At 42.8% G+C, this 72,089-nt stretch overlaps 1 pseudogene; it reads right to left on the bottom strand.

Moving 5' to 3' along the window:
* Window positions 1–31,005: 31,005 nt before the first annotated feature.
* Window positions 31,006–49,071, bottom strand: LOC148149365 (uncharacterized; annotated as a pseudogene).
* Between the last annotated feature and the right edge of the window lie 23,018 nt (window positions 49,072–72,089).

Raw genomic sequence — 72,089 nt, 5'->3', positions numbered from 1 at the left:
TTCTCCTCAAAACCATGAAAGGACCTCATGTCTCCCACCACACCCAGCCCAGCCTTTGATTATTGACCCCTCCCCCCAACCCCACTCCACCATCACCTTTCTTTCTGCCTTCCCTGGCCTTCAAAATGAACCTGCCCAATATCTCAGAAAAGCAATTAATCTTTAGCCAAAAGTCCTGGTCTGGTCATTATCGGTGTTCTATTTAGAGGTGCTTACAGTCCTACCTGAGCCAAGTACTCAGTTCTGCTGTTGCTTGAACAGGAAGGTTGGCCAGCAGCTCGCAAAGGTGGGGGCTTCCTCCCATTGAGGGTACCAAATTCCCTCAGAATCAATTTCCTTCCTGGTTTAGCACTACTTCTTCTGAAACAGTAGCAGGTCAAATTGCCATTGCTTCTCGTTCTTCTAAAAACAGCAGTTATCCTGTTGGTGGGAAAGAAAAGCAGAGCCCTTTAAAGTTTGAAATGTACGCTTTATAACATGAGAGACTAACTAGCAAGGCTGCACATTATTTTCAAGGTCACTTTGTTGAATAGTCCCAAGAATAAACAGATGAAGTCAATTTAGCAGCAGAGTTTAGGTCAGTAAAATGGTCATACAGATATGTTCGGTCATGTGACAGCTCTAGACTAAACAATGGTCAGATTATGGCAAACCGATTGTCTTTCTCTTACTTCTCAGTAACTGGTAATTGAATCAGAGGGCAAAGGTGTAAGATATAATGAAGGAAGGTAGAATTATTAGCAATTAAGAGGACTCTATCAGTCAGAATGCTTGGTCAGCCTTTAGCAAGTAGATTGTCTCCTTTATATGCCTTTATGTTTCATCATCCCCCATATTTTGCCTCCAAGCAGTATCTTTTTCATTGTTTCATACCCATTTATTAGCCAGTTTTGAGACATTAACCTTTTGCGAGCTAAAGGATTTAGTTTAAACTATTAATGACACTATTATTACACTATGTCAGGTTGTTGCTTGGAATGTTTGCAAGTGAGGATGGGTATGAAAGCGTTTAAACAAATTGAACAAAGATCTATATTGTCTACACTCACAAATTGGAATAATGAATATCTTTTTTCCAGTTAAAATTATATTTTATGGCTTTATAACACTTTTTCCAGAATCATATGGATTCCAATTCAAGTTACAGTGCAGAAAGACCACATCCATTTTTCCTACGTCTCTCCTTAATTAATGTGTCAAAAATTGCAATAACTTTGTAGACCCAGTGTCATGGGTACTTGACATACCAATTGCAATATTGCATCAGTTGCAACTTGAGCAAAGAGCTTGGATCAAAATTAGAAGTGATTGAACTCAGATTACAGTAATGCTGGAAAAGCACAGCAAGTCAGGCAGCATCCGAGGAGCAGTAAAATGGACATTTTGGGTAGGAGCCCTTCATCAGGAGTAGGACCCACTGCAGTACCCACGTTTGCCTCAAGTGATTGAACACTGGACCGACCCTTATTGCCCCAACACTAGCCTTAGAAACTTCAATTTAATCAAAGGTCACAGAGCAAAATCAAACCACTTGCATTCATATAGCAACCTCAGGACATCGTCTAGTATGCTGGAGTCAATAATGCCCTTTTGTAAAGGAGTTACCAGTGTATTTAGGACATCTGACAGCTAATTTACACATAGTTTATTGTAAGCTCAAGTAACAGCCCCTCATTTTTGAATTATGTTTTTAGAGCAAATCAGCTTTAAAACAGTGTTCAAAATTTCAGAGCATTTTTTCTCTCCATTACTTTCTGCACATCTACTTTTGATAATGATTCAGCTAGTTCCCATTTACATCTTCACAGGATCCAGTTTTTGATTCTTCATGGTATAGCACACTTTACCACCTCACCTCTTTTGAATAGCTCCTATTTTTCAGCCTATTACAGACCTTCTCTTTTGTTCTGTGCTGTCCACTCCTCCTTTCCCTGTCTCAGTAGATCTCTTACACCACCAACCTTTTTTTCCAGTTTTGATGGTAGTTTGATGATATGTAACACGAGGTCTGTTTCTCTCTGCACAGACCTGAATACCTGCAGCATTTTCTGTTTTTATTTCTGATATCCATTCTACATTTTACAAAACAGATTCATTGCTTTTTTAACCTGTTCCCATCACATTAAAGTTTAGAAAGTTACATTGAATCTATTTATCAGCTCCATTTTCACAGTGCATATTACATTTATGGGATTTACATTGAGGCAGTTTTGCGATAATTTTTTTCTGACATTGCACTCAACAGGAGCTTAACACTAAATGTTCTCATATGGAGAACAAAGCAGAGACTTTTAAAAAATGCAAGTGTTTATGAGAGAAAATGAATGAATTGGAAATTCTAACCCTGCCTTCTGCTTAGCGTCAATTCCAATCTGCCAATTAAAAAAGAAGAAAAGAATTGACCGAAGCTTAAAGCTATAAAATGATTTGTTCTAATTCTTCATCTGGCTTACTAATCAAAAGGCACAAGGATCTACTTTCTGAAAACTACCTTCATCACAAATCAGACTTTATTCTTTCTGCACAGCAACCTAGTTTAAAATTTTACTACAATTAAAAGAATGATTATGTCCTGAAGGAGACTATTGTCCTCTTGTGTCCTTGCTGGCCCACTACAGGAACAATTCAGCTATTTCCTCTTCCCCACACTTTTTCATACTATTACTTCCTCCATTTTGAAAGCCCTGCCTCCCTCAGCCTCAAGTAAAGGTGTTGAAGAAAGATGCTTCCTCATGACACCATTATTTCTTTCACTACTCACCTCTCAACAGTTTCTTTTTCTTCCCGACCCTTCTGTCAATGCAAACAGTCCTCTCTGCATTTAGACCCATCACAGTTATTTATTAAATCTTCTTTCAACCTTATCTTCTTGAAGAGCAACAACCCCAGCTACACTCTATTACTTTTGCTATAAATTCTGTGTCTTGCGACCTTATTCTGTGTCACAACCACCTGCTGAAGGAACAGCACTCCGAAAGCTAGTGCTTCCAAATAAACCTGTTGGACTATAACCTGATGTCACCTTTTTTTAACTTGGTACACCCCAGCCCAACACCGGCACCTTCAAATCATGCCCATCTTTCCTGGAATAAAGGGCTTTTGCCCAACAGGTCAATTTTCCTGCTCCTCAGATGCTGCCTGAACGGCTGTGCTTTTCCAGCACCACTCTAATCTAGAATCTGGTTTCCAGCATCTACAATTCCTTATTTTTACCTAGTATATTTTCTTCAGTTAAATGTCTCCCTTATCCTCTTCAACACCAGTGTCCCACAATTCTGTGGACTCAGTCCCTGACTATACTCCTCATACACTCACAGGTATGGGGTACTGGGCTAATGGTCGGATACTTGGTAGTGTGGATGAGCAGAGGGATCTTGGTGTCCATGTACACAGATCTTTGAAAGTTGCCACCCAGGTAAATAGTGTGGTGAAGAAGGCATATGGCGTACTGGCTTTTATCGGTAGAGGAATTGAGTTCCGGAGTCCTGAGGTCATGTTGCAGTTGTATAAGACTCTGGTGCGGCCACATCTGGAGTATTGTGTGCAGTTTTGGTCGCCATACTATAGGAAGGATGTGGAGGCACTGGAACGGGTGCAGAGGAGGTTTACCAGGATGTTACCTGGTATGGTAGGAAGATCATATGAGGAAAGGCTGAGGCACTTGGGGTTGTTTTCATCGGAGAAAAGAAGGTTTAGGGGTGACTTGATAGTGGTGTACAAGATGATTAGGGGTTTAGATAGGGTTGACAGTGAGAATCTTTTTCCACGTATGGAGTCAGCTATTACAAGGGGGCATAGCTTTAAATTAAGGGGGGGGTAGGTATAGGACAGATGTTAGTGGTAGGTTCTTTACTCAGCGAGTCGTGAGTTCATGGAATGCCCTGCCAGTAGCAGTGGTGGACTCTCCCTCATTATGGGCATTTAAGCGGGCATTGGATAGGCATATGGAGGATAGTGGGCTAGTGTAGGTTAGGTGGGCTTGGATCAGTGCAACATCGAGGGCCGAAGGGCCTGTACTGCGCTGTATTCTTCTATGTTCTATGTTCTATGTATGTGGCCAAATTCTGCCCCAACTCCATTTGCAAGTTTGCTGATGACACCACCATTGAAGGGCTGATTGCAAACAACGAGACAGAATAAAGGAAAAGAGATTGAGTGCTTAGCGGAGTAAAGAAAACAATCTCACCATTAATGTCAGAAAAATGAAAGAGCTAGTTATTGACTTCAAGAATTAGAGGGGAAGGCCTAGCTCTGGCTGCATCAATGGTGCTGAAATGGAGATCGGTGAGAGTTTAGAGTTCCTGGAAGTGATGATCACTTCATGGGCTAGCCATGTTGGCACAATGGTGAGGAAAGCACAACAACATCTCTATTTCCTCTGGAGGGCTAAGGAAATTTGATCTGACCACAGGGACAATTTTTAATAAATGCATCATCGAAAGCATCCTATCTGGATGCATCACAGTGTGGTTTAGCAGCCGCTCTTCTCAAGACCACAAGAGACTGCAGAGCATCGTGAACACAGCCCAGTCCATCACACAAACCAATCTTCTATCCATTGACTCCATCTATACTTACTGCTGTCTCAGGAAAGCAACCAACAAAATCAAAGACCCTTCCCACCCTGGTTATACTCTCTTCCACCCTCTTCTGTCGGGCAAAAAATATAAAGGTTTGTATAAACATTCAAATAGATTCAAGAACAGCTTCTTCCCCATTGTTATAAGACTTCTAAATGGATTGCTCAACTTTTAAACTTAATGTTGATCTCGCTGTTTGTGCACCTTCTCTGCAGCCGTAACATTGTACTCCTTGCTCTGTTCTATTACCTTTGCACTTTGTATGGTATGATTGCCAGTACTGCACATAAAACAAAAACTTTTCACTGTCCTAAGGTGCATGTGTCAATTCAAATCAAATCAAATACTCCTGATGGTACATCTGCAAAGGGATTACCCTCATCCCATGCCTGTTCTTCTAGTGGATCCATTTGTCCCTTTTGCAAAGGATGTATTGGCAGTTTGCTATCCACACCAATAAGTCAGAATAAACAAAAAAATAGAGGAGGGAGGGGCGTCCACAGTTTTAGAGTCAGGCCCTTTAGTTTGGTTTATTGGGGTGTTAGGGATTCCCATTAGCAGTAAAAGTGCACATTTGCCAGTTCCTTTGAAGCTCAGGAGAAATTCAGAGAAACCCTGTCCTTTGTCATGATGATAATGGAGAAAAAGAAAAGATAACTTAATATGTTGAGAAAAGAATAAGTGAGGTTTTAGAAGAACATTGCCACATGAGGGAGTTATGTTTAACTCTGGATTAGTAGTGCTTTAATGAGTTTCAAATGAATGTGAGGAGAAGTATTTGGCACTGAAAGGATCATCAGGCGTTTTGTAGACATACTCAACATTGGAGATGCAGGAATTCTATTTCAGATTTGAAGCCAAAAGTATTAATTAATGAAAAATGATGAAAACTGAAACTGTGAAAATGAAATGGGAAGTGTCAGCTTAACTTGGAAAGAATATGCTAAGTAACAGTGTTTCTTTTATTCACTCATGTGATGTAGGCATCATTGGATGGGCTAGCACTTAATGCACATCTCTCAGTGCCCTTGACAAGATGGTGGTGAGCCGCCTTTTTAAACCGCTGCAGTCCACCTGCTGTAAGTAGACCCACAATGCTGTTTGGGAGAGACTTCCCAGGATATTGACCCAGCAACAGTGAAAGAATGGAAGATATTTCCAAGTCAGGATGTTGAGTTGCTTGGAGAGGAACTTGCATGCTGTGGTATTTCCAAGTATCTGCTGCCCTTGTCTTTCTACATGGAAGTGATCATGAATTTGAAAGGTGCTGTCTGGGATCTGGCGAATTTCTGAAGTGCATCCTGACATTACACACGACTGCCACTGAGCATAGTGGAGGCACTGGAGCTTTGTTGATGGTGTCAATCAATGGGCTGCTTTGTCTTGGATGGTATCAAGCTTCATGTGTGTTGTTGGAACTGACTTATTTAGCCAAGTGAGAAGTATTTCATTACACTCCTGACTTGTGCCTTCTAGATGGTGAACAAGCTTTGAGGAATCAGGAGTTGAGTTCCCACAATAGCCAAGGTTACCATGTAGGACTCTTCTTCCCAACCTCTCCCCTTACCTGATAGGTTGTGGCCTTCAGGTTAAACCACAATCAATTATCTCTTTCCATTGAGGGGAACAGCCTTATGAACTTGTAGGATGACAGCAACTTTGCCTTCACCTTGCTCACCCCAGTAGTCCTAGCCTCTGAACTGCTCTTGTAGCCATTGTATTTATACAGCAAATCCAGTTGACTTTCTGATCAATGGTGACCTTCAGGATGTTGATAATGGAGGATTCAATATTGGTACTGACATTGAATGTCAAGAGCAGTGGTTCAAATTTCTCTTAATGGAGATGGTCATTCCCTGGCAGTTGTGTAGTGATGTGAATGTTACTTTGAATAAATGGAAGTGTTGGGATTTTTATTCAATTCAGTGGGATGAAAACACAGTTTAATTAAAAATGCTCAGGAAGTCTAGAACATCAAATTATCACCTGAATGGAAAAGACGAGGAGTATATCTATAGTGAAAAAGGACCCACATCTATAGGAAAGAGGACCCACCATATAAGCCTGAGTACAGGACCATTCTGAAACAAAAACAGAGGCTGTTGGAAAAAACTCAGCAGACCTGGCAGCATCTGTGAACTCAAATCAAAGTTAACATTTCAGAACAGTTCTGAGGAAGTGTCACCAAACCTGAAAAGTTAACTTTCATTTCTCTTCACAGATGCTGCCAGACCTACTGAGATTTTCCAGCAATTTCTGATTTTGTTTCTGAATTCTCGCATTGGCAGTTCTTTTGTTTTTTACAGGACCATTCTGAATGTGCTACATTACTTAATTATTGGCAACTAGTCGTGTCTGTCCAGATGTGAGAAGATGCCACACATTTCAATTGTTTTGTTAGTAAAAATACTGATGTCTAAGCCATTGACTCATTAACAGTGCTCACTGATCCCACTGGAATTTAGCTGAGTATGGGGTTTACAGAACTCATTCAACTTTATACTTGCTATCACTTCAAAGCAACATTGTTCCACTCCCTTCATTTGTACTCAGCTATCTAAGTACTGAGATTGCCAATATGGTATTCATGTTCCAAAAACATGATCTCAAAATCGTGTAGACACAGCACTGGTGTTACTGCAGATCAGTTTGGCAGTTTTGCACTGTATCATTTATTATCCACCGAGAAAAATAATAACGAAGAAGACTTCTTAGATAGGGAGTAGAATATGGGAAATATCTTAGTGATACAAGATGTGACAACAGCTTACATCTCAGAATTGAAAAACAGTCATGCTGCCCTTTGCTGCCCAGGCCAGCATTTATTGCCCATTATCTAATTGCCCTGTCGTAGGGAACAGACAGGTGCCTTCCTGGATAACTACAGTCATTGGGGTGTAGGAACACTCACAGTGCTGTTAGGAAGGGAGTTCTAGGATTTTGATCCAGCAATAGTAAAGGTAAGGCAATATCGCTCCAGGGTAAAATGGTGTGTGAGGGGAACTTGCAAGTTGTCATGTTTCCATTTACCTGCTGCCTTTGATTTCTATGCAATAGAGGTTATAGGTTTGGAAGGCGCTATTGGAAGAACCATGGTGAGTTACTACAATGTATACCACTAAACGGGGAGGCAATGGCAGCTGGTATTATGGCTAGACTATTAATCCAGAAGCTCATTTAATATTTGGGGACCCGGGTTTGAATCCTGCCATGGCAGATGATGGAATTTGAATTAATTTTTTAAAAATCTGGAATTAAGAATCTGCTGATGATCATGAAACTATTGTCAATTCTCAGAAAAACCCATCTGGCTCACTAGCAACCTTCAGAAATCCTCACCTGCTCTGGCCTACGTGTGACTCCAGACCCACAACAATGCGTTGACTCTTAGCTGCCTCTGAGCAATTAGGGGTGGGTATTGAGTGCTGGCCTAGCTAGTGACACACACATCATGTGAGTGATTTTTTAAAAAATGTATCTTGGCAATGGTACTCACTGTTGTTAGTGAGCATTGGTGGTGGAGAGAGTGCATGATCGTGGATGTGGTGCCAATCAAGCTTTGTCCTGGATAGTTTCAAACTTTAAAGGTATTGTTAGAACTTCACCCATACAGGCAAGTGGACAGTATTCTATCACACTCCAGACTTCTGACATGTAGATGGTGGACAGGCAATGGGGAGAATTTGTCCTACTTTCAGAATGCTAGATATGGGATACTTTCTGATTTGATGCATGCTGCCAACATTTCCTTTTAGTCCTTCTTGAGCTTTCAGAATACTTTTACATAAAGGCACAGGGCAACATGGGAATTAGGGATGTTTCCAGAAATATCAGGAGTCAATATCAGAAAGGCATCATACAGTTTGGAACCTGTTCCAGGAAATTCAGGGAGAAGACATGAGAATTCCTCCTGCGAAACACAGTTAACTACCCTACAATACGCAGTCATAGAGTCATACAGCATAGGAACAGACCCTTTGGTCCAACCAGCCCAAACTAAAGCAGTCCCATCTACCTGCTCCTGGCCCATATCTCTCCAAAACCTTTCTTACTCAAGTACTTATCTGAATGTTTTTTAAATGTAGCATTTGTGTCCACATCTGCCACTTTGTCAGGAAGTTCATTCTACATGCAAACTATCTTCTGTGTGAAACATTTGCCCCTCAATTGACTCTGGAGGTCCTGTTGAACGGGAAGTGAGGTGCATACAGTCAAGACTACACTGACTCCAAGGACTACCTCAAATGAGGAAGGCAGGGTCTAGTGCTGTGGCCTCCATTGCTGGCCCTGAAGGAATGATGAACCCTCTTTCTCAGCACCGCCCATCCACCAGGCCCACCAGGTTCCTGTCTGTAAAGAGCTGCATTAATTTCCCCTTGTCTGCCAAGTTAGAGACAACTGTCAAATTCCTGACTCCGTACCTGCCTCCCTTCTTCGGACTCGCAAGCACCCATTCCTTCTCTAAATCCTTTATTGTGGGGTAATCACATCAAAAAATGTGCTCTCCATGTAGCGGTCTGCCACTCAGATGCATTGCTGTGCCTCCATCTGATGCTCACGCATGGGAACCTAGTGCTGAAGCTGATCAAACTGATGACAATTCCTGCAGATGTCATCATCTAGACTGCCAGGAGCATCTACACCATCCCATGTAGTGTAGACTGTTCATCACATGGGACTGAGTTCCCCTGCCATACTCTTATTAAACGGATGTTTTACTCTAGACTTAACCTAAGTAGAAAATCGTTTAAGTTTCTTCTTTTAAAAAGTAAACTTGAACTCTTACCTTGGCTGAATGCGGCTCACCTCTGTCAAAATAAAGAACTAATTGTAAGGTTTTCTTGAATTAATTAGAGAACAGGTTTGTTTCTTGTTAACCCTGAGCAAAATAATACAGGCATGACATCAAACATATGATCTTTGGGTACTCTCAGACAGATGTACACCAATGTATTGAGGTATTAAGGAATGTTATCGAAAACAAAAGAAAGATTTTTGAAAAGCATACCAATTAGGGTCCTTTGAATGTCTTTAAGGCATAAGTTTAGCCTGACATTACAGTTTGATAGACTGTCAGAAGTAAACATTGCAGTTTGTTTTAAATTTACAGTATCCAGATTTTTTTCTTCAATTTTATCACCAGGTTCTTCTTCTTGAAAGAGAGTAAGAGAGACAGAGAGAGAGAAGACGAGAGACACAGAGAGAGACAGAAAGAGAGATCTCCTTACTGCCTCAATTCTATAGCCAGAAGACTATCTCCTCTGTTCTGGCAGTATGGCATCAGTTGAAATGGTAGCTTGTTTGTACATTCCATGTCAACAAAGGTTAACTTTTGAGGCTTCACAATTGTAGGCAAGGCCCCATCTCCAACATTCAAAAATTCTCATATTGGTGTAAACCTATTAGGGGATGATAGCCAGCTCACATTTTCCATAGGAACCTGATTAACCAGTCTCATTGACCCTTGGGGAAAATATTAAATTGGATTAGGCTGTCTTTTGTTGAGTCCATATTACCTTCAGGAAATTTGGTCAACCTATGGGTTAGGTGATGCTTTTGGCCACTTCAAGTCAGTGTTTTTAAGCGCGTCCCTTTTTAAAAGAGTCCCAGCCCAAAAAATTGATAGGCATTAAATCAGATAATGGGATTCAGGATCAATAATCTATTATTGTGATTTTAGCCCACATCGCCTTCTGATTAAATGGTAGTTACGCTTGTGTTCTCAGAATGGATGCAGTGCAGAAGGAGGTCATTTGGCCAGTTTTTGCATTTCCATAGGAGTAACTTACGTAGTCCAAAGTGAGGACTGCAGATGCTGGAGATCAGAGTCGAGAGTATAGTGCTGGAAAAGAACAGCAGGTCAGGCAGCATCCGAGGAGCAGGAGTATCAATGTTTCGGGGAAATGCCCTTCATCAGGAATCTAGTGCAAGGCCCTGGCCTTCTCCCAAAACACTGTGCAGTCTGCCTTCTCAGATATTAATCAAATCCCCTCTATAATGCTTTGATTGAATCACATTCTCAGTGCATTCCAGATCACAAAACTCGTGTGTCAATGTTTTCACTCATTGAAGTATTGCCCTTCCTGTCAATTGTTTTATTTTGTGCCCTATTACTCTCCATCCTTTCACCAATGGGAGATTTTTATCTGTCTAATCTGTCCAGTCACTCATGGCTTTGAATATCTCCATCAAGTTCCTCCTTGATCTTCTCTGTTCCAAGGAATATAATCATAACTTCTCAGATCTATCTACTGAAATTTCTTGTGTTTGAAACCGTTTTTAAAATATTTTCAGTGCTTTCTCCTGATTGAACATAACCTCCTACTGTTTGTATTCTATACTACCATTACTAAAGTCTAAGATATTGTACCATTGATAAGTCGCACTCTTAGCCTTTCCTACCACCCTTACTGATTTATGTAGACATATGCTCAGGTCTCTCTGCTCCTGTAGTCAATTTAGAATTGCGGTCTTGGTCTCCCCACATGCTTCCAACCATAAGTTGATCCACCTGATGAAGAAGTAGTGCTCTGAAAGTTAGTGCTTCCAAATAAACCTGTTGGACTATAACCTGGTGTTGTGTGAATTTATACACTTATTTCTGACTATTTAGCCTACTTCGTTGATAAGCACTGCACAAAAAGGGCTTGTGAAGAAGCTAACATTTCAAGTTGGATACACAGAAAAATCATATTGGACTTGTAAAGGCATTTCATAAAGTACTACATAATAGGTTTGTTCGTAAAACTTTGGTGCATGGAATCTGTGGGCTGTGCCAGCATGGAAACAAAATTGGCTCAGGCACAGAAAACAGAGTAGTGGTGACTGGATGCATTTTAAAGTACAAAGAAGTATACAGTTATTGTCCCAGAAATCAATACTAGGAATATTGTTCTCCCTTACCTAGCTTTGGATATATAGGATGTAAACTCAAAGTTGTCAAATGACAGAAAACTGAAGTGCAGTAACCTGTGAGAATGAAAGTAACAGAATGCAGGACGTCAGGATTGAAACCATTCGTAGATAAAACGTTGAGCAGAAAAGTGTGACAATGATTCATTTTGGTATACAAAATGAGAAGAGGCAACAAAAACTAAATGTTATAATTTTAAAAAGGATGCATGAACAGAGATGCAAGGGTGTAGGCAATGTATTCTCTGAATATAGCAAGACAAGGCAAGAACACCATATTTAAAATAGCGAAGAAGATTCAATAGTTGAAGTATGGGACACAAAGTGTAAATTAATAGCTTTAGCAGAGATAGTGCTGCTGAGGCTGATCATCCTTGAGAAAAGTGTCACATTCATAAAGACCTATAGCATAGTAAAAGGTCCTCCTGCCCATCCAGCTTACACATCTATCCTCTATAAGTACTGAATGTGTGGCACTGTGACATTAAAAACTCACAGGCTGATGTGATGCTTGCTTACTAAATCAGAATCTGTAGGTCCATGCAACAAATTTACACATCACCCACAAGGGTGGGATTTTTCCATCTTGAGTCATGGCAGAACTGTTCTGAAGAAGAGTCACTGGACTCAAAGCATTAACTCTATTTTTCTCTCTCTCCACAGATGCTGCCAGACCTGCTGAGTTTCTCCAGCAATTTCAGTTTTCATATCAGATTAGAGGGTGGATGGCAAAGACTAAATGGCACTGATGCCCTGCAGTGCACTGTCTGTCTGAAGAAGAGGGAGGCTAAATGATGCTGTGGTGTGGTGGGGGGAGCTGTTACATTAACAACTAATTAACTGAGAACTCATTAAGAGCTAACCTTCTCATTTGCTAAAATGTTTGTGGGATGGGAGGCCATTTAGAGTCATAGAGTCATAGAGATGTACAGCACCGAAAAAGACCCTTCGGTCCAACTCACCCATGTCGACCAGATATCCTAACCTAATCTCGTCCCATTTGCCAGCACTTCACCCATATCCCTCCAAACCCTTCCTATTCATATAACCATCTGGATGTCTTTTAAATGTTGTAAATGTACCAGCCTCCACCACTACCTCTGGCAACTCATTCCATACATGCACCACCGTTTGCATGAAAAACTTGTCCATTAGATCCCTTTGAAATCTTTCCCCTTTCACTTTAAACCTATGTTTTGGATTCCCCTACCCCAGGGAAAAGACCTTGTCTACTTACCCTATCCATGCCCCACTTGATTTTATAAACCTCTATAAGGTCACCCCTCAGCCTCTGATGCTCCAGGGAAAACAGCCCCAGTCTATTCAGCCTCTCCCTGTAGTCAAACTCTCCAACCCTGGCAACATCCTTGTAAGTCTTTTCTGAACCCTTTCAAGTTTTGCAACATCATTCCTATAGGATGGAGACCAGAATTGCACACAGTATTCCAAAAGTGGCCTAAAGTGTGTCCTGTACAGCCACAACATGACCTCTCAATTCCAGTACTGAATGCAATGTGGAGCTATGTGAGACTGAACAGCACTGAGTTGGGGCATGCCGGGGTGACAGTGCTAAAAGTGTTTTATTTAGTGCAATAAAATGAAATTTTGGACAAAAAGAAATAACATAGCAGGTGCAAAACTTTATTAATCAACCTTTCCCTAGCTTAGCTCATATTGCAGCTCATCATGTGCATTGTGAAGATCGTCCTGTTATTTTTAGAGCATCAGACACATACACAGACACACACACAGACACACACACACACACGGACACAGACACACTCGGACACAGAAACACATACATACATATGCACACACACACGCACACACACATATGCACACACGGACAGACACACAGACACACACACATACACACACACAGATACATATGCACACAGGCACACACATGCACATACAGACACAAACACTCACATATCCTCGGCCCCACAAAAATTGTGCTTCACTTGCAAAAGATTATGTTCCCTTCCATCTCACTGAGATTCATAGACCCATGAATTACAAGAACAATATGCACATCTCAAACAGGGTTCAACTCAACCTATAAATCATTAATTTAATAAATCAACAAAGTGTTAGAATCTTTATGAATTACAATTGAAACTTACAATTGCCCATGTGGCTGATCATGACTGGTGCAGATTGTAGGCCTGGATTTGGAGATGACTGGTCCCTATTCTTCTGCATCTGACTGTAGTGACCATGCCGCAATGCTGTGCTTTCCAAGAGTGCCTCAGTCATACCATCTCACTCTTGGGCATCGGGTGCAAGTTTATCCAACAACCTCTTTATCTTAAATTTTCAATCTCACAAGCTGTGTAGAACTGCAAGGTCAGAGACAAGTCCATATCTCCTTCCAGTTTACACTCAGAGCCAGACTAGAAAACTTGCATTAGTTGCCAATTTAATTTCTTGTATATTCAAGATTATCCAGCATATGCTGTCAAAGTGTGGAGTCACATTTACGTTGGACATTGTGTTGTTGGTTCTGCAAGCATGGGCTGATTGAGTATGGTCAGCACATGGCATGTTGTGAACAGTTACAGGCAGATACTGTGCAGTATGATCAGCCAGTCTTTGAGATGCATGCCCCAATTGACTGGCATCACACCGTCACTGAAATTCATATACCAGATTACTCATTTATGTGAGAAGCAAATTAGTCTTTCAGGCTTGAAAGCAGCACCCTCTGAGTGGCTTCAACAAAACTAGTTATTTTTTTTCCCCAGCAATTACAGATAACATGTTCCATTCTCTGATCATGAGTCAGAGTTTTGGTCAACTCGTTCATTCTGTGATTCTGATTTCTATCCTTCACCCCTCACACAGGAGATGAAGGCGGGAATGTATTGTAGAAGTAATCCTGCCTCCTAATTCCCACCTGCAATGGGAAAATCTGACTGCAAGGTCGATACTCCACTATTATTTCTGAATGTGTCAGGAATCTACAATTGTAAAGTGTCCAAAGGTGGGTTGGATTGGGTTTGGAGGTGTTGCAATGAGTTTCTGAATCTGGCAAAGAACATTGTTTCATACCACAGGAAAGGGCAGAGGTTATGCGCACACAAAAACAACAAAAAAAAGGGTCCTCAGTCTCAGTTTGTCTGGGTCTGCAGCTCAAGTTATCATCTGCCAGTCTTGTTCATGCTCTTTGACATTGATAGTAGACTGTTGAAACTTTATTGCTGGAACAGCACAGCAGGTCAGGCAGCATCAAGGGAACAGGAGATTCGACGTTTCGGGCACAGGCCCTTCTTCAGGAAAGATAGTAGACTACCTGGAAGGTCAACGTGGGAGATGCTTTGTTCAGCAGTACTGTCAAAACAGTAAAGTGGCAGTGCCAACTTTACAGACTGCCCATTTCGAGAGGAACTGACATGGACAAGCTGTGCATGGATAGCACTGTGGTCAAATAATGGCACATTCCAATTTTTGTATATTTTAATACAAGAGCAAGTAAACATAGAATATAGAACAGTACAGCACAGTACAGTACAGGCCCTTCAGTCCTTGACTGTGTTCTAACCTTTAATCCGACTCGAAGATCAAACTAACCTACATATCTTACATTTTACTATCATCCATGTGCCTATCCAAGAGTCACTTAAATATCCCTAATATATCTGACTTTACTACCACTGCTGGCAATGCATTCCACACACCCACCGCTCTCTGTGTAAAGAACCTACCCTGGACATGTCCCCTAAACCTTCCTCTTATCACCAGAAAATTATGCCTCCTCATAATAGCCATTTCCGTCCTGGGAAAAAGCCTCAGATATCCACTTTTCTAAGCCTCTCATCATTCTATATACCTCTATCAAGTCACCTCTCATCCTTCTTTGCTTCAATGAGAAAAGCCTTAGTTCCCTCAACTTTTCTTCATAAGACATGCCCTCCTGTCCAGGCAGCATCCTGGTAAATCTCCTCTGCACTGTATCTAAAGCTTCCACATTCTTCCTTTAATGAGGCGACCAGAACTGAACACAGTCGCGGCTCTTAAACTCAATCCCCCACTAATTAAAGTCAAGACACTATATGCCTTCTTTACAACCCTATCAACCTGGGTGGCAACTTTGAGGGATCTATGGACATGGACCCCAAGATCCCTCAGTTCCTCCACACTGCCAAGGATCCTGCCTTTAAGCCAGTATTCTGCATTCAAATTCAACCTTCCAAAGTGAATCACTTCACACTTTTCCAGGTTGAATCCAAATGCCTCTTATCAGCCCAGTTCTGCATCCTATCAATGTCTCATTGCAACCTACAACAGCCTTCCACACTATCCACCACTCCACCAACCTTTGTGTCATTGGAAAATGTATTCACCCACCCTTCCACTTTCTCATCCAAGTCATTTATAAAAATCACAAAGAGCAGAAGTCCCAGAACGGATCCCTGGAGAACACCACTGGTCACCAAGCACCAGGCTGAATACTTTTCATCTCCAATCACCCTCTGTCTTCTATGGGCCAGGCAATTCTGTATCCAGGCAGCCAAATTTCCCTGTATCTCATGCCTTCTTACTTTCTGAAAGGGGTCCTTATCAAACGCCTTGCTAAGATCCATGTACACCACATTCACTGCTCTACAATATGTTTTGTCACATCCTCAAAGAATTCAATAAGACTTGTGAGGCATGACCTGCCCCTCATAAAGCCATAAAGACTATCTCAATCAACTATAGTTTTCCAAGTAATCATAAATTCTGCCTTTTAGAATCCTCTCCAATACTTTACCCACTGCTGATGTAAGACTGACTGGTCTGTAATTCCCAGGATTATTCTTATTCCCTTTCTTGAACAAGGGAATAACATTTGCCACCCTCCAACCATCTGGCACTACTCCAATGGACAGTGAGGATGCAAAGATCATCGCCAAAGGCACAGCAATCTCTTCCCTCACTTCCTATAGTAACCCAGGGTATATCCCATCTGGCCCAGGGAATTTGTCTACCATTATGTTTTTCAAAAGTTTCAGCATATTCTCTTTCCTAACATCAAACTGTTCTAGCATATCAGTCTGTTTCTAGCTGTCCTCAAATATGTCAAAGTCCCCCTCAGCCAAGAATACTAAAGCAAAGTATTCATTAGGGACCTCCTCTACCTTCTCCAACTCCAGGCGCAAGTTCCCTCTACTAACCCTGATCAGCCCTACCCTCACTCTGGCCATCCTCTTGTTCCTCACATAAGTGTAGAACACCTTAGGGTTTTTCTTAATCCTATCCACTAAAGCTTTCTCATGCCCCCTTCTAGCTCTCCTAAATCCATTCTTCAGTTCCTTCCTGGCTACCTTGTAATCCCCTAAGGTTCTGTCTGATACTTGCTTCCTCAACCTTTAGTTACCTTCCTTCTTCCTCTTGACTAGGTGTTCCACATCTCCTTCATGCCATCCAAGAATTCTTCACCCTACCACCCCTTCCTTGCCTCAGAGGGACAAACTTATCCAGCACTTGCAGCAAGTACTCCCTCAACAACCTTCACATTTCTGTCGTGCATTTCCCTGAGAATATCTGCCTCCAATTTATGCTCCACAGTTCCTGCCTAAATAGCATTGTAATCCACCCTCCCAACTAAATTCTTTCCCATACTGTCTGCTCTTATCCCTCTCCTTGACTATTGTAAAAGTCAGGGAGTTGTGATCACTATTACCAAAACGTTCTCCAACCAAGAGATTTATTTCAATGAAAAGGGGCCTAACAGGGGAGGCAGATGAACTCAGGGCATGGTTAGAAACATGGGACTGGGATATCATAGCAATTACAGAAACATGGCTCAGGGATGGGCTTAATGTTCCAGGATACAAATGGTACAGGAAGGATAGAAAGGGAGGCAAGAGAGGAGGGGGAGTGGCATTTTTGATAAGGAATAGCATTACAGCTGTGCTGAGGGAGGATATTCCCGAAAGTACATTTGGGTGGAACTGAGAAATAAGAAAGGGATGATCACCTTATTGGGATTATATTATAGATCCCCCAATAGTCAGAGGGAAATTGAAAAACAAACTTGTAAGGAAATCTCAGCTATCTGTAAGAATAATAGGATGGTTATGGTAGGGGATTTTAACTTTCCAAACATCGACTGGGATTGCCACAGTGTTAAAGGTTTAGATGGAGAGGAATTTCTTAAATATGTACAAGACAATTTTCTGATTCAGTATGTGGATGTACCTACTAGAGAAGGTGCAAAACTTGACCTACTCTTGGGAAATAAGGCAGAGCAGGTGACTGAGGTGTCAGTGGGGGAGCACTTTGGGGCCAGTGACCATAATTCTATTCGTTTTAAAATAGAACATAGAACATAGAACATAGAAGAATACAGCGCAGTACAGGCCCTTTGGCCCTCGATGTTGCGCCGATCCAAGCCTACCTAACCTACACTAGCCCACTATCCTCCATATGCCTATCCAATGCCCACTTAAATGCCCATAAAGAGGGAGAGTCCACCACTGCTACTGGCAGGGCATTCCATGAACTCACGACTCGCTGAGTAAAGAACCTACCCCTAACATCTGCCCTGTACCTACCACCCCTTAATTTAAAGCTATGGCCCCTCGTAATAGCTGACTCCATATGTGGAAAAAGGTTCTCACGGTCAACCCTATCTAAACCCTAATCATCTTGTACACCTCTATCAAGTCACCCCTAAACCTTCTTTTCTCCAATGAAAACAACCCCAAATCAACCCCAAAATAGTGATGGAAAAGGATAGACTAGATCGAAAAGTTAAAGTTCTAAATTGGAGAAAGGCCAATTTTGACAGTATTAGGCAAGAACTTTCGAAAGATGATTGGAGGCAGATGTTCACAAGTAAAGGGACGGCTGGAAAATGGGAAGCCTTCAGAAATGAGATAACAAGAATCCAGAGAAAGTATATTCCTGTCAGGGTGAAAGGGAAGGCTGGTAGGTATAAGGAATGCTGGATGACTAAAGAAATTGAGGGTTTGTTTAAGAAAAAGAAGGAAGCATATGTCAGATATAGACAGGATAGATCGAGTGAATCCTTAGAAGAGTATAAAGAAAGTAGGAGTATACTTAAGAGAGAAATCAGGAGGGCAACATGGGGACATGAGATAGCTTTGGCAAATAGAATTAAGGAGAATCCAAAGGGTTTGTACAAATATATTAAGGACAAAAGGGTAACTAGAGAGAGAATAGGGCCCCTCAAAGATCAGCAAAAAGATATAGAAGATATAGACTGTAGGGAAATAGATGGTGACATCTTGCAAAGTGTCCAGATTACAGAGGAGGAAGCGCTGGATGTCTTGAAACGGTTAAAGGTGGATAAATCCTCAGGACCTGATCAATTGTACCCGAGAACTCAGTGGGAAGGTGGATAAGTGATTGCTGGGCCTCTTGCTGAGATATTTGTATCATCGATAGTCACAGGTGAGGTGCCGGAAGACTGGAGTTTGGCGAATGTGGTGCTACTGTTTAAGAAGGGCGGTAAAGACAAGCCAGGGAACTATAGACTGGTGAGCCTGACCTCAGTGGTGGGCAAGTTGTTGGAGGGAATCCTGAGGGACAGGATGTACATGTATTTGGAAAGGCAAGGTCTGATTCGGGATATGGAAATGTGTTGCTGGAGAAGCGCAGCAGGTCAGGCAGCATCTAGGGAACAGGAGAATCGACGTTTCGGGCATTAGCCCTTCTTCAGGAATGAGGAAAGTTTGTCCAGCAGGCTAAGATAAAAGATAGGGAGGAGGGACTTGGGGGAGGGGCGTCGGAAATGTGATAGGTGGAAAAAGGTCAAGGTGAGGGTGATAGGACAGATTGGGGTGGGGGCGGAGAGGTCGAGAAGAAGATTGCAGGTTAGGGAGGCGGTGCTGAATTTGATGGATTTGACTGAGACAGGCTGGGGGGAGGGGAAATGAGGAAACTGGTGAAATCCGAGTTCATCCCTTGTGGTTGGAGGGTTCCTAGCCGGAAGATGAGGCGTTCTTCCTCCAACCGTCGTTTCGCTGTGGTCTGACGATGGAGGAGTCCAAAGACCTGCATATCCTTGGTGGAGTGGGAGGGGGAATTGAAATGTTGAGCTACAGGGTGGTTGGGTTGGTTGGTCCGGGTGTCCCAGAGGTGTATTCTGAAACGCTCCGCAAGTAGGCGGCCTGTCTCCCCAATATAGAGGAGGCCACATCGGGTACAGAGGATGCAATAGATGATATGTGTGGAGGTACAGGTGAATCTGTGGCGGATATGAAAGTTTCCTTTGGGGCCTTGGAGGGAGGTGAGAGGGGAGGTGTGGGCGCAAGTCTTGCACCTCCTGCGGTTGCAGGGGAAGGTGCCGGGAGTGGAGGTTGGGTTGGTGGGGGGTGTGGATCTGACGAGGGAGTCACGGAGGGAGTGGTCTTTACGGAATGCTGATAGGGGAGGGGAGGGAAATATATCCTTGGTGGTGGGGTCCGTTTGGAGGTGGCGGAAATGACGGCGGATGATGCGCTGTACATGGAGTTTAGTGGGGTGGTAGGTGAGGACCAGTGGGGTTCTGTCCTGGTGGCGGTTGGAGGGGCGGGGTTCAAGGGCGGAGGATCGGGAAGTGGAAGAGATGCGGTGCAGGGCATCGTCGATCACGTCGGGGGGGAAATTGCGGTCCTTGAAGAAGGAGGCCATCTGGGATGTGCGTTTTTGGAACTGGTCCTCCTGGGAGCAGATGCGGCAGAGTCGAAGGAATTGGGAGAATGGGATGGCGTTTTTGCAGGGGGCAGGATGGGAGGAGGTGTAGTCCAGGTAGCTGTGGGAGTCGGTCGGTTTGTAGTAGATGTCCGTGTTGATCCGGTCGCCTGAGATGGAAATAGAAAGGTCGAGGAAGGGGAGGGAGGAATCTGAGACTGTCCAGGTGAATTTGAGGTCGGGGTGGAAGGTGTTGGTGAAGTGGATGAACTGTTCCACCTCCTCGTGGGAGCACGAGGCGGCGCCGATACAGTCATCGATGTAGCGGAGGAAAAGGTGGGGGGTGGGGCCAGTGTAGTTGCGGAAGATGGATTGTTCCACATATCCTACGAAGAGGCAGGCATAGCTGGGGCCCATGCGGGTGCCCATGGCTACTCCTTTCGTTTGGAGGAAGTGGGAGGATTGGAAAGAGAAGTTGTTCAGGGTGAGGACCAGTTCAGTCAGTCGAAGGAGGGTGTCAGTGGAAGGGTACTGGTCGGTACGGCGGGAAAGGAAGAAGCGGAGGGCTTTGAGTCCTTCGTGATGGGGGATGGAGGTGTACAGGGACTGGATGTCCATGGTGAAAATAAGGCGTTGGGGACCGGGGAAGCGAAAATCATGGAGCAGGTGGAGGGCGTGGGTGGTGTCCCGAACGTAGGTGGGGAGTTCTTGGACTAAGGGGGACAGGACGGTGTCAAGGTAGGCGGAGATGAGTTCGGTGGGGCAGGAGCAGGCGGAGACAATGGGTCGGCCGGGGCAGTCAGGTTTGTGGATTTTGGGCAGGAGGTAGAAGCGGGAGGTGCGGGGTTGTGGGACTATGAGGTTGGAGGCGGTGGATGGGAGATCCCCCGAGGTGATGAGGTTATGGACGGTCTGGGAGATGATGGTTTGGTGGTGGGGGGTGGGGTCATGGTCAAGGGGGCAGTAGGAGGAGGTATCTGCGAGCTGGCGTTTGGCCTCAGCGGTGTAGAGGTCGGTGCGCCAAACTACTACCGCGCCTCCCTTGTCTGCTGGTTTGATAGTGAGGTTGGGGTTGCAACGGAGGGAGTGGAGGGCTGCGCGTTCCGAAGGTGAGAGGTTGGAGTGGGTGAGAGGGGTGGGGGAGTTCAGGTGGCGGTTAATATCGCGGCGGCAGTTGGATATGAACAGGTCGAGGGCAGGTAGGAGGCCAGCACGGGGTGTCCAGGTGGATGGGGTGTGTTGGAGGCGGGAGAAGGGATCGTCAGAGGGTGGGCGGGAGTCTTGGTTAAAGAAATAGGCGCGGAGGCGAAGGCGGCGGAAGAATTGTTCAATGTCACGCCGCGTGTTGAATTCGGGATAGTCAACATGGCTTTGTGCATGGGAAATCATGTCTCACAAACTTGATTGAGTTTTTTGAAGAAGGAACTAAGAAGATTGATGAGGGCAGGGCAGTAGATGTGATCTATATGGACTTCAGTAAGGCATTCGACAAGGTTCCCCATGGGAGACTGATTAGCAAGGTTAGATCACATGGAATACAGGGAGAAGTAGCCATTTGGATAGAGAACTGGCTCAAAGGTAGAAGACAGAGGGTGGTGGTGGAGGGTTGTTTTTCAGACTGGAGGCCTGTGACCAGTGGAGTGCCACAAGGATCGGTGCTGGGTCCTCTACTTTTAGTCATTTACATAAATGATTTGGATGCGAGCATAAGAGGTACAGTTAGTCAGTTTGCAGATGACACCAAAATTGGAGGTGTAGTGGACAGCGAAGAGGGTTACCTCAGATTACAACAGGATCTGGACCAGATGGGCCAATAGGCTGAGAAGTAGCAGATGGAGTTGAATTCAGATAAATGCGAGGTGCTGCATTTTGGGAAAGCAAATCTTAGCAAGACTTATACACTTAATGGTAAGGTCCTAGGGAGTGTTGCTGAGCAAAGAGACCTTGGAGTGCAGGTTCATAGCTCCTTGAAAGTGGAGTCGTAGGTAGATAGGATAGTGAAGGAGGCGTTTGGTATGCTTTCCTTTATTAGTCAGAGTATTGAGTACAGGAGTTGGGAGGTCATGTTGAGGCTATACAGGACATTGGTTAGGCCACTGTTGGAATATTGCGTGCAATTCTGGTCTCCTTCCTATTGGAAAGATGTTGTGAACCTTGAAAGGGTTCAGAAAAGATTTAAAAGGATGCTGCCAGGGTTGGAGGATCTGAGCTATAGAGAGAGAGGCTGAACAGGTTGTGGCTGTTTTCCCTGGAGCATCGGAGGCTGAGGGGTGACCTTATAGAGGTTTACAAAATTATGAGGAGCATGATAGGATAAATGGACAAAGTCTTTTCCCTGGTGTCGCTGAGTCCAGAACTAAACGACATAGGTTAGGGTGAGAGGGTAAAGATATAAAAGAGACCTAAGGGGCAACTTTTTCACGCAGAGGGTGGTATATGTATGGAATGAGCTGCCAGAGGATGTGGTGGAGGCTGGTACAATTGCAACACTTAAGAAGCATTTGGATGTATATATGAATAGGAAGGGTTTGGAGGATATGGGCCGGGTGCTGGCAGGTGGGACTAGATTGGGTTGGGATATCTGGTCGGCATGGATGGGTTGGACCGAAGGGTCTGTTTCGATGCTGTGCATCTCTATGACTCCATGACTCTATCTGACACCTGACTTGGCTCGTTGCTAAGCACCAAATCCAATATGACCTCCTCTCTAGTCGGCCTATCTACATATTGAGTCAGGAATCCTTCCTGGATACACCTGACAAAATCTGCTCCATCCAAACTATTAAAACTGAAGAGGTTCCAATCAATATTACGGAAGTTTAAGTCGCCCATGACAACAACCCTGTTACCTTTGCACCTTTCCAAAATCTGCCTTCCAGTCTGCTCCTCTGTGTCTCTGTTGCTCTTGTGAAGTCTATCTAAAACTTCCAATAAAGTGACTGCTCCATTCCTGTTTCTGACCTTCCACCCATATTGACTGTGTAGCCAAATCCTCCTTGACGATCGCCGTTTCTGCAGCTGTGAGACTATCCCTGATTAACAGTGCCACTCCCCCAGCTCTTTTAGCTCCTTCCCTATTCCATTTGAAACATCTAACCCCCGGAACACCTAACAACTGTTCCTGCCTCTGTGATATCCAAGTCTCCGTAATGGCTACAACATCATAGTTCCAAGTACTGGTCCATGCTCTAAGTTCATCACCCTTATTGCTGACACTTCTTTTGGGTTAAAATAGACACATTTGAAACCATCACACTGACTGCAACTTTGCCTTATTAACTATCTATGCTTCCTCACAGACTGTCTGCATGCTGCATCTGGATGTTCACTCGCTACTCCATCCTCTGATTCATAACTCCAGTTCCCATTCCCCCGGTCAAAATAGTTTAACCCCTCCCGAAGAGCTCTAGCAAACCTCCTGCCCAGGATATTGGTGCCCCTCCAGTTCAGGTGCAACCCGTCCTCCTTGTACAGGTCCCACCTTCCCCAGAAGGTATCCCAATGATCCACATATCTGAAGACCTCCCTCCTACACCAGCTCTGCAGCCACGAGTTCAGCTGCACCCACGTTCTTTTCCTTGCCTTACTAACCTGTGGCACTGGTAGCAATCTTGAGATTACTACTCTGTTCATCCTTCCTTTTAGTTTCCAACCTAACACCCTATATTCATTTTTCAGGCCCTCATCCCTTTTCCTGGCTATGTCATTGGTACCACAATGTCTGGCTGCTCACCCTCCCTCTTAAGAATCCTGTAGACCTGACCCAAGACATCCCTGACCTTCCGGGAGTCTCACTCACGACCACAGAATCTCCTGCCTGTTCCTCAAACCATTGAATCTCTTATTATTATCGCTCTCCTATTATCCCCCTTCCCTTCTGATCAACAGAGCCAGGCTCAGTGCCAGAGACCTGGCCGCTGCAGCTTTTCCCTGTTGGGTACACACCCTCCAACAGTATCCAATGGTAAAGGGGAATAAACATTATAAAACATTGGTCAGATCCCAGTTGGAGTACTGTGGCCATTTCTGGGTATAGGTGGTCTCTCTGTAATCCAGCAGCCGTGAGATCAGGCTGTTGCCAGACTCATAGAGATTGCTAGGAAGTCATCAGTGAGTGAGTTTTTAGTACTTAGTGAATAAAATTCACTAATGAGGTGGAAAACAAAAACCACCTGCCATTCCTAGATGTCACAGTAGAGCGAACAGCCAATGGGGAACTTCAAACCAGCGTCTACAGAAAAACAACACATATGGACCAAATATTGAACTACAGAAGAAATCATCCCAATATCCACAAATGAATCTGCATCAGAACATTGACCAACACACACTGCAATGCAAAGCACAGGAAAATCACCTATACCGTGTATTCAAAAAGAATGGGTACCCAATGAACACAATCTGCCGATTTCTCAGCAATAAACCCAAACAAGCAGACAAAACATGTCCAGAAACCCTAGCCACTCTCCCCTATGTCAAAGACATCTCGGAAATGACTGCCAGACTACTCAGACACCTTGGCATCATGGTAGCCCACAAACTCACCAACAAACGGAAACAGCAGTTGAAGTTGAAAGACCCAATACAAACAACAATCAAAAATTTACAAAATACCGTGCAAGAACTGTAACAAACACTACATTGGACAAACAGGCAGAAAACTAGCCACCAGGATACATGAATATCAACTAGCCACAAAACGACATGACCCTCTCTCACTAGTATCCTTACATACGGATGAGGAAGGACACCACTTCGACTGGAACAACACATCCATCCTAGGACAAGCCAAACAGAGACACGCATGAAAATTCCTAGAAGCATGGCATTCCAACCGGAACTTCACCAACAAAAACATCAAGTTAGACCCCATCTATCACCTCCTGAGAAAAGGAACAGGAAATGGCATTACCACAGGAAATGATATCACCAGCCCAAAGAAACCCAAACATATAAATGGAAAGCATGAATCATCAGCAGTGCTTCGCCCAGAGGCCCACTGAAGATTTTACCAAGTAGGGTGACGAAGCATCTGGAAATGAACCATTCAGCTCAGCGGGCAAACCTACATCCAATCATCAATGAGCATCATTATGGGAGTTTTCAAACACATTTGAAAGGTGCTGTGCAATGTAAAGTGAGATGAAAAGCAATTAGTTTAGAGAATACAGATGATCCCTTTACCTGTCAATATAATCCCAGAAAAGAAAAAAGATAGAACAAATCTGGAAAAGGAAAAGGACCAGGAGAAAGGAATGTCAATGATCTCAAGGCCAAGAACCAATTCTACATCCCAGAAAACTCTGCCGATGGTATGATTGGAGATGCAAGTTCTGAGATCGAATCAGACAGTCACATAAGGACCTATAGAACTCATGACCAGTGACTCAGAATTTCCAACGTGGACAATCACACTCATTTGTGATTGCGATCACAATGCCAGAAAACTGGAAGCACTGCAGGTTCTTAAGAAAGCTGGAGGTACTGCAGGATTCATGATGGCAGAACATGTTGGACCACAGAGGTTGCCAGACTCCAAGAGTGCTGAGTTAGACAAGTACAACCTGTATTACATTTCAGTTCGGATGGCAAGGTCTTGCAGAGTGCACTGAGAATGGCACTAGGGTGAAGCTTTGTATGACACTGGAGTGCTTCTCCTCAGAATAGTGAATGTTTTTGGGGAGGTTTTGTGGAAGTATTAAAAAAAAACCTCAATGATTCTGATACAGCAAATCGGCATAACCAGTTTTCAGTGACAAGAGGGTTTATAACTAGAAGCATTGGCAGAAGACCTCATTCAGACATAAGGAAATACTTTTCAGCAGTGTGTTTCTGTGATCTGGACCACACTTGGCTGAAATGATGCAGATGCAGAGCACAGGAGTGGGACTAATTGGATAACACTTTTAAAGAGCTGACACAGGCACAATGGGTCAAATGGCCATATTCTTTTGTGCTGTATCATTTTACGATTCTATGATTTAATTCAGAAGAATAACTTTTCTCACAGCCAGAGGTTAAAGTCATATCTATTTTCTGCAATTTTGAAGGCATTTGCCCTCGAATTGTTAGTTGCAGTGCGCAGGTTATTATATACAGTTTCGTCTACTCTCAAATATTTGGGCAAGAATTTTTCAATAAGAACAGTGTTCATATGCAGCCCTTGCCAAAGGAGAGGCAGCTGAGTCCCATCATGGTTATAAGATACCACCATTGATAGTGGGATTGCTCCAGGGCTACACTAATCCTCTGTAGCTGCTCAATTAGCATTCAGTCCATTGTTAGCAGATACATGCATTGAATTTCAAGTCACCTGGGCCTTATGGACATCTGCGAACACTGAATATGCCTCTGTTCTCACGGTACGATGACCTATCAGATTGGTCCAACTATTCCATTAAAGCCTTGGCTTGACTGGCTTAGGGCTTAGCACATTTAACAGCTGTTTGCTGCAGTAGCCAATGAACAAACAAAGATTGCCATCAAATTTAATTAAACTTGGCCTCTTCTTAACAGCCAGTAGCTATGTAATGCAAAAATCCTTTGTTCTCTTTTCTAGACTTTCTAACCTTGTGGGTCAGACATTGACCAGACATACAAATAAAAGCCAAGTTGTAGAGGAAGTAGACAGTCAGGTCTAAGCATTTAATGTGCTGGCCTTTGACTTTGACAAGGTCACCCTCTCATGAAAGAGTGGGCTCAAATTTCTTTGCTGCTGAACTTCATCTGATCCAAGTTACAGAGACATATATTTTTATAGTCACAGATTAGCAGCACTTACCATTGTTAACATTTGCCAAGCAATCCATTTTGCTACCAATAATAGTTATCCTGTGAAAGCAGCAGCATCCTTTCATCCTGCTATTCAATAGGCTGCAGGGGAAAATAATCAAACTATAGTTCTGCTCAATCAGCTAATGAGAAAATACTGCTCTTTATATAATCAAGAGTTTGATGACTAACAAAAAAAGCTGTAAATCTTACATTAATATTTACTTGCATTGATGGGATAAAGTTTTTCATTTCCTAAATACAGTGTCATCAAATGGATTTCATGAACATATAATGGGGTGGGTACAATTTCTGTGCTATGTGCACTTTAGCAGTGAAAAACACACAGCATTGCAATTATACATGCCCTTTCAGACTTGGGTCATACCTGAAGTGACTATTTTAACAATAGATTAGTTGGGTGAAGTGTGCATGGTTGGTAGTTTCAGGTAATCAATTAGAAGCATTACATAAGAAGCACTTTGCATTACATTAATATATATTGGCTTTCATGCAATTTCCTTATGATGGTGTAATATCAATTGCAGAACTGGGTCCCTTTGCAAAGTACATATATTTTAAAAGTGTCCTCAGAATTTTGTTTTATTTTTGAAAACAAATACAGGGCATGCCATTGCTCCTTTTCATTATAATTATATATAATGGTTTGTAAATATTCTTGTGCTGTGTTAAACATACACGAGAACACCCTCTACTGAACAAAATAGCTATAATGGTGAATAAGATTTTTATTATTCATTCATGGGAAGTAGACATCACTGGCTACACCAACAATTGCCCTGGAGAAGGTGGTGATGAGCTGTCATCTTCAACTACTGCAGTTCTTGTGGTGTAGGTACTCCCACAGTGTTGTGAGGGAAGTGGTTCCAGAATTGTGACCCAACAATAGCGAAAGAATGTACCTGAGATTCCAGTCAGGATGATGTATGACTTGGAGAGGAACTTGGAGGTGGTGATACTCTCATGCATTCTCTTGCCCTTGTCAATTGCCACCTATCAACTCAAGTCTAGCTATTGTCCAGATCGTAAAAATGGATTGCTTCAGTATCTGAGGAGTCATAAGTGGTGCTAAACATTGTGCAGTCATCAGCAAACATCCCCACTTCTGATCTTATGACAGAGGAAAGTTAATTGATGAAGTAGTTGAAGGTGGTTGGGCCCATGACACTGCTTTGAGGAACTTTTGCAGTAATGTCCTAGGGCTGGGATGATTGACCTCCAAAAACCAAAGACAACTTCTTTTGATATGATTCCACCAGCAGAAAATTTCCTATTGGTTCTCATTGACTCCAATTTTATTCAAGCTCTTTGGTTGAATGCTGTCTTTAAACAGATTACGAATAGATGTAGAGGGAGTAGGGTAGTGGTGATGGGAAATTTTAATTTTCCCAACATTAACTGGGATACACTTAGCGTCAGAGGTCTGGATGGAGTAGAATTTGTACAAAGCGTCTAGGAGAGTTTTCTAGAACAGTATGTCAATAGTCCGACGAGGGAAGGGGCCATTTTGGACCTGGTACTGGGGAACGAGCCAGGACAAGTGGTAGAAGTTGTGGTGGGGGACTTCTTTGGGAACAGTAACCACAATTCTGTAAGTTTTAGAATACTCGTAGATAAAGAAGAGAGTGGTCCTAAGGGAAGAGGACTAAACTGGGCCAAGGCCAATTATATCAAAATTAGGCAGCAGCTGGGAAATGTGGGTTGGACACAGCTATTTGAAGGGAAGTCCACAATTGAGATGTAGGAGGCTTTCAAAGATAGGTTAATGGTAGTGCAGGATAGGCATGTCCCTTTGAAGGCAAATGATAGGAAGGACAAGATTCGTGAACCATGGATGACAGAAGAAATTGTACGACTAGCCAAGAGGAAAAGGGAAGCATACGTAAGGTCTAGGCAGCTAAGAACAGAACAAGCCCTGGAGGAATATCGGAAGAGTAGGGCAAATCTTAAACAAGGAATCAAGCGTGCTAAAAGGGGTCATGAAATAGCTTTAGCAAGCAGAATTAAGGAAAACCCCAAAGCATTTTATTCTTATATCAGAAGCAAGCGGGTAACTAGAGAAAGGATTGGTCCACTAAAAGATAATGAAGGAAGGCTGTGTGCCGAACCTGAGAGAATGGGTGAGATTCTGAATGATTACTTTGCATCAGTATTCACTGAGGAGAGGAACATGATGAATCTTGAGATTAGAGATAGAAGTTTGATTAGTCTGGATCACGCTGGCATAAGTAGGGAAGATGTGTTGGGTATGCTAGAGGTCATTAAGGTGGACAAATCCCCAGGTTGCTGAGGGAGGTGAGAGAGGAAATAGCTGGGGCCCTGACAGATATCTTTGTGGCATCCTTAAACACAGGTGAGGTACCGGAGGACTGGAGGGTTGCTCATGTTGTCCCCGTGTATAAGAAGGGTAGTAGGGATATTCCGGGTAACTACAGACCAGTGAGCCTGACGTCGGTGGTGGGGAAGTTGCTGGAGAGGGTTCGAAGAAATAGGATCTATTTATATTTAGAAAATAATGAGCTTATCAGTGATAGGCAACATGGTTTTGTGCGGGGAAGATCTTGCCTTACCAACTTAATTGAGTTCTTTGAGGAAGTGACCAAGCTGTTAGATGAAGGAAGAGCTGTTGATGTCATATACATGGACTTTAGTAAGGTGTTTGATAAGGTTCCGCATTGTAGACTAATGGAGAAAGTGAAGTCACATGGTGTGCAGGGTGTTCTAGCTAGGTGGATAAAGAACTGGTTGAGCAACAGGAGACAGAGAGTAGTAGCTGAAGGGAGTTTCTTGAAATGGAGAAAGGTGACCAGTGGTGTTCCACAGGGGTCAGTATTAGCTCCACCGTTGTTTGTAATATACATAAATGATCTGGAAGAGGGCACTGTTGGTATGATCAGCAAGTTTGCAGATGACACAAAGATTTGCATTCTAGAGGGACTGTCAGAGAATACAGGAGGATATAGATAGACTGGAGAGTTGGGCGGAAAAATGGCAGATGTCTTTCAATTCAGACAAATGTGAGGTGATGCATTTAGGCAAGTCTAATTCTCGAGCAAATTATACCATGAATGGGAGAGTCTTGGGAAAAGTTGATAGGCAGAGAGATCTGGAAATGCAGGTCCATTGTACCCTGAAGGTTGCTGCAAAGGTGGATAGAGTGGTCAAGAAGGCATATAGTATGTTTGCCTTCATTAGACGGGGTATTGAGTATAAGAGCTAGCAAGTCATGTTAACATTGTACAAGACATTGGTTTGGCCTCATTTAGAATACTGTGTACAGTTCTGGTTGTCACATTATCAAAAGGATGTGGACGCTTTGGAGAGGGTGCAGAGAAGGTTTACGAGGATATTGCCTGGTATAGAAGGTGCTAGTTATGAAGAGAGGTTGAGTAGGTTAGGTTTATTTTCACGAGACAAAAGGAGATTGAGGGGAGACCTGATTGAGGTTTACAAAATCATGAAGGGTATAGACAGGATGGATAGAGGCAAACTTTTTCTCAGAGTGAAGGATTCAATAACGAGAGGTCACACTTTCAAGGTGAGAGGTGGAAAGTTTAAGGGGGATACACGTGGCAAGTACTTCACACAGAGGGTGGTGGGCATTTGGAACGCGTTGCCAGCAGAGGTGGTAGAGGCAGGCACTGTAGATTAATGTAAGATGCATCTGTACAGATGCATGAGTAGGTGGGGAGCAGAGGGATCCAAATGCTTAGGAATTGACCGACAGGTTTAGACAGTACATTTGGATCGGCTCAGGCTTGGAGGGCCGAAGGGTCTGTTCCTGGGCTGTAAATTTTCTTTGTTCTTCTCCTTGTTCTTTAAGTTGAAAGCAGTGACTTCTACCCTATCCCAGGTATAATGTGTTACAAGTGAAATAATTTACTTATCTTTGATGTAGACTCATTTTTCAGAAAATGTTAGACAAGTACTTAAAGATAAAGAAAATAATGGGACATTAGAACAGTGTGAGCACCAGGAATATGACGACTGCTTGAGACATGATGCAATGATAACAACATCTCTCTCAACGTTGGCAAAACGAAAGAACTACTCAGTGACTTCAGGAACAAAGGAGGAGAACATGTCCCTGTTTTCATCAACGGAACTGAAGTTGAGAGGGTGGAGTAACAATAACCGATAGCTGCCCTGGATTTCCCATGCAGATGCGACAATCAAGAGGGCATAATAATGCCTCTTCTTCTTCAGACGGCTCAGGACATTTGGCATGTCCATAACGACCTTCAACAACTTCTACAGAGGCACCATTGAAAGCATATTATCTGGGTGCATTACAGCCTGGTATGGCAACTGCTCGGCCCAGGACATATGAGACTACAGAAGAGGATGTGTGCATCCTCGGCCATCACAGAAGCCAAACTCCCATCCATGGATTCTACTTACATGGCTCACTGCCATGGAATAGCTGCCAACATCCTCAAAGACCCATCACACTACAGTAATGATCTCCTCTTCCATCAGGCAGTAGGTACAGAAGCCTGAACACATGAACCAGCAGGTTCAGGAAAAGCTTCTTTCTGACCATTATTAGACTGATTAATGAACAGTATAACCTCAAATAATGCTGATCTTGCTAACATTGATCTTGCCTAATGCATGCCCTGTGCAATGTAACCTGTATGCCTCTCTAAGTCCTTTTTGATCTGTACATCCTTGCCTACTATGATCTACCTGTGCTGCTTGTAAACAAAGCTTTTCACCGTGCCTTGGTACACATAACAATAAATCAATCAATCAATCAATCAATTGAATAGGTGACTGGTTTCAAAGGCATGACATGTTTTTCTGTAAGGAGAAAGTGAGGACAGTAGATACTGGAGATCAGAGTCGAAAGTGTGGTGCTGGAAAAGCACAGCAGGTCAGATAGCATCCGAGGAGCAGGAGAATCGATGTTTCGGGCAAGAGCTCTTCATCAGGAATGAGGTTTTTCTGTAATTCAGGTTGGTTCTTTTCCGACAGTGTCACTTTTTACTGCAGCAGATTAGTTGTCTGTTCACAAAGATTTTCCCCATTTTTGCAAGTTTCCTTTGTCATCGATACTGTTGGCTGTCTATAGCTTCAACATATAGAGTCATAAAACCCTTACAGTGCAGATCAGTGCTATTTATGCCATGATTCTGCACTGACCCTCTAAAGAGCATACCACCTAGACCATACCCTTGCCAAATCTCTGCAATCCCAGTTGGGTTTTTTTAAACCATGGCTAACCTACCTAGCCTGCACATTCCTGGACTCCACAGGGCAACTTTTACAATGTTTTATCCACCTAACCTAACTTGGACTGTGGGAGGAATCTGGAGCACCCCAAGGAAACATACACAACAGTAAGCCAAACTTGGAATTGAACCTGGACCTCTGGTCCTGTGAATCAGCAGTGCTAAGCATTGTGCCGCTGTACCTAGTATTTAGTCAGGATTGTGATGAGCCTATAATCCACCTTGGTAGAACCTGGAAGTACTTTATTTAACATCACCCCCTTGGGTCTCCACCATTTTTCACATCGTCACATGAATGTGCTGGATACCAGACCTATCAAAGCACAATGACTGGCCCAAAGTGCAATTGTACCTAACTCCTTCCTTCACAGAGACATGGTGAGGTTTACAATCTTCCTTCACCTCTTTCTCCCAAGTGGACTTTTGGATTGCACATATCTGGCACCACCAACCCCCAAACTTGTCACCATGACTGGTTCTACCAAGAGCAAGAAAATTTGACAGCATCATTCAGAATATTGAGAATGAACATACCCTGTCCACCACATCAAGGTGGCAGTCTATAGATAAGTGTTGTGTTTATCATCAAGGTGAGGGATGAGGCCATCTTTATTTCCATTTTAAGTTCCCATCCAATTTTCAATGGTGTACTTTGATAATGCTTATTTAATGACCTAAATGCATGAAAGAAAACAATTCATTCATTTATTTAACAATATTCATTGCTATTTAGAACATTTGTTCATCACATTGCCTTTAAGCCTATTGACAAACTCACAGAAAAATAAATCATTCAAATACATTGAGATTTGTCTGTCAATGTCACCAACACAAGATTTTTGGATTTTGGTTCCAAAATAAACCACTCTACTATAATCAAATATAAAAGCATCTTCATAGTTACAGTCATTGTTACTGAACCTTACAATTGTCATCAAACAAATTGGCTCCTCCGAAAAAGCCTTGATCTCGTTCTATTTGCTGCCTTGTGTTTTATGCAGCTACTATGTGATGCACTATAGATCCTCATAAGTGAAAAAAACAAACCAATTAATGTATATAACCTGAGACTTCTTGACAGTAATTTGTCTGGGTAGAGGGAATTACCTTCCCATTATCAAACCTGTCCAATTTCAATGAGATGAAGATCCATCAAGTTCAACAACCAACGACTTGATCCAGTCTGTCAATTTAAAAATCAGATGCGAAATGACCACTCTCTTGTCTTTGAGATTTAATCCCATAATTTCCTCAATACTGCTCCCTTCCTAAAGCTTCAACTTTGTCAGAAGTGTTGGTGGTTTTAATCTACCCTGTAGACTGACTACTGAATGGTGTGATCTTGTCAGGTACCAAGGGAGTTAAACTAGTCTCACTAATTTATGTCAATCGCAGATAGTGATCTCAGTTGCAAATTTATAATCAGCAAGCTGTTAATGTTGAATCGCAATGATATAACTGAACAATCTTTGTGATCTCTTATTTATTGAATCAATTAACACTGTACTAAATATTTGCCCATTCAACTTTTAAATCTTGCTCACTATTAGTTTATGGTTAAAATTATCAGTTCCTTACTTGACAAGAAAGGCATTAATTCACTCAGCTCACCATTGAAGAGGGATGCATTAACTATCCTACATCATTCACCATCCTCTACTCAGTTGGTCACAACAAGATTTCTTCCTTGTCACCCAGACCAAGAGAATTTATGTTTGAAAAGTGGCCAATCTAACCAAGCTTTCTTGAGTTAACAGAAGAGTGAGTACATTCTTTACAAAACATGGAAACAAAATAATAATGTGACACACATATTAGGATTAAGCAGTGAGTCCAAGGAAAGATAAAGGTTAAAAGCCTATGAATCGGTCTCTGGTAAAGACTAGATAGTAGAACATTGGATCCATTACATGGAATGTTATGGGTAGCACTGATGTTGTTAATTAAGCTGTCAATTTAAAGATTCTTATATTTGGAGATTATTTGAAATTCCATTCATTTTGGTTCCTTTTGATGGTAACTAGCTGGCAGCACTCAGAGTGAGATTGTCTTTTTTTCTCTTTTTCTATTTTTATCTTTTTACCTGAAGTGCAGGGGTATTTAATGGCTGACTTCAAACATTAACCTTCTAAGCACATTAGTCCATACATTCATACATCAGTCTACAAACACACACAGGCCAAGGGTGAGGTTATTTTCATTCTCCTTTTTTTTCTATGGGAAGCAGAAGTTTAAATTGCCTTAAATTCAAAGAGGGAAAATAGGATACACCAGGGAAGAGTTCATTGGAATAGTCAAGTGTAGAGCTAATAAAAAGTGATTGAAGCTTTCAGCTGTAGATAAGCTGAGACAGAGTTGGATGATGTTATGGAGGTGGAAACAGGGGATCTTTGCAATGTCCCAGATTTCCCAAACTAACATTGTTGTAGGAATGCTACCAGCATAAGAATTAGAACTGTATAAGAAAAGCATCCAACATGAGTGACTCATAGTACTAGGAATAGCCAATCAATAGATGCTTTCTTATCTCCTCCAGATGAAAAAGAGAATATCAACCACAGCTTGCTCAAACTCCCCACAAGGTTTGAAGTCTGCTTCCCTGGGACACCTGCACCAACCAATCCCATCATCCCATGGCCAAACGTTTCAACTCCTCCTCCCACTCCGCCAAGGACATGCAGGTCCTGGGTCCCCTCCACTTCCACTCCCTAATGGGGAAGAATGCCCCATTTCCACCTCGGGACCTTCCAACCACACAGTATCAATTTGGATTTCACCACTTTCTTCATTTCACTTCCCCCCACCTTATCCCAGTTCAAAACTTTCTACTCAGCACCACTCTCTTGACCTGTCCTACCTGTCCATCTTCCTTCCCACCTATCCACTCCAGTCTCCTCTCCGACCTATCACCATTAACTGCACCTCCATCTACCTATTGTACTCTCAGCTACCTTCCCCACAGCCCCCCACCCCCCCCCCCCCCATTTATCACAGCCTCATTCCTGATTAAGGGCTTTTGCCCGAAATGTCGATTTTCCTGCTCCTCAGATGCTGCCTGACCTGCTGTGCTTTTCTAGCACCACACTCTCGACTCTGATCTCCAACATCTGCAATCCTCACTTTCTCCTAAGTATAGACTGGACAAGCCAACAATTTGTTGGGCACTTCTGCCTTGAAATATTTTGAACATTTTCACTCAAAGCCGATAAAAGAATGACTGAGTCTCTGTTGAAAAGAATAGAAATTTTCTAATTTTTTTTGCCCTGAAAGAGTTAATGACAATTAGCCTGCTTTACCAATACAAAACCCTCATGGGTCAATGGGTCATTAGGCTTCAGATCTGTGGTGGCCTCAGAGGGCTAACAATTTAGAAGAATGTTAATTCTCTCAAGATTACCTCATTTATATGATGAACCCCACGAAATCATTTTGCTTGTGGCTGCACCATCCTGTGAGATTGTCATTACTCCGCAGTAAAAAAAAGCGGCCATTAATGGCTCTCTGCATCCTGGGTAGCTGCAACAATCCAATGGGGAGGTGTAGCAGGTACTGTTACTGTAGTTCTTTAATTATTAATGCCTCCCACGGGATGACAGCAATGTACTACAACAAGCATTTTGAAAGTTGTACTGTAATATAGTATAATGCATTTTTGAAGTCATTACCTCCAATAGCATCTCATTATCTCTTCTCACAGTTGCTTATTTTATGACCTTCTGTGAGCCACCATGCAGATAAATCAGATTTAAAACTAAACCTAGCCCAAAAGGTAATGCTATGGAATGTTGTTCCCAAGTCTGTTAGTGAAACATTGTGTCATTCACGATATGTCACCATGATACTTACTGCAGTACATCATATACAGTAATTGTATTATATCCTGTACATCAACTGAAGATTAACACTCATCACCAGTAATGTTTTAATTCTTTAGTGTGGGCACCATCGCATCTCAACATGGAATGACTGTCTACTGTTGGCTAGATTTGTCCTTTGAAGGATTGCACTATTAATTCTTTTCAATAGCAAATTTCTAAAACTGTGAGCTAATAATGGAGCAGCCAGACTTTTGGACCCTCAGTAAAGAGGGAAAACAATTGGATATCTCTTTAGCCAATCAGATTTATTAATCATGAAGCAAGGATAAGTTCTTTTATACAGCTCATCACTCACCCACCCTGGGCTAGTGAATGATAAGTGGACTGGATTTATTTGAAGGCTCAAACTGATAAACGTTCACATGACAGGACAGATCAACAAACACAAGGGATTCAGGAACCACCAATACCCGCAGCAACAATTGTAATTACTCACATGTGCTGCTTTACACCCTCGTTCTTTGATCATTTGCCTTGATCAACTCTTAAAGAAAATTCACAACAGGCATCTTAATTAGAGTGAGTGTATTCAATGAGAAATCGGTTATACAAAAATAAATGCAAAAAGAAAGAAGGATTGATCCATGAGTGAGTGAAAAAGTGAAAGAAATTGTTTTTTTTTTCTAAATTTAAATTCAGATTTTTAAAAAACTCCAACAAAAATTAACACATGATGGGATGAGACTTTTTTTGTTTATTCATGAATGCGGGCATCTCTGGCTAGAGCAACATTTACTGCCCATTCCGAATTGCCCAGAGGGCAGTTATGAGTCAACCACATTGCTTTGTGTCAGGAGAAACATATAGGCCAGACGATGTAAAGTTGACAGATTTGCTTTCCTGAAGGCCATTAGTGAACCAGGTGGGTTTTTCCGACAATCGACAATGGTTTCACAGTCATCATTCGACACCTAATTCCATATCCTTCATTGAATTCAAATTCCACCATCCACCATGGTGGATCCCGAGAACATTAGCTGAGTTTCTAGATAACTAATCTAGCAATAATATCATCAGGCTATTGCCTCCCCCTGGTAATTTATTGTCAACAGTTGATATTTATCCCATTATGTAAAAGAAAAGGTTAAGATTGAAATGACAAGATATAATGACCCATGACGAATTTAATTTGTATCCACCCTCTAAGTCAAGCAACTTCGCACCATTAGAAACAACAATAATTAAATTTATAAGAAACATTAATTATGGGAAAACAGAACAAAAAATTGGCAATTCCACCTGAGGTCAAATACTTAGTCACAAAGGTAATTTTAAGCAGTGCATCAAAGGAAGAGTCATGCATGAAGACTTGAGGAGGCAGTCCAGAGTACAATCAAAACCATCAATTACGGTCAGGGACATGCAAGAGGCCACAACTGGAAAACCATTGCAATATCTAAGGGTCATAGAGCTGGGGAATATCACAGAGATAGGTATGTGTGAGGCCTTGGGGGGGATTGGAATGCAAGGAACAGCATTTAAAAATCAAGGCCTTGGCAGACCTTTAAATTTTACTTTGCTGTGTCTTCTGATTTACCATTGGTAATGCCACAGGAATACCTGTTAGAATTATAAAATAATGGATACATCCAAGGCTGTAATCTCATTTCAGACATTTGGGTGACAGTTATAAAGCACTGGACTTTTTTTTTCTCTCACATTTTATTAATGCTTCGAGGATATTCATGTCCTGGAGGATCTATTATTCCCTACTGATATTGAGCTCTGTAATATTAACACATGAACATGCTTATTTTAAACAGCTTATCGCTTTCATTCAAATAGTGGTCAAAGGAATTTCATGTAAAAGTGCTAACACATTTATATGCTAATAATACAAGGTGCAATTTCACCTCATATCTATTTTTTCTTCATTTTTATTTCAATGATGAAGTAATAAACAAGTCATGAGTAGATCTGATCGCCTCTTAAGGATAGTTTATGCTGCTTGTCCTTTTTTTCTGCAATCTAAGATAACAGATGTGGCAATATTTTGTAAACTTAATTCCAGAAAAATGATTTTGCAGCCCAATCTATCCTCACTTACGATCTTGTGAGATGGCCAACAAAATTTGCCAGGATCCTGTTCGAGGAGTCAGATTCGGACCAGGACTCTGATCTAGTGTTTACCACCTGATGACAGTGTAGTCTTGTCTTCTTAGAAGAATCAGCTGCCCATGGGAGAAAGCCAAGAGTACCCCTTCTCTCTTTTCTCACACTTTCTTCACTTGAACTATGGCAGACCCATAACGAGTTGACTTAATTTGTCGGCCAAATTTTCAAATTCCTACATGCCATCTCTATGCCTCCAATGCTTCTACTATTCTGCATTTCTTCACCAGTTATGGCCCCTCATGTTTGGATTAGAGTGGTGCTGGAAAAGGACAGCAGGTCAGGCAGCATCCGAGCAGCAGGAAAATCGATATTTCGAGCAAAAGCCCTTCATCAGGATCATTCCTGATGAAGGGCTTTTGCTCAAAACATCGATTTTCCTGCTCCTCGGATGCTACCTGACCTGCTGTGCTTTTCCAGCACCACTCTAATCTTAACTCTGGTTTCCAGCATCTGCAGTCCTCACATTTCCCTATGGCCCCTCATGTAACTGTAAAGTTCTCTCCACTTTTTTGTTAAAAAAAACATGTTCCCTAAAGTGCTTTCATTTTGCCTTTCATTTCCCAACCTATTCTATTTTTAAGCATTTCATTCCTGTTTAGCATTCACTATTTTGCTCTCTTCGACATAAAGCATTTTGAACTTGCATAAGGAGTGCTGCAGAATTGCAAATGGTTGCCTATTGGTTTTAAAAGAGCAACTCATCTGGGTTGCTTTCTTCAATTATTATATATTTCCTTTTTGGTAAGTTATTTAAAATGAAAGGAGGACTGCAGATGCTGGAGATCAGAGCTGAAAATGTGTTGCTGGAAAAGCGCAGCAGATCAGGCAGCATCCAAGGAGCAGGAGAATCGACGTTTCGGGCATGAGCCCTTCTTCAGGCACGGTGGCACAGTGGTTAGCACTGCTGCCTCACAGCGCCAGAGACCCGGGTTCAATTCCCGCCTCAGGCGACTGACTGTGTGGAGTTTGCACGTTCTCCCCGTGTCTGCGTGGGTTTCCTCCGGGTGCTCCGGTTTCCTCCCACAGTCCAAAGATGTGCAGGGTCAGGTGAATTGGCCATACTAAATTGCCCGTAGTGTTAGGTAAGGGGTAAATTTAGGGGAATGAGTGGGTTGCGCTTTGGCGGGTCGGTGTGGACTTGTTGGGCCGAAGGGCCTGTTTCCACACTGTAATCTAATCTAATCTAATGTTAATGTTCTCATTTTTAAGATGCTCTTAATGGTGAAAAGCATGAGACAATCTGAAAGATGAGTATACCTGATGCAGCGCAAGCCCATGAGTAATAGGATCAGAAGCACGCCATTTAGCCTATTGAGTCTGCTGCACCATTCCATGAGATTGTGACTGATCTGATAATCCTCAATTCCATTTTCCTGTTGAATCCCATAGCCCAAAATTCTCCTACTGATTAAAAATCTGTCTGATGTAGCCTTGAATCAAATGAATAGCTCAACCTTGCCAACACTCTGCAGTAAAGAATTCATTATCCTCTGAGAGAACCAATTCCTTCTCATCTCAGTCTTATATATGTGACCCCTTATTCTGAGGTTAAGCCTTCTGGTCCTAGACTCTCCCACAAGGGGTAACAACCTTTACCCTGTCAAACTTCCTAAGAATCTTAAATGTCTCAATAAGGTTGTCTCTCATTCTTTTAAATTCCAATGAATACACGACCAAACTATTTAGCCTCTCTTTATCAGGCCATTTTTCCATACAAGGGATCAACCGAGTGAACATTATCTGGACTGCCTCCAATGTCAATATATCTTCCCTTGGGTAAGAAGACCAAAACTGTTCTTGGTATTCCTGATCTGGTGTGACTGGTATGATTTTAACAAGCCTTCCCTGCTTCAATACTCCATTCCCTTTGACATAAAGGCCAACATCCCATTTGACTTTCCTACATGGCATGGATTACACCTATTACATGCTAAACTTGGGTGCTCGCAATTTGTAATTTATGCACTTGGACTTATAGAGGTGCCTTTATAGAGGTTTATAAAACATGATTTCCAGAATCTTTGATTTATTCCAAACAATTGCAAGTTAGCTATAACATAGGATAGTAGCAAAACAAAGAACTTTCGACACCAACTCAATCTTCGAGCAGTGCAAAGCTGAGACAGTTGAGTTTCCCAGACATTACTTATCCCTATGAAGTAGACGGTCTGTCTATTACCAAATACTTTGAGATGGAGGGAGCTCCACCAATTAATGTGGGAAAGAATCAAATACAGAATCTGGAGATAAACAGCTCCCTTTCTCAAGCAGTACATTGTTGTTGCTCCCTTTAAGACTTGGTATTCTTGCAATTCTGTCCTGATGAGTACAAAATGAAATGATGATTCAACAGCTTACCCTTCGTTTCCAGCAATACCCATCCTGGGGGTAAAGGAACAGGATGTTGGCACATTTCAGAAATCAATGTAATTACAGTGTTTGTGAAATGGGCTATTTATTCCCCCACTTTTCTGGCAAAGTTCATTAATCATGGCATGTGGTATCAAAAGAAAATGGTTGACTCCAGTTAGCATGATGGGCCAAGAAATGGCAGGTGATTGTATTAGATTCTTTGTGCCAACAACACACAAATGTTTTGCATAAACTGGGTACTGGCTTGAGAGAAATGTGATCATTAGGGAGAGGGCATATTGTAAATTACACTGAGTGTCACTGGTCCAGGTTAATTGTCATACATAATTGCTATTAATACTATAAAGAATAAAATGCTGCTTCAGATAAAAATGAAAATTTTCATGATGTAAAAGTTGGAAATATCAATTTAGTTTCGATCTTAAGAGGGCATAAAACTTGAACACAGTAATTGAAGAATAATCGGTTTGAACTTTACTCACTTTGATCCTGTTTTGGAAACAAAATTGGCAACAAAGATTTTAATAAAAGACCACATCAAACAACTTCCCTGCTGAAATGTCCTGTGCCAAATTCTTTAGATAATCCCATTAAAGTAGGAACAACAGTAAGCAATTCAATCCCCTTAGCCTGATCTATCACTTAGTTAAATCCTGACTGAAATGTATGTCATCCACATTTTGCAGTCATTTTAATTGTCCCCTCAGCGTCTACAGTATTTAGGGGAGGAGGGACGTCCAGGTTGCCACTGCTGTTTGCATAAAAAAAAGTCCTAGTTTCACTAACACGCGACCTATTTCAATTTTAAGATTTCGGATTGCTTCAGTAAGGGAAGCAGTTAACCTGTATCTGTATTTGTGCCAGCAATCTTGTGAAGATGACAGAGACTTTGTTCACTGGCCTCCAAGATCTCTGTGTTGACCCTTTACAAAGAGGCCTGTGCCATTGGACCCATGACAGGCTAGTGGAGGGCCTTCCTTCAGGATGATGGACTCCATGAAAGTTCTCAGTCAATAAGAGGCTGGTATCTCCTCTGACCCTTAGCACTACTGGCAAATCAGTGTTTGGGATCATTCCTTGTGTCTCATGTCGGAAGCAAATGATGTTGGAAGGAGTGTCACAGGGTGTGAGCTGTAAATGAGGGATCCCCATAGAATATGAGTTCCTGACTGGGGCTGTTGATCTTTTCCAATCAGGGACTCCTGGCAGTTGTAAAAGGATGAATGTCAGGGATATTGAGCCAGGGAATGCCTGACTCAATGAGAGGCAGTGCTATTGTCAAAGGCTATGCATTGGTAAATAAAGGGTAATTGGTGATGGGATATTGGCCCCTGTTTTACTCGACTTTCCCAATGCTGAGTCCCGTGATCAGACGCAGTGGGTTTGAATGAGGGAATCTCACACCCCAGGAGCTGACAAGTAATCCAACAAGAGCTTTTTTGTTGCAGCAAGCCTCTATACCCCTTGTCGCGTTAATGCCAGTGCTGGCGCAAGGTATGTAAAGCCCAAAACTGATGGTGGGCAGAAGGACCAGTTAAAGGCCTTGCCACACTGGAATTGACGAGGCTGGAGACAGGAAGTTGACGATGTCCCCACTCGCTACATCCGAAGAAATTAATGCCCCACAGCATCCAAACCCCCGAGGGAATGGTACACAATCCCAACCTGTATGTCTAGCATGATTGACCTGCAAAACTTCCTTTGATACGCTCATGCCTGTCCAAGTCCTCTAGGCAAAAGTGAGGACAGCAGATGCTGGAGATTAGAGTTGAGACTGTGGTGCTGGAAAAGCAGAGCAGGTCAGGCAGCATCCAAGGAGCAGGAGAGTCGATGTTTCAGGCAAAAGTCCTTTATCCTGAGCAGGACTCTCCTGTTCTTTGGATGCTGCCTGACTTGCTGTGCTTTTCCAGCACCAACACTCACATCTCCAGAGAGGATGTTACTCTGACAGGTCTGTGATTTAATAGAGTTCTTCCTTCATTCATTTTTGAATAATCGAATGACATTTGCAACTTTCTCAATATTGTGAATATTGTGATTAACCTGTTCAAAATTTTGTCAACTGTTTATTCCAATACTCTGGGATGAGGGTTTCACCTCAAGTCCATTACTTTGTGCATCATTCTTTAATTTTCCTATTACTTTCACTAACATTAAAACCTCCAAGTTTTTTTCATTTGACTTAGGATTTGATTTCCTCATTGCCTCTTACAGTTTTGATTTCCATCCTCTTCAAAGACCTTTCATAGCTCTGTACTACTTACATGTTATTAATATATTGATCATTTACTTTTTCTGTTAGCTCTAATATTGCTGGCATGAACTTTACATGTCTCTAATTGTATATTTTCTTTAATCTTGTTTTTTATACATTACTGCCTCTCTTTGCTTTGTTGCAAGTGACTATTTTTTATTAATTGGCTACTGCCTCTTACCTCATTTAATTACAATGAGTACCTATGTGTGTTAGAGGCACGTATTAATTCTGCATTGTACCAAATACAGCTTTGGTTTATCACAGTGTTTCTGTAGCTTTACTTGTTAACAGTCCAACACAATTTATTGTGGTCAAATCATTTTTCAACCTTTTGCAGTTAGGTTTGTTTAAAGTTAGAAACTTTGTATGTTACTCTTTCTTTCTCCTCTCAAGCTTAATATTAATTTGAGTGATATTACTGTTACTATTTGCAAGATGCCCCATTCCTGCCAGAATTGTTAACTATATCTGGTTCATTAGAATCGGTTAAAAAACTGATCCCTGTCAGTTCTAAAACATGCTGCTCTAGAAAATAGTCCTTTGTGCAATCCAGGAGTTAACTACCTTCACTATTTGCACTGCTCTGTTTCTCCCAGGCTATAGAAGAAGATTTTGCTTAGATTAGATTCCCGACAGTGTGGAAACAGGTCCTTCGGCTCAACCAGTACATACTGACCCTCCGAAGAGTAACCCACCCAGACCCATTTACCTCTGACTAATGCACCTAATAGTATGGACATTTTAGCATGGCCAATTCACCTGACCTGCACATCCTTGGATTGTGGGAGGAAATCAGAGCACCTGGAGAAAACCCACGCAGACACGGGGAGAACATGCAAACTCCACACAGACAGTTGCCCGAGGCTGGAATCAAACCTGGGACCCTGGTGCTGTGAGGCAGCAGTGCTGATTACTGAGCCACCATGCTGCCCCTAGAAATTATAATAAGATAACAAGTGCAAATTCTTCATAAACTTGTTAGACATTTCTGCTACCAAACAGGATAATTTCACTCCTGGTTACATCTGATACTTTAAAAACTATAATATGAAACACTATTACTCAGCAAAATTTGCAATAGGGTTAATTTTTAGGCATTACCTTCTAATTAAAAAGATATTAGAATTTTGAGGTTATGTACTAAAATTTCCAAAAATCTACAAATTCATTTGAATGTTTACATTTAACTCACAGCAGTAGAAGTTATATTTCCCTCTGTGATATATGTAAAAGAAAATATTTCAATTGCAAAACTAAATGTTGCGAGAAATGTTAGTTTCCGAGCATGCCCCTTCTTCGTATTTGGAGGATATCCACATTTTAAATCTGACAAGTTATGCATTGAAAAATTAATAAGTCTCCAGCTAAGAATTCAATAATGAAAATTCACAAAAGGCCCACACCAGTTCAAGTGAAGGTAGAGAAAATGTAAATTTGGGATGGCCAGCTGAGATCCTGATAACAGCATAGGACTAAGCAGCTTCTATGCTGCTGGCTGCCTCCGCCCTCAGCAGGAGGCTGAACAGTGCGTGTTGTTAGCCAGCTAGCCTTCTGCTCTTCAAGGCAGTCTGTCTGTCTTGAAGATACAGAACAAAGAATTGTACAGCACAGGAACAGGCCCTTCAACCCACCAAGACTCCACCAATACACAATGCCTTTCTAAACTCTTTGCAGTCCACATTCCTGCCAATCCATACATCTGTCAAGATCCCTCTTAAACTTTACTACTGTATAGCTTCCATCACCTCCTCTGGCAGCGCATTCCAGGCACTTGTCACACTTTGTTGAAAAACCTGCTTGTCATGGCTCCTTTAAGCCTTCGACCTGTGTCCCCTAGCGATTGACATTTCTAACCTGGGTAAAAGACTCCGACTATCCATTGTATCCATGCTTCTCGTAATTTTTTAAACTTCTATCAGGTTGTCCCTCATCCTTTGATGCTCAAGTGAAAAGCTGCATGAGATGATAGAAAAATGCAGCTGCCCATAACTGCACTATTCAGTTTTCTGGACACAGTGATTGAGGTGGGAAGGAAGAGATCCAGTGCGCTTCTTCAGAAGATCTTGAGGGAAATCCCTCAGAAATGAGGAGAATAGACCATCAGTTAGGTAAATTCACACTGTATGGACCTCATTGATATCCGAAGACGTTTAATGATGTCTCATGAGTGGTGAATGTCACTGATTCGATTTTCACATTATACCTCCCAGCCAGCACACCATTATCAACTCACATATATTCAGAACACCATATCCCCATCACTCAACCAGAAGTACTCTTGATTGCCCATGACTTATGCTTAACATCCAAATCCCCACTTCACCCTCACATCCTTATCAATGCTACCAATCTCACACCCACCTCTCGTTGCATTCATATACTGCAGATATTCACTAATGATAAACACACTGCTCAACTATGATGCAACCATTGATATTCTGTCCACTCGCTGACAAGGTAGCCACAATAGAAAGGAGCAGAACACAATTGGTGGGGGCAATGATGTGTTCATTTCCGACAGTAAAGATATCTTACCAAGCAGAGCTGGAGCCTGATATCTTCAGTATCACTGACCACATTTGTGCCTGGTGGCATCATCCTATGTTATGCCCCTTTTAAACCTGCAAACATATAGTTATCCAACTATCTGACATGATGAGGAAGTTCCTGATGGTACCGATAAAGTGTGGAACTGGAAAAAACACAGCAAGTCAAGCAGCATCTGAGGAACAGACTTTGTGGGTGGCACGGTGGCACAGTGGTTAGCACTGCTGCCTCGCAGCGCCAGAGACCTGGGTTCAATTCCTGCCTCAGGCGACTGACTGTGTGGAGTTTGCACGTTCTCCCCGTGTCTGCGTAGGTTTCCTCCGGGTGCTCCGGTTTCCTCCCACAGTCCAAAGATGTGCAGGTTAGGTGAATTGGCCATGCTAAATTGCCCGAGTGTTAGGTAATAAGGGGTATTACCTAGGTAATAAGGGGTAAATTTAGGGGTATGGGTGGGTTTCGCTTCGGCGGGTTGGTGTGGACTTGTTGGGCCGAAGGGCCTGTTTCCACACTGTAATCTAATCTAATCTAATCTAATCTAACAGGAGAGTCAATGTTTCAGTTTGGGACTTCTCAGCAGCCCTGATTAAAGGTCCTGACCTGAAACGACCTGAAACATTGACTCTCACGCCCCCAAATGCTGTTTGACCTGCTTCACTTTGTCCAGCTCCACACTTTATCAACTCTGACTCTCCAGCGTCTGCAGTCCTCAATATCTCCAAACTTCCTGATGGTGTGACTATAGCCCTGTTGATTGTCACTTCATCCTCCTTCCCTCACCTTGACATTCTGCTGCTGATTTCTTGCTTTCAAGCATTCACAACCTGTCACTGCACAGCCCCTGGAGGAAGAAAAAAAAAATTCAGCGTCCCTCATTAATGTCATTGAGGTCTTCACCTCAGGCCGGTGCAGCAGAAGCTATCTGAGACTCACCCTTCAGCCTGCTTGTGCCCAGTGCCACATGACGTGCAGAGACCAGACTGAGGAAGAAGTCCCGTTACTTGAATTGACAACTTCAGCCACCAGCTTGGATACTGGCATTGCACGTAACTAGGAGGTTGAACAGAATTGATATTTGCAAATGATGAGTAACCAGATAACAAGGTGTTACATGTGCCAGCTAACTAAAGGGCAACGAAACAGTGAAGCAAACTCAGATGAGATTCTCAATATGGCATCATGCAGGAGTGTGCTGGTAGGTGGTACATGGTGATTCTGGGTGCATTGGCTAATCTAACAGACAGCCTCATATTATTGTTAAGGAGCATAGAAGAGTCATAGCGTCATAGAGCTACACAACATGGACTCAGACCTTTTAGCTGAAAATGTGTTGCTGGAAAAGCGCAGCAGGTCAGGCAGCATCCAAGGAGCAGGAGAATCGACGTATCGGGCATGAGCCCTTCTTCGGGAATGAGGAGAGTGTGCCAAGCAGGCTAGGATAAAAGGTATGGAGGAGGGGCTTGGGGGAGGGGCGTTGGAAATGCGATAGGTGGAAGAAGGTTAAGATGAGGGTGATAGGCTGGAGTGGGGGTGGGGGCAGAGAGGTCAGGAAGAAGATTGCAGGTTAGGAAGGTGGTGCTGAGTTTGAGGGATGGGACTGAGACAAGGTGGGGGGAGGGGAAATGAGGTAACTGGAGAAATCTGAGTTCATCCCTTGTGGTTGGAGGGTTCCTAGGCGGAAGATGAGGCGTTCTTCCTCCAACCGTCGTGTTGCTATGGTCTGGCGATGGAGGAGTCCAAGGACCTGCATATCCTTGGTGGAGTGGGAGGGGGAATTGAAGTGTTGAGCCACGGGGTGGTTGGGTTGGTTGGTCCGGGTGTCCCAGAGGTGTTCTCTGAAACGTTCCGCAAGTAGGCGGCCTGTCTCCCCAATATAGAGGAGGCCACATCGGGTGCAGTGGATGCAGTAAATGATGTGTGTGGAGGTGCAGGTGAATTTGTGGCGGATATGGAAGGATCCCTTGGGGCATTGGAGGGAAGTAAGGGGGGAGGTGCGGGCGCAAGTTTTGCATTTCTTGCGGTTGCAGGGGAAGGTGCTGGGAGTGGAGGTTGGGTTGGTGGGGTGTGTGGACCTGACGAGGGAGTCACGGAGGGAGTGGTCTTTTCGGAAAGCTGATAGGGGAGGGGAGGGAAATATATCCCTGGTGGTGGGGCCCGTTTGGAGGTGGCAGAAGTGACGACGGATGATATGATGTATATGGAGGGTGTTATGGTGGTAGTGAGGACCAGTGGGGTTCTGTCCTGGTGGCGATTGGAGGGGCGGGGCTCAAGGGAGGAGGAGCGGGAAGTGGAGGAGATGCAGTGGAGAGCATCGTCGACCACGTCTGGGGGGAAATTGCGGTCTTTGAAGAAGGAGGCCATTTGGGTTGTTCAGTATTGGAACTGGTCCTCCTGGGAGCAGATACGGCGGAGACGAAGGAATTGGGAATATGGGATGGCGTTTTTACAGGGGGCAGGGTGGGAGGAGGTGTAGTCTAGGTAGCTGTGGGAGTCGGTCGGTTTATAGTAAATGTCCTTGTTGATTCGGTCGCCCGAGATAGAAATGGAGAGATCTAGGAAGGGGAAGGAGGAGTCTGAGACGGTCCAGGTAAATTTGAGGTCGGGGTGGAAGGTGTTGCTAAAGTGAACAAACTATTCAATCTCCTCGTGGGAGCATGAGGCAGCGCCGATACAGTCATCAATGTAGTGGAGGAAAAGGTGGGTGGTGGTGCCAGTGTAGCTGCAGAAGATGGACTGTTCCACATATCCTACGAAGAAGCAGGCATAGCTGGGGCCCATGCGGGTGCCCATGGCTACTCCTTTGGTTTGGAGGAAGTGGAAGGATTGGAAAGAGAAGTTGTTCAGAGTGAGGACCAGTTCAGTCAGTTGAAGGAGGGTGTCAGTGGAAGGGTACTGGTTAGTACGGCAGGAAAGGAAGAAGCGGAGGGCTTTGAGTCCTTCGTGATGGGGGATGGAGGTGTACAGGGACTGGATGCCCATGGTGAAGATAAGGCGTTGGGGACCGGGGAAACAAAAATCATGGAGAACGTGGAGGGCGTGGGTAGTGTCCCGAACGTAAGCGGGGAGTTCTTGGACTAAGGGGGACAGGACCGTGTCGAGGTATGCAGAGATGAGTTCGGTGGGGCAGGAGCATGCTGAGACAATGGGTCGGCTGGAGCAGTCAGGTTTGTGGATTTTGGGCAGGAGGTAGAAACAGGTGGTGCGAGGTTGTGGGACTATGAGGTTGGAGGCGGTGGATGGGAGATCCCTTGAGGTGATGAGGTTATGGATGGTCTGGGAGATGATGGTTTGGTGGTGGGAGGTGGGGTCATGATCAAGGGGGCAGTAGGAGGAGGCGTCCACGGGCTGGCGTTTAGCCTCAGAGGTGTAAAGGTCGGTGTGCCAAACTACTACCGCGCCTCCCTTGTCTGCCGGTTTGATAGTGAGGTTGGGGTTGGAACGGAGGGAGTGGAGGGCTGCACGTTCCGAGGGTGAGAGGTTGGAGTGGGTGAGAGGTTGAGGCGGTTAATGTCGCGGCGGCAGTTGGCTATGAAGAGGTCGAGGGCAGGGTAAGAGGCCAGCACGGGGTGTCCAGGTGGATGGGGTGTGTTGGAGGCGGGAGAAGGGGTCGTCAGAGGGGGGGCGAGAATCCTGGTTGAAGAAGTAGGCACGGAGGCGAAGGCGGCGGAAGAATTGTTCGATGTCTCACCGCGTGTTGAACTCGTTAATCCGAGAACGTAGGGGAATGAAAGTGAGGCCTCTGCTGAGGACTGATCTTTCATCCTCAGAGAAGGGTAGTCTCAGTCCCATCCCTCGAACTCAGCACCACCTTCCTAACCTGCAATCTTCTTCCTGACCTCTCCACCCCCACCCCCTCTCCGGCCTATCACCCTCACCTTAACCTCCTTCCACCTATCGTATTTCCAACGCCCCTCCACCCCCCCCCCCCCCCCCCCCCCCAAGTCCTTCCTCCCTACCTTTTCTCTTAGCCTGCTTGCCATACTCTCCTCATTCCTGAAGAAGGGCTCATGCCTGAAACGTCGATTCTCCTGCTCCTTGGATGCTGCCTGACCTGCTGCGCTTGTCCAGCAACACATTTTCAGCTCTAATTCCTGCATCTACAGTCCTCACTTTCTCCACTGACCTTTTAGTCCAACTTGTCTATGCCAACCAGATATCCTAAATTAATCTAGTCCCATTTGCCAGCATTTGGCCCATATCCCTCTAAAAGCTTCTTATTAATACACCCATCAAAATGTCTTTTAAATGTTATGATTGTACCAGCCTCCACCACTTCCTCTGGCAGCTCATTCCATATATGTTCACCCACTGCATGACAAAGTTGCCCCTCAGATTCCTTTTAAATCTTTCTCCTCTCACCTTAAATCTATGCCCTCTAACTTTGGACTCCACTACCCTGGGAAAAAGACCTTGGTTGTTCATCCTATCCATGCCCCTCATGATTTTATAAACTTCTATATGGTCACCCCACAGCCTCTGACGGTCTAGGGAAAATAATTCCAGCCTATTCAGCCTTTCACTATCGCTCAAACCCTCCAATCCTGGCAACATCCCTATAAATCTTTTCTGCATTTTTCAAGATCAACAACATCTTTCCTAAAGCAGAGAGACAAGAACCGAACACAATATTCCAATGTCCTGTACAGCCACAATGTCTTCAGTCTTCAGCAGGCAGAAGAGTCCATTCCTTGTCCTTAACAGTGGCATTCTACTCCTAGTAATATTAAAGAATATGCTGGCCTTCAGCAAGTTCTTTACTTCTGAAACACATTGAATGTGACAGTTTGTGATGAAGACCAAATTCTCTCAGAACTGAGTGATGCAGTACTGCAAAGTGTGAGTTTCAAACCAGAAACAGCTTTGCATGCTGGAATTATATTGCGATTCAATACAATAACATTTGAAGCTTGTGCACATATTTGGCATTTCGGGAGCAAAACTAGAGCAAGCAACTGTCACGCTAATCATCTTGATTGATGTGCAACTTCCAAGTGCCAGGATGAATTAGGTATAAACTTTTGCAGCTCTCCCAGGGTTCAGGGCATTAACGTAGAGACAGGATGGATCCAAGATTCAACTTTTCATAAGTGGGAAAGGGGCTGGACTTTGCAGGGATATTTGTTTTCCTGGGTAAGTGTCCCATTGCTTCAATCACTGCCCAACATGTTGAAAAAAAACATGAGCACATACCTGACAAAGTACTCAATTGACCCTGATGATCGCAATAAGCTCCATGGCTTTGATTTGCCAATTTAAATTCCACACTTCAGAGTGATGTGTGGGCAACTAGCATTGTTTGTACCAAGTTATCGCAATGTAAAAGAGGTTCGACACCTTTCACCTTTCAGAACACTGGATTGGTAATGTTGTACATAAATTAAAGCAACAAACACTGACTCCAACAGAATACAGAGAAGGGAAACATATCTCGAACAATAAACTTGAAAATCTCCTTCCAAGTGTCATGGTGGCAGTGTTTGTTAGAACATTAATCTTGAAGTGGTAGGGTATGAGTTGAGTGCCAGAAGTGTCAAAGATGCAGCTCCATTGTAAATCAAACATTTCTTTCAAGAGAAGAGAGGAACATCGGAGAATGCGTGCTGAGGTCACAACGTTGAACATCCCATGTGGCTGTCTGAGCTTGTGTGGGCCTGGGGAGTTGAGTAAACAAGTTGAAAAAAATGTACGAATAACATGCATTCAGCATCAGCAAAGTGAACCAATAGCTCAATAGCAAGAAAACCAGATTGTGAGCAGCAAATACAGTAGACTATATTGAAAAATGTACAGATAAAATTATGTGAGACCAAATGGACACTGATTGACCACTCTTTGCGATTCCTCCACCCTGTCTCTTGCAACAACCTGATCTTCCAGCTGCTTACTATTTTAATAAACTACATTGGTCTCATGCTAACATTTCCTCACTGGGCCTGCTATTGTTTTCCAATGAAGCTCAACGCAAGCTGGACAAACAACACTTAATTTGCCACTTAGGCACTTTACAGCCTCAAGGTCTCAATATTGAGTTCAATAAACTCAGTCCTTCATTTTTCTTACATATTTCACCCCTTTAAGCATCCCCTTCCCCCACATCCCCATTCCCCCACATATCTTGTTTGTGTCATGATATCAACAGGGTGGATCCATCTTGTTCTTCTTTTTCACAACTGACATTCACATTCTTTTCACATCTCTAATCGTCCTCGACCAACATTAGCAGACTCCTTTCTTTACTGTGTTACAAGCTGTTCCACTTGTCCCTCCTTTGTGTCTGCCTACAGCACAAAAATCATTGTCCGCAATTGCCTCTTTCATTTAAATTCCAATAAATACAGGCCCATCCTACTCAACTTAATGAACCTTTTTGGACTGACTCTAATGCCAATATATCCTTCCTCAGATAAGGGACCAAAAGTGTTCACACGATTCTAGCTGTGATCTGATTTGTACCTTGTACGGTTTTAAAAATGCCTCCCTACTTTTAATACTCGACTGCCTTTGAAATATTCCTTTTGCCTTCCCGATTACATGCAAAACTTGGATACTCTTTTTTTTATGTGATTTATGCACAAGGACTCCCACATCCCTCTGTGCTACTGCTCTTGGCATTCTTTCTCCAACTAAACAATTTTCAGCTCCTCTATTCTTTCTGTCTGACTGTATAACATCACATTTTCATGCATTGTATTTCATCTGGCAATTTTTTTGTCCACTGTTCAATGTTCATTGACAATTGCATGATATAAAAGTAATGCCAAATAATCTGAAGGGAATTGCAAAGAAAGTGAATGGCAAAGAAGTGTTCCGACTGCAGCCATCAAAACCAGAATGACGTCTTCTTTCCATTTTTTATAAATCAAATTTTTTGTCTAAAGTCTGGTCAGTCAGAAAAGATAAAACTAATGCCTCAGGTCAGTCCTATGGCTGTGACAGAAGCTCAAAATCTGTTGCCTCCAGATTTGGAAAAGAAATCCAAATAAGATTTGAAGAGCAAGAATTTCTCCCTTCAGGGATGAGCTAGAGTGTGGTTATTAAGTGTTGCTTGGAACAGCACCGTCATCTGGTGGATGGGAAGTTTTATGTGAAGTTAGTGTTTCTTGTTAAGGATATCACGTTGAAAACTGACACGTTAACTCTCTTCTTTGGCCACTATTATCAAAGTAAGTCATATTAGGCTTTCAGCTATTTTTCATTAGGTTTACAGTGTGTTTTGGTCTTGCTAGGATTCACGCTCATAAATCAAAGTTGGCATTCCAAGTGCAGAAATGATGAGAGCAGAGGAATGTGTTGCTGGGATATCCTTCTTCAGGTCAGATGTTAAACTAAACTGTTTGCCACCTGTTTTTGTGGTTCACATGGCCATGAAATGATTCAGGTCAAGGAAAAAGGGAATTTTCTTAGTGTCTTGGTGAGCAGTTCTTTCTCAACTGATGCCTCTCAATTGCAGATTAATGCTCATTGCACACGTAACTAATTGTGGAACAGTGCATTTATTGATGTGATAATAGCCACTGTGCATCAAACTAAAATATAAGTCCCAGATAAATACAAGTTTTTTTTTCTCTGTAACTCAATGTGTAATGCACTTTAAGATGTTTCAATGTAATAAGATGCCATGTAAATATAATGATTATTAACACATATATTCTATTCCTTACCGGTAGTTTCATTTCGTTAACATTTCTTCCTGTACACTAGAGATGTTGTAAAAATTAGAATTACTGGAATGAGACAGAACTGAGAAATTACAGGAAAGATTGAAAAGGCTCCAGTAATTCTTTCTTAACAAGAAAGCTTAGACTGAGGGCTGGTACGTGCTTTTACAATGATGAAGAGATTCAAAAGGGTAGATATGTATCTATATATATAGAAATACAACATTGACCTGAACTTGTGGAACTGTAAATACTTTATAACTTTGTAATATTTGAGACTTTCCAGACTCCCATCATAATGTCTGCGAGGTGACCTGTTCCCAGGCTTCTTTCTGTGTTACCTGAGCCAATCAGCAGGACATGAAGATGAGCAACTCGCCTTCCTTGAAGGAAGTGTTTATTGCTGGGTCACTCCCTGGAGACTGTTTTAAAGCTTCACAGCATGAAGGGTCAAACATCAGCGTGGGAAAGCCGATGTGAAACCATCCATCATGATCACCCAGCGAAAATATGAATCGGAGAAGTGTACGTATGTTAAACAGGCCTTAGAGACACCTGTATTTGAGGCCTGGCGTCTTATATTGGGACAAAAAAAATCACCAATGCACTTGGATTTGATCCTTTACTATGGTTACCATTTCACATCAAGAAACAATTTCACTGCTGGGTGGCGCAGTGGCACATGTGGGTGGCACGGTGGCACAGTGGTTAGCACTGCTGCCTCACAGTGCCAGAGACCTGGGTTCAATTCCCACCTCAGGCAACTGTCTGTGTGGAGTTTGCATGTTCTCCTTGTGTCAGCGTGGGTTTCCTCCAGGTTCTCCGGTTTCCTCCCACAGTCCAAAAAAATGTGCAGGTTAGGTGAATTGGCCATGTTAAATTGCCCATAGTGTGAGGTGAAGGGGTAAATGTAGAGGAATAGGTCTGGGTGGGTTGCTCTTCGGAGGGTCAGTGCGTACTTGTTGGGCTGAAGAGCCTGTTTCCACATTGTAAGTAATCTCTTCTTGTTTTTGCTTGTCACAGATGGTAAGCACGGGACCTAAAAATATTTTCTCAGAATCCCTACAGTACAGAAGTAGGCCATTCAGCCCACGCAGACCCTCCTACCCACACACAACCCCCTATCCTTTCCCTGTAAGGTAGCATTTCCATCCACCTATCCTGGACATTATGGGCAAACTCGCATGGCCAATCTACCTAACTTGCACATCTTTGGACTGTGGGAGGAAACCAGAGCACCAGGAGGAAACCCACACAAACATGGGGAGAATGTGCAAACTCCACACAGACAGTCGCCTGAGGATATGATTTAACCCAGGTCCCTGATACTGTGAGTTAAGTAACAAACCAAGTAATTGGATAGCAATGCATCTACTTCTTCAGAAAGTTGAGGATTTTGCATATCTATTCCTCATAAGGAAATTGGTGCATTTGACAAAGCCAGAGTTTATTATTTTAACTTAATCGCCCTGTTTTAGTGACTTCGGAGGGGAGTTGAGAGTCAAAGGTTGTGAGACTGGGGTCACATGGAGGTCGTACCAGGCGAGCCAAAAATAAGACCTTCATGAGGAACCAGGTGGGTTTTTAATAATTATCCATCTGCTACTAATGGCTGAAATTTTGAGGGAGAAGCAGGAATCCCAACAAACATGACAATTCCACTTCAACAGATTCAGGACTAGGGAGGCCATATTTAGCCAGTGACAGTCAATGAAGTGAACGTTGCCAACAGGGGGCTGCTGTCCTATGAAGAATGGTGGCCTGTCCTTGAAAGTTGTCAGTCCAATCAGAAGGCTGGCAGCTCAGTAACCTCAACAGCACCACTTGTGACCATGTGACAGGAGGAGGAGGGCCCAGTAATATCCAATGGTAAGTAGGGGTTGTGTTGGTGATGCTGGAGCCAAGATTAGGGAAGAGGATTAGGGGGTTATTGAGCACTGCCATTAATGTGGCCCCAGGAGTGACAGTAGCAGTCAGTGTTACTGGGAGCCAATATTGGGCAAAAGGGTCTCCAAACTAAGCCTCTAGAATTCACTGTGAGGTTACCATGACGTGTTTGATGTCTTCTGAATCTCTTTCTCACAATGTGGAAAAATACGCACTGCGATAGGCAAAAAAACCCCTCCTATTAGCCACTAAAATGGTTAAATCGGGTTCTGGGCAGGTGGACCATTTGCTACCTTTCCTACAGCTGGCAAAGTGGCAAGTTAGTGGGAAAACATTTCTCGTGCCACCTGATGCATTTGCATGCCACTTCGCCAGCCTTTCAACCTCTGAAGTTATTCGGAAAAAGACTAGTAAATTCTAGCCAGTGGTCACTTCTGCAGGAAGGAGAACTAGAGTCTCCAGAAATTGCAAATGTATTGCCTGAGTCACATCAATTCACTGTCCCGGAGTGGATGGGTTGTTGGGACACTGAGTAAATTTAAGGATGAGATAGGTTTTTAATAAACAGTGGATTGAAGAGATCTGGAGAACCCACAGGAAAGTGGAGTTGGGGTTGAGATGAGATAAGCCACGATTGTATGAAATGACAGCAGATTTGAGGGACTGAATTGCCTTCTCTTGCTCTTCGTTCTTATGGTGTTATGTTTTTTACCATCTGGACAACACAGTGAGTAACCCAGGAGAACAGCCAAAGGAAGATAAAGAAAGGTCTGCTTCAAACCTTCTTATTGAGATAGGAGAAAAGACTACTATTTGGAGAGCCTTGAATTATGCAGTTGGTTAATAAAGTGTTTACTTCTTTTCTGATGAGAGTGAGAAATGAAATATCTCAAAGGTGGAGCAGAGTATTCTCATACAAATATTGCAGAAACTCTGTTTGCAGGCATATCAAGCAACTAGGAGGGCAAATGGCACGTTAGTCTTTACAGTAAGGGACTGAGAATACAAGAGTAAAGTTGTTATATCAGACAGTTAAAGGGCTCATTGGAGACATGAGATAGGCTCTGCCTGTCAGAATAAACTGGAATGTTTTGGGGAGGAGCTATAGAGTGCTAGTGCATCTTTATCAGTGTTTGCTGGATCTCTCTAAGTTTTTGTTCTCACGATAAGTCATTTTGTCAACAGCAATATAATAGAAATATAGAAAATAGAAACAGGAATAGGCCATTTGGCTGTTCAAGCCTGTTCTGCCATCAATAAGACCATGGTTGATAATCCAGCTCAGTACTCTGTTCCCTCTTTCTCCCATACCCTTTGATCACTTTAGCCCTAAGAACTATATCTAATACCTTCCTGAAAGCACTCAAACTTTTGTCTTCAGCTACTTGCAGTTGCAGAAAATGTTACAGTCTCACCACTGTCTGGGTGAAGAAATTTCTCTTCACCTCAATTGTGTCCCATATCTTTACACTGTGCTCCCTTGTTGTGAATTATCCAGTCATTGAAACATCTTTCTTGTAGATAACCTGTCTAGCTTTGTGAGAAATGTGTGCTTACTCTTAGGTTGATCTCGATGCCTCATGGGAGACCATTTTATATGTCAGATCTAAAGGAACTAGCTATTAAATAAAATGTGATAAAACTACTTACATTTCATCACGATTGAGCCTACCTTCCGCCAAAGACGTTGTGTGATCAACCTTCCCTAATTGGTATCAGTAGCTGACACTCATACCAATAAGGATTGCTGCGGTTAAGCTACCTAAGACTTCTCAGTTGTCCTGGCAGCTCAGAGACGCCACATTATAATGCAGACCAGAGCACTATGCAAAGATTTCATCTCCATATCTGAGAAAGGAAATGCCTGTCTTGGAATAGCAGTCAAAAGTGCACTGGATTGTTTCAGTTTTTATTCTTTCAGGTGATGTGTGCATCATTTTCCTCAACCAGAATTTATTGGTTATCCCAAATCACTTTAGAAAAGGTGGTGGTGAGTTACCTTCTTGAACTGCTACATTTCCAAGATTTTGACCTAGACGCAATGAAAGAACAACAATATAGTTCCAAACCAGGGTGGTTGGTGGCTTGGAAGGAATTTTGCAAATAACAGTGTTCCCATGCATCTGCAGCCATTGTCCCTTTAGTTGGTAGAGGTCATGGGTTTGGGAGATGGTGTCCAAGGAGCCTAGGTGAGTTGTTGTATCTCATAAATTGTACACGGTGCTGCCATTGTGCATTGGTGGCGGATGGTGTGAATGCTGGAAGTGGTAACTGGAGTGACAATCGAGCTGTTTTGTCCTGGATGGTGCTAAGTTTTGAGCTTTACTCATCTGAGCAATCTTGGTATGAGAGTGTTGTCCTATGATGACAGGCCAAGTAAAATTGCTTCATATTCTCTGAAGTTTAGAGGAGTGTGAGGTGATTTACTGAAACATTGCAAGGTCACGAAGTAACTTGGCAGAATGGATACTGAAATGTTGTTTCCCTGTGGGGGATCTAGTACATGTGACTTATCTCAGGATAAGGGGTCAAATATTCATGAGTGAGATGAGAAATTCATTCAGACTGAATCGATGGAATTCCCTAACATGGAGGGCTGTGGTAATTCCATCATTGAATATCTTTGTGGCTTGGATTGACAGATGCCCATTGGGAATTAAGGATGATTGTGAAGTGAATGCAAAAATGGAATTGAGACAGAAAGGAAGATTTAAAACTGGAGGGAGAGTTTTTTTAAGAGTTCCAAAATAAGAAACTATTCAGAAGTGAATAGAAGAGAAATTTGACTTTCCAGGATTTTATGATTATAGTAATCCAAGGTTGAGAATGACAGAAAAAGAATCTGTACTTCTAATACAACCTTGTGAAGTTTGTACAGACTTTCAGAGGATATTAACATCATTTCCATTCATAAAAGTACAATTTTTATAGAAAAATGTGCACAAATTTGCTTCTACCTTACCATGCTAACCAATGATAATGAACCTTGCTTGCTTTGATCTCATGTTAACCATCATTGAAAAGTAATTTGTTCAGTCATGTGATGGCACAATTGAGGTGAGAGTGGGCTTATAGAGTCATAGAGTCATAGAGATGTACAACATGGAAACAGACCCTTCAGTGCAACTCGTCCATGCCAACCAGATATCCCAAGCCAATCTAGTCCCACCTGCCAGCACCTGGCCCATATCCCTCCAAACCCTTCCTATTCATATACCTATCCAGGTGCCTTTTAAATGTTGGAATTGTACTAGCCTCCACCTCTTCCTCTGGCAGCTCATTCCATACATATACCACCATCTGAGTGAAAAAGTTGCCCCTTAGGTCTCTTTTATATCTTTCCCCTCTCACCCTAAACCTATGCCCTCTAGTTCTGGACTCCCCCACCCCAGGGAAAGACTTTGTCTATTTATCCTATCCATGCCCCTCATGATTTTATAAATCTCTATAAGGTCACTTCTCAGCCTCCGCGCTCCAGGGAAAACAGCCCTAGCCTGTTCAGCCTCTCCCTATAGCTCAAATCCTCCAACCCTGGCAACATCTTTGTAAATCGCTTCTGAATCCTTTCAAGTTTCATAACATCTTTTCAATAAGAAGACCAGAATTGCACGCAATATTCCAACAGTCACCTAACCAATGTCCTGTACAGCCACAACATGATCTCCCAACTCCTGTACTCAATACTCTGACCGATAAAGGAAAGCATACCAAACACCTTCTTCTCTGTTCTATCTACCTGCAACTCCAAGGAGCTATGAACCTGCACTCCAAGTCTCTTTGTTCAGCAACACTCTATAGGACCTTACCATTAAGTGTGTAAGTCCTGCTAAGATTTGCTTTCCTAAAATGTTGGGCAGCACCTCACATTTATCTAAATTAAACTCCATCTGCCACTTCTCAACCCATCTGATCAAGATCCCATTGTAATCTTAGGTAACCTTCTCTGCTGTCTACTACACGTCCAATTTTGATGTCATCTGCAAACTTACTAACTGTACCTCTTATGCTCACATCCAAATCATTTACATAAATGATGAAAAGTAATGGACCCAGCACTGATCCTTGTGGCACTCCACCGGTCACAGGCCTCCAGTCTGAAAAACAACCCTCCATCACCACCCTCTGTTTTCTACCTTCCACCTTTGCTCTTTAATTCTCATTATTTTGAGGCTTTTTTGTGAGAAACAAATTGCATTTTCTCAATGTTTAGTGTTTGATGGTTAATGGATGGTTACTAGATGAGAAAATTTGAAGAATTCCTCTGTGATGGATTTTAGATTTAATTTGGACACAGTGAAGCTAAAAATAGCAAATTCAATCCTAAAAGGGATATTTTCTTTTGATCCAATTCTCTCTGCATTCATCACTGTTTAAATACGCGATGAAGGCACAGTGTTAAACCCCTGTTTTATTCTGCATGTGAAATATGCTCACTAATGCGTGTTTTAAATAGTGCTTCAGTGTTTCTTACTCTCTCTCTTCTTTGGGTGGGTCCCACAGGATGAAATAATTATGTTTGAAGCAGTGGATTAATTAGAGGTTGTCTCCTGAGTTTCTCTCCTTATCTCTTCTTATTGTCCGAGAGGGATATATTAGCAACCTGACACAGAGGTGGAAGGCTGATCAGCATTCTAGGTTGATGAGCAGTGATAAGGAAGATCACCAATGGAATATTCTATTTATGTAAACCCAATTACATTTCTCCCTGTGCATGTGCCTAGTATCTCCTTGCTTGCTTACAGCTTTTGTGCATTAAACTGAAATATCCAGCATATTTCAAGTCAAAGTTATTGCCTTGTGCCCTGTTTTTATCTTAGCTTGACTTATTCACTGCAGCCGTATTTTTTTGCACTCATTTAAGTGAAGCCTATTACCCCCCTGCCAACAATTGTAAATGAAAGCAGTCCTTTCCCCGAACACCGCAGGCAGAACTCTTGCAGCTCATTGTTACCATTGAGATATACCCTGTTCATTCTGTGGGCGTTCAGCTCTTAGTTGAACTTAAGCACCTCTTTAAATGAATTCTGGGATGCCAGATAACCCAGAAGAGGCCAACGGGGAAAGGGGAACAACTCACATCGACCGCATTATGAACCTGATAAAACTTGTTGAAAGACATTAGCAGCCATAATCAAAGTACAAAGTGAATGAGTAGGCACAGGCACTTTGTGTGTGCTGCTTCAAGCTCACTCACACTTGCCACACTTTGGTTGGAGAATTTTCCCAATCTCCATCTCCGATGGCACCAGACCAGAACCGCGCCAGGAAGCGAAGGAGGGGAAGAGCGGGGAGGGTGCCAGGAAATTAGGCAGAGATTGATCTTAGCTGATCTCCTCTCATTATGCACCTTAATATAGGACCCTTAGGAGCCATCACTGAAAACAGACAATGGCTTCAATTCAACACTGCAAGGCTTGAGTTCAAAGGACTAGTTTTAAGAACTGGCAATCCTGCTGGAGTGCATCATTCAACTTCAAATTTGTTTCAGATTTTACTCTTTTCACAATATTTTCAATTCTGCTTCTGTATGAGTGGTTTGCCTGTGAGTTTTAAGCACCACATTCTTGGTTGACGCAATTATTAACAAAACGGAGTGGGCTTTCCTTTGAGGATTATTGACTTGTGATCTTATTCTGAGGATGAGAAGGGACATAAAAGGCTGGCCCAGGGCCAGTTTCCACCCACCATTCCCTATGGAAACATCCCCACAGGCTGGCGCACACTGACCTTGAAAGTTTGGAGAAAAGTTACACGCTGATGTTTCTTGCTACTGCCCTGTTATTCGGATGTGGAAGGGGAAATCAAGCTCCACTCAGGAAATGGTAAAGGTTTCAGGTTGGATCACAACACTGGGACAGTGGCAATAAACAAATGGCTCTGGATCCAGCATAAGCTTTGCAGCTTTCCTGAGGCTGGCAAAGAAAGAGTTGGGTGGGAAGAGACAGCCAATGATTCAGGTCTTCGGGGAGCTTGCTAAGATCTCTCCCTCTCTCTCAAGTGGTGGCCAGCTCTTAAGGGTCAGTGAAACTGACCAGCTCCAGCTCAGCAGAAATAGGGTGGCAACACTGGAAGGGTTTTTATTTGCTGGAATAGTGGACAAACTTACATTCAAAGATGACTGAGCACCAACCACATTTTATGAACTGACCTTTTGCTATCCTATCCCATATCTCAGCGGTTTGTTTGCCCGAGCTATTTGAAGATGAAGTTCATCTTTCTTTTTGAGGTCGCACATGGCTGGCAGCTACAGCAATGCTGGCTGTGTATTTGTGTGAGAACATTGCCCTTTTTCCTGCTGACACAGATCTACAATTTTGCACAAAACACCCCTCCCCACCCCACTCTCCTGAAGCCAGCCTCTTGTGTCATTAGGACCCTGAGCTCATGAAAATCACTCCATTTCAGAGGCTGCCAACAAAGGCAGGAGTGTGAGCTGAAACTGCAACATGTGCCCTCCAAATTGCTGTACCTCAGACAATAAAATCCATCTAGTGCAGTCCTCTGGTGTTTGGCAACTTCCATAGTATTACAGTACTCCCAGTCGTTGGGATGGTTACTGCAATAATGAGCCTTTACATACCTCGGTTAATTCAACTTGCCTTAAGGGACAGTAGTTATATCTGTCAAACTGCAGCTCACAGATATCAAAGAGGCCACTGACACATTGTTTATCAGGGTAGTAAGTCTGATTACTTTCCATATGATGGCCTGCTATAGCATCTGACAGTTATGCATTGCAAGATTCCCCAAATGTCAAGGTAATACTGACAACTCTTATGTAGCCCTATTCACAATGTCATTGCCTTCCTCAGCTTCATAAGTAAGATTGTTGTGGTTCCAGGATATCTTTGCAGGACTTCCTTAGGACAATGTCCTAAGCCGAAATCATCCTCAGCATTAAAATCACGATAATCTTACCAAACTATTGGGCTGCTGTCTCATTAGAGAGAGGCAGATGTCTAGTGATTGTTTAATCAAAGCCTTTAACCATACTTCAGGCAAAGAGAGAGGTTGAGAAGAAGAGTCCTTCACGGTAGACTCAGCTAGTACAGGTATTGAACCCATGCTACACCACAAATCAACCAGCCAGCCAACTGAACTAATCAATGATCTTTTCTCCATTATTCAATCTGAAGTTGGATTGTTCGTAGGTGATGGCACAATGTTCACAACCATTCGTGATTCCTCAGATACTGAAGGAGCTCATTTTTATATTCTGCAAGAACTGGATAACATTTAGATTTGGGCTGATCAGGAGTATGTGATGTTTGTGCCTCACATGTGCAAGGCAATTATTAGCTTCAACAAGAAAGAATCTAAATGTTACCCCTTGACATTCAATGGTATTACTATCATTGAACTTCCCCATTAACAACATTCTGGGGCATTATTATTGATCAGAAACTGAACCAGACAAGCTTGGCTGTCATAATAGGTCAAAAGATTGAAATTTTGTTGCAAATAACTCCCCTCCTGGATCCACAATGCTGATCTACCATCGACAATGCACAAGTCAGAAGTGGAATGGAATATTCTACACTTACCAAGATGAATGCATCTCCAACAACACTCAAGAAGCTCAACACCATCCAAGGCAAAGCAGCCCAATTGATTGGCATCACACCTACCCTTCCAAATCAGTCCCTTTCCTACCAATGCACAGTGACAACAATGTGTACCATCTACAAGATGCACTCCATTTACCAAGGGTCATTAGACAGCACCTTCTATGCCTGTGGACTTTGATGACCTTGAAGGACAAAGCAGCAGATGCATGGTAGTACCCAACAGTTGCAAGTTTCTCTCCAAATAATACACCATACTGGTTTGGAACTATAATAGCGTTTCTTTTATAGTCACTGGTCAAAATCCTAGGCTTCCCTCCCCGATAACACTATATGTGTGCATCTTCACTCTAAATACTGCAATGTTTTAAGAAGACAGCTCACCACTACTTAAGGGCAATTAGGGATGTGCAATCATTGCCCATATCCCATAAATGAATTTTAAAAAATGTTTTTGTTGGACTTTAACCTCTTGACCAGGGATAAAGACTCAGGAGTCAAGCAGAATTCAGGCAAATGGCAGACTTTATTCTTATTCAAGCAATAACCAGTTACCGCTGAGAGAGGGCCAAAGAATTTGGCTTTGACATGAGAACCCAGTCATTCTCTTAATCTTCAGCTCATATTGGAAGACACACTCTGATTTTTATGGTGAAATACGGCATTTTTATACATTTTGTGTTACAGTAATCACTTACAATGTGGTCACTGTGACCTTAACCTTTTCTATACATCCAATCTTGTGAAGCACCTAATCAGTGATGGACATTCCCACAATCTCATGGTGTTTAACAGACATTCTATTCTGTAGGCCTTGGGATTTTTGTATGCATTCTTTTAATTCACATTCCAAAATTATTGGTTATATTCCTTTGGACCTGTCCCATAATTGCTTATCTCTAAGGACTGCTTGAATTCTGTTATTCCTTTTATATTTTCTACTGTCTCAGTTATATATATCAAAAATACAAAAGACAATTCATTATAACTAACTGCTATAATATTTGTAGTATTAATTCCTCTTATAAAGTTAGTTGTATATAAAGTTTTATAGCTACTCGTACTGTTAGCACTTTTTAACTAATAAGTTGTGAACAATGTCTTTCATTCAGGACATGCCTGGCATCTTTTTTAGAGATAAGGAAAGCATTTCCTGAGATTAACTAACTTTCACACCTATGATTAAATGTTTTTCCCCATTATACGTTGATTATGTATGTGTATATATAATTAGGTTGAAATATATCTTTATGATTATCTGAAGATTCTTTACCTGAAACCTATTTCTTAATATTGTGAATAACTTCAAAGAAACAACTGATTACTACAAAATAACTTTAGCTATTGTTTTCATAGCTGGGACATGAATTCGGCTGACTGTCTCATGGACTGAGATTTACATCCCTTGTTCTAAATGGCACTGTCCACCTAATGGGACAACATTCTTTTATTACTGAGGCTGGAATCAATCATTTGTTGTATTTTAATGAACTTGTGTCTATCGTTAGACATCCTCTTATCAAACAGTCTTTGATGGCTGTTTGTATATTGCCTCCCGTTCACCTTGGAATAGCACTATTCAAAGGTACCATTATGTTTCACTTATTCCTGGAGCAGGCTGCTTAATTCTGTTTATCCCTTGTCAGCCATTTTGTGTCTTAATGCTCGAGCAAGCTGTTTAATCCTGGTTAACCCTTGTCGGCCATTTTGTCTCTTTCAAATTTGGGCAGCTTTTACAGCTTCTGTGAGATCCATGTTTGATGATGTATCAGTGTCACCTATGTAATTGTGACCATGGTAATTTCAGGACTGAAATTTGGAAGTTTCGAAGTGTTAGAATTCCAGCTACAATAAGTGGACAAATTGCAACTTTTCCTATCATAAGTAATAGTTTAATGCTACAACAGCTGAAATTTTAGGAATCTTCAGGTTTCAGGTTGGCTTGCTCCTCTCAGCCTGATTAACTGCAGAATTGGAGTTTGCACGTTCTACCCGGGAGTTTATACATTCTCCACCCTGTCTGCACAGATTTGCTCTGGGTGCTATGGTTTCCTCCCACAGTCCAAAGTAGGCAGATTGGCCATGCTAATTTACCTATAGTGTAAAGAAATGTGCAGGCTAGGTAGGTCAGTCATGGTTAAAAATCCCTGTGGAGGGCAGGAGTGGGTGAGTTTGAATGGGATGCTTTGCAGAGGGTCGCTGCAGACTCAGTGAGCTGAATGGCCTCCTTCTGCATTGTGGGAATTCTATAATTCTCTCACTGTTTCAAAAGCCCATGCTGGAAATGAGAATTTTGCTGAGTTGCTTTGACAGAATTCTTATTTAAATGTAAGCGCACATTAGCAATGATGATTCCTAGAACAGAAGGTCTGGAAATGTACTGAGTTGAGATAGAAATTAAAATAAGCTCAGTTTACATGTCACATAAACGCTGACACTGCTACATGTGTCACATGTGTTTCACACGTGCATCATACTGACACTGGATACTGTTTAAGCGAGAGGCACCAGCTACTCTATTTGTGTGGGAGGTGTGCTCTGTGTTTAGAGACGCCACTGAAAGCAAGCTGAGCCACTCGACAAATGAATACCAGCTTCTCCGTCATCAAGGCAGCTTGTCCTGCTGTCAAGCGTCAACTCCTTTGCTACAGCAAGCGTATAATTTACCCAGTTTATAGCGCACATGTACACGTACCATATAGTACCAGATGTGAGTGGATTGTCAGCTTTTATCCAGCATGCATTGTCTGTTTACCTTACTGTGGAATATATTATAATTGAGCTAGCGATGTATAACCAGACAGTATTGCAAGCATTCGATTCCTGCTCAAGATCAGACTTCAAGGTAAAAAAAAATTGACAGCCCAGGTCATTATGAAACAAGCAAGAATTGCTTTTTCTACCATAGTTTGGTATAATGTGGATAACCTAGCTTTTTACCTAGAGATAACTGCTTCTTGATATCTTTACAGCAGCTGCCATAACTTTGAACCTTGATTGAATGCATCAGCACAGCCTTCCATTCTACACAAGTTATCACTATTTGAGCACAAGTCATGTTTCAGGGCATTAGTTACGGCACCAGTTAAGCTCTAGATGACTGAGTAGATCCCAGGTGTGAATGGCACAGTGAAGTGTTAAGGATTGACCCAGCACAATGGATGATGTCCACATCACCCAGTTCCGCCAACTCTGAGTCACTGAAATCTGGCTTCATTATCAGAACTAAAATTCAACCTACCAAAACGCAGTAAGATGCAAATTTGTTCAAGTCAAATGTTGAATTAATTGCAAATAAAACACATACCACACTGAAACTCACTACACATGTATTTACATTTACTGAAACAATAATATTGCACATTAACAAACAACACAAAGATAAAAATGTTTGATTATTTATGGAATTTCACATGACAAAGTAATATGTCTCTAATTTTCTCAATTTGTCCCTAATATCTGATGCTGCTCTTAAGCTTTCAGGCTAAACGTTGCCCTTGGAAATGTACATCCTGTTACCCTCTCAAAGTAATCATTTAAGTTATTTTCCAATAAATTTATTTGTTAAACAACCCAAAATTGTGTTGCTGAACCAGAAAAATATGTTTTTTATCTGCTATTGCATTTCAAACCCAAAAAGAAATACTTCTTTTTCTATACTGTGATTTAAACTACGTGATTATATACATCGTTTACTGTAATTTCGGGCTTTTGGTTTTTGAGTTGTTAACATACAGGTTTTAGTTAATTATTAATTTATAAATATTTCTACAGCCATGGTGTTTTTTTTTAAATTAGTTTTTGAGGCCCTGCTCTAGATTGAAAAGGTTTTTGTGGACATCAGAAAGGTTTTACAACCAACCACAATAAACAAGTTCCAGTTTGGGAGATCAGGCCAGGTTTTGCCATCTCAAGAGAAACACCCATAACGCGATTCAGAGATGTTCTTTTTATTTGCAACTCTGATAGTCCTGTGAAGCCCCTACAATGAAGATGTTGTATAGACAAGAGCCTCTGTGAAGGCAAGGATATAGTGAAACTAGATTTGACCGTAAGTGTCACTTCCAGACCAGAAGTGTAGAGATAAACCCTGAAAAGGTTACTTAGAGCAGGGTATAGTTAAACACGGTGGGAAGGGAAACCATAGGTCAGCATATAGTTGATTGAGGAGAAGGTCATCATTAAGTTAAATAAGTGCAATAAGATGAGGGCCAGGTTAATAAACAACACAGGACTGGCGGTCTGAGTATATTTATTTTATTGTAAGATGCATAACAGGTGTAATATGTATAACAGATGAGCTTAGAGCCTGGATTAGTACTGTAATGTTGTAGCTATTACAGAAACTCGGTTGTGAAAAGTAGAGAACTGACAGCTCAATGTTCCAGGGTTTAGAGATTTCAGGCATGATGGGATAGATGGAAAAATGGTGGGAAGATGCATTACTGATTAAGAATGTTACAGCTGTTCTCAGAGAGGATATCTTGGAGGCCTATCCAGCAAGCCCAGATAGGTAGAATTTGGGAATATAAAAGGTGCAGTCACTATGATGGGTTTTGATTCTCGCACTCCCATTAGCTAGCGAAAGATAGAGGAACAGTTATGTAACCAACAGAGTGATTTTAACTTCCCAATATTCCCTTAGTGCCAGGGGCTTTGATGGGGCAGGATTTGATAGGTACATCCAGGAAGTTTTCTTGACGCGATATTTAAGTAATCCAACTAGGAAAGGAGAAGTAATTGTATTGGGGAATGAACCTGGCCAGGTGATTGAAATATCAGTGGAGGAGCATTTTGGGAACAATAATCATAATTCAGTGTGTTTTAAGGTAGTTATAGATAAGGATATGCTGATCCTCAGGTGGAAGGTCTAAATTCAGGGAAGTCTAATTTCAACAGGATTAGGTAAGATTGGAAAAATTTAACTGGGAACAGCTGTTTGAGGGTAAATCCACATCTGACATCAGAGTTCAGGACCAACATGTTCTTGTGAGGATGAAACAGAAAGATGGCAAAATTTGGGAACTTTGCGTAAGTATCGGGTAGGGGAATGGATCTGGGTGGGTTAATCTTCGGAGGGTTGGTGTGGACTTGTTGGGCCAAATGGCCTGTTTCCATACTGTAGGTAATTTAATCTAATCAAGAGATATTGAAAGATTAATCTAAAAGAGAAAGGAAGCATATGTAAGATTTAGGAAATTGAAATCAGACAATACTTTGAAGAGTAAAGGGGAAGCAGATAAGAACTTAAACAGTAAATTAGGAGGGCTAAATGTTCTTGGTAGATAAAATTAAAGACAATCGTAAAGCACTTTATTCATATATAAGGATCACCAAGATAAATGTATAAAAGTATATAGAACATAGAACATAGAACATAGAAGAATACAGCGCAGTACAGGCCCTTTGGCCCTCGATGTTGCGCCGATCCAAGCCCACCTAATCTATACTAACCCACTATCCTCCATGTACCTATCCAATGCCCGCTTAAATGCCCATAAAGAGGGAGAGTCCACCACTGCTACTGGCAGGGCATTCCATGAACTTACGACTCGCTGAGTGAAGAACCTACCCCTAACTTCAGTCCTATATCTACCCCCCCTTAATTTAAAGCTATGCCCCCTTGTAATACCCGACTCCATACGCGGGAAAAGGTTCACACTGTCAACCCTAACTAACCCCCTAATCATCTTGTACACCTCAATCAAGTCACCCCTAAACCTTCTTTTCTCTAATGAAAACAGCCCCAAGTGTCTCAGTCTTTCCTCATACGATCTTCCTTCCATACCAGGCAACATCCTGGTAAACCTCCTCTGCACCCGTTCCAGTGCCTCCACATCCTTCCTATAGTATGGCGACCAAAACTGCACACAATATTCCAGATGCGGCTGCACCAGAGTCTTATACAACTGCATCATGACCTCAGGACTCCGGAACTCAATTCCTCTACCAATAAAAGCCAGTATGCCATATGCCTTCCTCACCGCACTATTTACCTGGGTGGCAACTTTCAGAGATCTGTGTACATGGACACCAAGATCCCTCTGCTCATCCATACTACCAAGTATCCGACCATTAGCCCAGTACCCCATCTTTTTGTTATTCTTCCCAAAGTGAATCACCTCACACTTAGCTACATTGAATTCCATTTGCCACCTTTCTGCCCAGCTCTGCAGCTTCTCTATATCCTGCTGTAACCTGCCACATCCTTCCTCACTGTCAACAACTCCTCCGACTTTTGTATCATCCGCAAACTTGCTCACCCAACCTTCTAACCCCTCTTCCAGGTCATTTATAAAAATGACAAACAGCAATGGTCCCAAAACAGATCCTTGCGGAACACCGCTAGTGACAGCACTCCATGAAGAAACTTTGCCATCAACTACTACCCTCTGTCTTCTTCCATCCAGCCAATTCTTAATCCAAACCTCCAGCTCACCCTCAATGCCATATCTCCGTATTTTCTGCAGTAGCCTACCATGGGGAACCTTATCAAACGCCTTACTAAAATCCATATATACCACATCTACCGCTTTCCCCTCATCAACCTCCTTCATCACCTTTTCAAAGAATTCAATAAGGTTTGTGAGGCACGACCTGCCCTTCACAAAACCATGCTGACTATCCTTGATCACATTATTCCTATCCAGATGTGCATAAATCCTATCCCTTACAATTCTCTCTAAGACTTTGCCCACAACAGAAGTGAGACTCACCGGCCTATAGTTACTAGGGTTATCCCTACTCCCCTTTTTGAACAAGGGAACCACATTTGCTATCCTCCAGTCTTCTGGCACTACTCCTGTAGTCAAAGAGGACATAAAAATCAAGGCCAATGGCTCTGCAATCTCCTTCCTTGCTTCCCAGAGAATCCTAGGATAAATGCCATCAGGCCCAGGGGACTTATCTATTTTCACCTTTTCCAGGATTTCCAACACCTCTTCTCTACATACCTCAAAGCCATCCATTCTACTTATTTGTGACTCAGTATTCACATCGACGACAATGCCCTGTTCCTGAGTAAATACTGAAGAAAAGTATTCATTCAGTGTCTCCCCAATCTCTTCCGCCTCCACACGCAACTTCCCACTACTATCCTTGACTGGACCTATTCCTACCCTAGTCATTCTTTTATTCCTAACATACCTATAGAAAGCCTTAGGGTTTTCCCTAATCCTACCGACTAAGGACCTTTCATGTCCCCTCCTTGCTGTTCTTAGCTCTCTCTTCAGGTCCTTCCTGGCTACCCTATAACTCTCAATCACCCCAATTGAACCTTCACGTCTCATCTTGAGATAGGCCGCCCTCTTCCATTTAACAAGGGATTCCAATTCCTTATTAAGCCACGGCTCCCTCGCACGACCCTTTCCTCCCTGCCTGACAGGTACATAATTATCAAGGGCACTCAATAGTTGCTCCTTGAACAAGCTCCACATATCATTTACACTCTTGCCTTGGAGTCTACTTTTCCAAGCCACACATCCTAAGTCATGCCTCACCGCATCATAATTTCCCTGACCCCAGCTATAACTCTTGCCCTGTAGTACACACTTATCCCTCTCCATCACGAGAGTAAAAATCACCGAATTATGGTCACTATCCCCAAAGTGCTCACCTACCTCTAATTCTAACACTTGGCTTGGTTCGTTACCCAGAACCAAATCCAGTATGGCCTCACCTCTTGTTGGCCTGTCTACATATTGTGTCAGGAAACTCTCCTGCACACATTGAACAAACACTGACCCATCTAACGAACTTGAGCTATAGCTTTCCCAATCAATATCAGGAAAGTTAAAGTCCCCCATAACAACCACCCTATTACTGTCACTCATCTCCTGAATCACCTTCCCTATCCTTTCTTCAATGATTCTAGGACTATTAGGAGGCCTGTAAAAGACTCCTAACAGGGTGACCTCACCTTTCCTGTTCCTAACCTCAGCCCAAACTACCTCAGATGGCAAGTCCTCATCCATCGTCCTTTCCACCACTGTAATACTATCTTTGACAAGCAATGCCACACCTCCCCCTCTTTTACCCCCACCTCTGACCCTACTAAAACATTTAAATCCTGGAACCTGCAACAGCCAATCCTGTCCCTGTTCTAGCCATGTCTCCGTAATAGCCACAACATCGAAGTCCCAGGTACCAACCCACGCTGCAAGTTCACCTACCTTATTTCGTATACTTCTTGCATTGAAGTATACACACTTCAAGCCACTTTCCTGTTTACAGGCACCCTCCTTTGAAATTGATGCCATGTTCCTAACCTCCCTACACTCCAGGCCCTGCACCCTGAAGCTACAATCTGGGTTCCCATGCCCCTGCAGAGTTAGTTTAAACCCCCCCCAAGAGCACTAGCAAACCTCCCCCCAAGGATACTGGTGCCCCTCAGGTTCAGGTGTAGACCATCCTGTTTATAGAGGTCCCACCGTCCCCAGAAAGAACCCCAGTTATCCAATCCCTCCCTGCTGCACCATCCCTGTAGCCACGCATTTAAGTGTTCTCTTTCCCTATTCCTCGAATCTCTATCACGTGGCACGGGTAACAAACCAGAGACAACAACTCTGTTCGGTCTAACTCTGAGCTTCCAACCTAGCTCCCTGAAAGCCTGTCTAACATCCTCAGCACTCCTCCTAACTATGTCGTTGGTGCCAATATGGACCACGACTTCGGGCTGCTCCCCCTCCCCCTCCAGGACCCGGAAAACACGATCAGAGACATCACGTACCCTTGCACCTGGGAGGCAACATACCAAACGTGAGTCTCTCTCGTTTCCACAAAACCGCCTATCTGTGTCCCGAACTATCGAGTCCCCAATTACTACTGCTCTGCTCTTCTTCACCCTTCCCTTCTGAGTAACGGGGACAGGCTCCATGCCAGAGACCTGAGCCCCGTTACTTACCCCTGGTAAGTCATCCCCCCCACAAGTATCCAAAACGGTATACTTGTTCTTGAGGGGAACGGCCGCAGGGGGTCCCTGCACTGGCTGCTTCCTCCCAGTCCCCCTCACTGTCACCCATCTATCTGCCATCTTTGGAGTTACTACTTCCCTATAACTCTGATCTATGACCCCCTCTGCCTCCCGAATGATCCGAAGTTCATCCAACTCCAGCTCCAGTTCCCTAACACGGTCTTGGAGGAGCTGGAGATGGGTGCACTTCCTGCAAGTGTAATCGGCAGGGACGTCGATGGCATCCCTCACCTCATACATGTTGCAGGAGGAACATTCCACTGCCTTCACTGCCATCCCTCTAAAGCTAACTTTTATTTTAAAAAAAACTGGGTCTAAAGAATACAACAAGCAAAATTCAGCACTTACCTACTTACCACAACAGATGTTATTATTAGGTTAGAGGAGGAGGGCGGGTGGGAGGCACTATCCGTGTAGTGCCTCGGGTTCCTCTCCTTCGAGCTTTTAAAGGGGGAAAAAACCTACCCAGGTAAGCTTACACTAACTGCTTCCGGGTCTCGGCTGCCCCTCTGGTCGTCGTCACTTCCCCCTGGTGCTCCCGCTCTTTCTGTGAAGAGAGAGTGAAAGAGAAAAAAAACACCGCTGCCCGCTACCGGTAAGTACTTTTAAAACCAAACGGTCTTACCTTCGCTGCTGCTCGCACTGGAAATGACCGACGGCTTCGAAGGGTGAGTATAAATACTCACCGCTTTCCTTCC

Source organism: Chiloscyllium plagiosum, unplaced genomic scaffold, assembly GCF_037043375.1.
Source record: "Chiloscyllium plagiosum isolate Xiang-an unplaced genomic scaffold, Cpla_swu_hap1 HiC_scaffold_8, whole genome shotgun sequence".
Taxonomy (NCBI): Eukaryota; Metazoa; Chordata; class Chondrichthyes; order Orectolobiformes; family Hemiscylliidae; genus Chiloscyllium; species Chiloscyllium plagiosum.
Note: the sequence above shows the minus strand (reverse complement) of the source record. Positions and strands in the feature narration are given on the sequence as shown.